Source organism: Sus scrofa, chromosome 6 (assembly GCF_054392235.1).
Source record: "Sus scrofa isolate SSC_HxYL_T2T_F1_AM1 chromosome 6, Sscrofa_HxYL_maternal_Yorkshire_Landrace_v2.0, whole genome shotgun sequence".
NCBI lineage: Eukaryota > Metazoa > Chordata > Mammalia > Artiodactyla > Suidae > Sus > Sus scrofa.
The window spans coordinates 43,673,503-43,744,113 of NC_139388.1; the positions used below are offsets into that span (position 1 = coordinate 43,673,503).

General features: G+C 51.9%; 1 protein-coding gene and 1 long non-coding RNA gene across 6 annotated transcripts; one reads left to right on the forward strand and one right to left on the reverse strand.

The window, feature by feature from the left end:
• Positions 1 to 1,491: 1,491 nt before the first annotated feature.
• On the reverse strand, positions 1,492 to 12,935 carry LOC146402312 (uncharacterized). The gene is made up of 2 exons (XR_014805066.1): positions 11,463 to 12,935; positions 1,492 to 8,669 (listed from the first exon to the last, which is right to left on the reverse strand). It is a non-coding gene; the product is annotated as an uncharacterized LOC146402312 (long non-coding RNA).
• A 3,020-nt stretch (positions 12,936 to 15,955) lies between these two features.
• Positions 15,956 to 46,393, forward strand: VSTM2B (V-set and transmembrane domain containing 2B). 5 transcript variants are annotated; one of them, XM_084958804.1, is made up of 7 exons: positions 15,956 to 16,171; positions 16,600 to 17,219; positions 17,793 to 17,977; positions 18,924 to 18,953; positions 20,321 to 20,801; positions 33,790 to 33,882; positions 45,693 to 46,393. In XM_084958804.1, exons 2-6 carry the CDS (start codon positions 17,138 to 17,140, stop codon positions 33,867 to 33,869), a joined length of 858 nt encoding a protein of 285 aa, XP_084814930.1. In that variant the 5' UTR covers positions 15,956 to 16,171; positions 16,600 to 17,137; the 3' UTR covers positions 33,870 to 33,882; positions 45,693 to 46,393. The 5 variants fall into 5 exon arrangements, with proteins under 5 accessions (XP_084814930.1, XP_003355878.1, XP_084814927.1 ...); XM_003355830.4 differs by lacking the exon at positions 33,790 to 33,882; XM_084958801.1 differs by lacking the exons at positions 33,790 to 33,882; positions 45,693 to 46,393 and having other exon boundaries at positions 20,321 to 22,144.
• The last annotated feature ends 24,218 nt before the right edge of the window (positions 46,394 to 70,611 follow it).

Sequence of the window (70,611 nt, forward strand, 5' to 3'; positions counted from 1 at the left end):
CCTCCAACATCACAGGCCGAAAGCCCCCCGCAGGTCCTGGTCCAGAGCCAAGGCACTTCCGTTGGCCCCTGGCTCCCCAGGACACAGCCAGGATTGTCCAGCCTGCTGCAGGCGCCGAGCCACAGCTGAGGGGACAAGGCCCAGCTGTTCCTGGAGACAAGCAGGCAGCTTTCTTCCCACATGAAAAGGGAACCTGTGTCCCCTAGGGGAAGGAGAGAAACAGAAGGGAAGGGGCTAGAAGAGGCCCAGGCGGGGCTGTGAACGTCCCTCTTGGGGTCCCCACGGTGCCCCCGAGCAATGGAAGGCAGCACCGGGTCCTGAGCAAGCTTCCCAGCCTCTTCATGGCCTAGGGCTCGGCCCTGACGGGAGCCACAAAGCAGGAACAGACAACACACCAGCAGGCTCAAAAGGTGAAACTGAGACCACACAGGCCAGGGCTTCTAGAAGGGTGGGGGGGGTCATTTAAGCTGAGCCTTATTAAAACCAACAATAGCTGCTATTTAATAAGTGATTTTTAATCGAGGATAAAGACCTGGACAGATACTGCTGGGAATCTTCTAATAAGAACTGACAGAGGAGTTCCCATCATGGCTCAGCAGAAACGGATCTGTCCAGCATCCATGAGGACGTAGGTTCGATCCCTGGCCTCGCACAGTGGGTTAAGGATCCTGTGTTGCCGTGAGCTGTGGCATAGGTCACAGACTCAGGTTGGATCTGGTGTTGCTGTGGCTGTGGTGTAGGCCAGCAGCTACAATGCTGATTTAACCCCTAGCCTAGGAACCTCCATATACTGTGGGTGTGGCCCTAAAAAGAAAAAAAAAAAAAAAAAAACTGCATTCCAGCTGGAGTGTAAAAAGGAGGGTAATGGCCATGGAATTGAGGACTATGGGGGTGCACCTTCTTCCAGGCATGGGTACACCAGGGACTCAAGCAATGTCACAGGATGAGCTGTGTGGCAGCTCTGGCTTTCTGTGCTCCTCAATGGTGCGAAGATGGCTCTGGCCATCCTCAAGGCCCACCATTCTGGAGACCAAGGAGTGCTGCCTTCCTGGTGGCTCTGGCCAGACTCCTCCTCATGACATGGACATGATATCCAGCCAGGGCCCTGTGCATCCCCGAACCTAATACTGGGGTCAGAAGCCAGAGTGTTCTGATTGGTAAGGTCTGAGTCACGTTTCCCTCTCCAAAGCTGGGGAATGGGTTGGCTCCCTTCACCCAATAAGGATGGGGTGTGTGGGAAGTTTCCATGTAGAAAAGTTGCAGGCTTTTTCCTTGAAAAATCAGTCATTGGCTATAAATGTGAGCAGCAAGCCAGTATCACCCTTCCCCCCATGGAGGAGGTGGGGGTTAACAACCTGCAAGAGCAGAGAGAATACGGCTAACATGCAGAGGAGCCTAGGAAAACAGCCCAAACGAGAGTTCTGATAAATTCATTTGAGACCCTGGATCAAACTCTACCTGAAATCCACTCCAGTGATGTGAGTCAATAGGTTTCTTTTTTGTTAGTTTTAGATAGCGTGAATGATTTTTCTGTCACTTGCAACCAAAATGAAGGCACGTGTAAATGTCTACCCCGCCCACCTAGACGGCAAACTCCGAGCGATCAGATGCCATTTCTGCTCCATCTCCACCCATACACCCACCCCCTGGCACAGGCTTTTAACATGGCGTAGATGCTTGAAGAGTTGAACAAATGAGTAGATATTAATGGTGATGATGATGAAGTTTCCTTTCTTACTGTACTCCGTAGACTCCACCTTTGTGGAGCATGTGCCTCTACTCCACTGTGCCCGAACAGGCAGCATCTCCCTCTGGGACTCAGGTGAGGCAGATGGTCTGGCCCCCACTCTACAAGAAGAATGAGGGCTGAGAAAATCACCTACTCATCTTTCCTCAGAGATTGTCATCTGTTGTGTGCTGATTTAGATGTCTTGGAGAGGCCCATTCATGTTACTAGAGAGCCACCTTTTGGACAGGTGGTGTCCGTACCTCTCGGAGGGTCTCCCCTCTCCAGGGTCTCCCCGCAGAGCTGCTGATGCACATAGGCACCCACCGATGTATGGCTCCTGCAACGCAAGGCAGGCAAAGCCTCGGACATGTTTTAAGAGTGAGATGGAAGTCGTTAGCTCCCATTTTAATTTAACCAGCCCAATTTTATAAATAAGACTGAATTTTCCCAGGCTATTATTTCTAATTATGCATTTACATCAATTCACATTATGCGGTTGATGAAATGTTAATACCAAAGGCAATTTTCTGCTGACGGGTGGCATGGAGAAGAGCTTTCTTCACATTACAAGTCAATATTTTTGGAAATAATTACCGAGTTGCTCACCAGAGTCTGCACTGCCTAACCCAGTAGCTGCATCTACACCGCCGCCAACTTGAGATATTAACAGGGGATATCCCCCGATGGAGAAAGAAGGAGGAGACGAAGGACACGTGGAGCTCAGCCGGGCACCCTGGGCAGCTCCGGTTGCTGGCCCCTGTGGGTAGAACTGGCTTCCCTCATCTCCACCAGGTACCAGGGCTGTGCCCTCTGATGATGTTACAAAATCGCTCCAGCACACAGATTTTTCCTCTGCGTCATGGGCATGATAACAGTACCTCTCCCACAAGGTGTTAATGCCTTTATGTCTTCCTTCGTTGATCTGTTCAGGAAGTATTTCCTGCAGATCCGCTCTCTGTTGGTGCTCAACAAACAGTCAGGATGATTCCGAGGAAAGGAAGGGAACATCCCAGACATCCTGACAGATCAGGCTGGTCAGTGCCTCTCGGTCCTCCGTGACAACACATCACAGGACTTACAGTGTCTTGAAGGAAAGAGCCAGAGGGGCTGCCCTTCAGCACAAAGACCCAGCAACGCCACAGGGCTCAGCCCAAGGATGGTCAGGATGGGCACTGAGACTGAGACGACCACCAGTTCTGCAGCAGACCAGGCTTGTGGAGAGAAGTCATGAGCCTCGGGTGGACAGCTGACGGTCCTTTGTGACATCGGTGTGGAAGTCCATGAAGACAACACACCACCTTCCTCTGAGCCAGAGAAGAGGGCCTGGGACCCAGGTGCAAGGACCCCAACTCCCCAGCTTGGCAAAGATGCCCAGCCTCCAAGGAGACTGAGGGGGAGGCCAGAGCAGGAGGAGGAAAGCCACGAGATGGCATCAGCACAGCCAAAGGAGAGAGTGCTTTAGGAGGAGAGTGCACCCACCATGTGGAATGTGCTAGAAGGCTGAGATAAGGACTAAACCGTGTCCCTTACATTGCAGAACATCGAGGGAATGAGGTGTCTGGAAGGAGCCACTGCCGTGCGGGACTGTGCTAAGGAGGACGGGACAGTGAAGACACAGACACAGACCCGCCCCCGAGGGAGGGAACAGAGGGGTGCACTAGATGGTGGCTTCTGCAACCTCTGCAGCAAGGCCTGGGAATGAGACAGGCCATCTGCCCTCCCCAACCTGAGACCCTCCATCCCAGGAGCAGGGGACAAAGCCAGCAGTGCAGGACCTACACCCCAACCCCCTTTCTGTGTGGGAGCCCAGCTTCTTCATTTGTAAAAGGGATAGGAATTCTCAACTCAAGTTACTGAAACAAGGGCCTGGAGCCTGATCAGCACCAGCGGCACCCCCCACCCCTCCAAGGCCACTGCTTCCCCATAGCCGCCACCCTAGATGGTCTTTGGGCTCAAACACTCTGGCACCAGCACAGGTAAGAGACCCAAGGGGCTGAAAAAAAGAAACAAAGCCAGATTCAAGAATAGCATCCTCCTCCGAACTTGAAATGGACAGAAAACTCAGGCGAGTCGGGAAAACCCATGAGAGCTGTAGCTCCTGGATACCTCAAGTCTCACAAGCGTCCCCACCGCTGGCACCAGGCTGCTGTGCAATCCCGTGTCAGGGTCGCCGCAGTTTTAGAGAGAGGAAGAGGGCCACACTCAGAATGTCTCACGTCTGGGGCCATGACTGGGACTGGAGATGAAGCAAACCAGACTCCTGGGGTCCAACCTAGCCGGCAGACCCTGTAGGGCTTATTTTTATAGGGAAATCAACATTTAGATTTTTCATAAAACCCTGGAATTCCAGCTTCAGCTAAAGCTCTGGAACATCAGGCCTCTCAGGGTCTGTCCTGACCAGTGCCCACCCCGGGTGGAGGGGTGACAGCAAGGGCTGCCCTGTCCCGGGCACCCCCCAGCACCTCTGGGACCAGCCCTGTCACCCTTCACCCTTTGTGCACCTGGTCCCACAGGCCAGTGAGTCCACATGACGGGCCTTATGGCTCCAAGAGAGATCTCAGACCCAGCACGAGGGAAGTGGGAGCACCCATGCTCTACTGGGACCCAGCACGAGGGAAGTGGGAGCACCCATGCTCTACTGGGACCCAGCACGAGGGAAGTGGGAGCACCCATACTCTAGGGCAGGGGGGTCCTCTCCTGGCCAGCCCAGGGCTGTCCCACCTGCACTCCCCCCCCAGGAGCAGCCAGGCAGGAGACAGAGGAACCAGAAGAATGAGGAGGAAGGGAAGTTGGCTCAGACCTGCAGCCCCAGGAGGGACAGAGCCATTGGAGAGAGAAGGGGAGGAAAGAAAGGAGAGAGCAGGAGTCAAGAGAGGGGAAGGCGAGAGAGGAGGAGAGTGGAGGGGAGGGCGCGGTGGGGAGGGGAGGGGGGACAAGGAGAGCAGAGGGTCCTGTTTCCTGCTCTCCAGCCACTGGGTCGCAACTTGCCTCCCTGGCTTGGGGTGCACCACACCAGCCTGCACACACCCACACTCCACTGTGCGCACACTGGGTGACTATACGCCACGTACACACACTGTGTTCTCTGCTCACACCAGCTCTCATTCACACCAACACTGCCTTTGTGCACACACACACACGCAAGGCACACTGTGCACCCGTGCCCATCCATATACAGACACACACACATACACACATCCTCCCTGCACAAAAACACACTCAGCACGTGCTGAGGGCGCACCTGCGACTCCAGTCCCTAGAAGAAGGATCAGGATAGGAGGTCGGGTCCACTGGAGTCTCGGAGGGAGAGGCTACAGGATGTGAGAGGACGCGCACAAGCCACCAGCTGGCAATGCTGGAGTGTCGGCTCAGTCTGGGAGCCAGGACTGCAGGCAGGTGTCACCCCTGGGTTTACTCCAGGGGCACTCTGCCACACTCTTCCTCACCATGGAGCACCCCCAGCTCTGTCACCTTGCACAGTTGTACCAGCCCCCGACCTGGCATCCTGGTTTCCTTCCACCCACCTGCAGCCAGGTGAGCTCTGGAAGCCACAGTTGAGCACAGGGGGCCCCCCCACCTCGGAAGAGGCCCCCAGTGGACCCTACTGTGCTCTCGAAGGGTTGGACCTCCCTGAACCCCCAAGAAGGAGCACCACACGCACTCAGAGCCCTGAGCCTACTCCTCTTCGTCTAGGCTTGACTTCCTCTCACTGGGCCATGCACACAGCAGGCGCTCACTAAAAGCTTGCCAGGCTGGGTTGGGTCTCTAAATACTACCCCGCTTAAGTGGTGGGACAAGATCAAGACGTGACAAAAATTCTGGCATCTTCACTCCACCCCAGAATGAGCAGGACTGGGAGGCCAGGGGCCAAGCAGGGGGGCACAGACCAGTGCGGCTCAGGGCTTGGGGCCTGGGGTCTCCCCAAACCCCAGCCTTTTCCCAAAATGAGAATCTCATTCCACCATTTTCGGTTTGTTTGTTTGTTTGTTTTTGGAAGGGAAAAATGACATTTTGAAACATTACTGTGAAAAACAATTTAGGTCTGAAGGGTCAAAGACATTTTGCAAACCAAACCAGGGCATTTTGTGGCTGGCCACTGCCTGAGTTTAAACCTCCAGGTGCCCAGGTCCAGCCAGCTGACCGAGCACCCACCTGAAACTGCCCTCCTGGGGCAAAACGTGGCCTGATTCCAGGGACTCCAGGGCCTGGGGTGACGGGAGAGCGATCATACATGTGCGAGACCAGGGCAGCCCCCCGGCTCCCCTCCCCCTGCTCCCCCTGCTCCCCAGGCAGGGTGACCTTTTGTCAACTGTGGACAGGAACACAAATCTACCTACCGTCACTCTGGATCGGCCTTGATTGGATCAAAATCCCATCGGAAAACTGGGGGGAAAGGCAATAAAACCTCCAGAATTGATATTAAACCACTGACATTTCACAAACCAAGCGGCACTGGCAGCTGCCAGTCTAACGGCAGGAGGAACTCGAAAGGGGCAAGTCAAGCATGAAGGTCACAGCAGTGCCAAGCAGCCTCTCCCAGGTCTGGGCATCAGCACGAGGGTGCAGGTGCCTAGAGGGCCAAGGCAGGAGCCCCTGCATGACAGATCCGTCCCTTCTGGACCCTGTCCCCGTGTTTGCCCAGGTGCACCAGAGCAGGGGAGCCGCACTGACCTTCAGAGCCTTCCAGACCAGATGCTCTGAAGCCAAAGACCATGTTGCATTCAGAGCATGTGCTGTAACTGCTGTAGCCCCAGAAGGGCGAGGGGCCATAGTCCAGTATGAAACTGGAAAAGGCTGAGCGTCCTCTGAAAACAGCCTGGGTCTGAAACTGCCCTGGAGCCGTGCATTTGCTGGGACTCTCTGCCACACGCAGAGTGTCCAGGCAGGCAGAGACCAGCATGCTTTTCCTGCAGGGAGCTCCACTTGGGCAGAAGCAGGAAGGCAGGCTGAATGACAGCACTGCCAAGACCCAGGCACCTATCCCTGCCCCTAGAGTGAGCCCTCCGGTTCACTCCCTGGCTCTGCCAACCCCAGGCATGGACCTTCACGTGCTGGCAAGCAAAAGGAAGCTCTGGCAGAGCTCAGGGAGCCTGGGAAGCCGCTCCAGAGGTGGCAAATCCTGCTGCTCCCTCTCAATGCCCCCTGCTGATGGCAGGCATCACCAATGCATGGTAGCACGCGCTCCTGCAGAACTGGGTGTGAAGCACAGCCCCCCTCAGCCCAGAACCCCAGCAGTCACCAGCACCTCACAGAATCAGCCTGCCAGATGAGGCCGTCTGGGCCTTCCCGAAATGAAAGCTTAACCCAGGCACAAGGGCCACCCTGGGGTATAAGACAAAATCCAAGAGCCGCTGAACAGGGGGGAGGGAAGAGGCCACAAGGAAGGCTTCCTAGAGGAAGAGGGTCTGGCTGGCTGGAATCTGCCAGAAGCATGGGATGGACAGGCAGGCGAGAAAGCCCAGGGCTCCCACAGGACCACAACGGGCTGTGAAATGGGACTCAAGTCTGCATCCCCAGCCTGCCTTGGTGCTTCTTGGTGGGGCCAGAAGGGAGCCTTCTCCCAGACAAGCAGGGGCCATCTCAGCCCAGGAGGGTTGCAGCGGATGGAGCCCTGCTGCTTCAGCTCACCCATCAGAGACAATCACAAGAAGCGGCACCAAGCCTAGTACCACTTTGGCCCATGGGGAGATGGAGCCTCCTATGGGCCACAGTGCCCCCCACTGGCCCCAGGGCCGTCAAAGGGATGCTCTGTGCAGAAACATCTAAGTGGTGGCCCAGAAAGATGTGGAAGGATGCCAAAACCTTAGCGTCCTGGAAATGGAGCCATCTGTCAGCCCAACTGGCATTTCCCCAGCGGCTCCCGGGACCCAGAAATGCAGGGGACACAGGATCATAATCCTTGGCCTGAGTTCCCACCATGACAATCCACAAAGCTACTTCCCAGACATGAGCTCCTCTGACCTCCAGCCAGCAGCCCAGGGAGGTACCCTCCAACAAGGGAACTGAGGCTCAGCTCAGCGTGGAGGGGGGACTCAGCCAAGACTCCCTGCCTCCACAGCACTGCCCCGGGGCCCCGGGGCTCTGTGTGCCCACCCTGGTTCCCTGACCACATGACACTGATGCTTCAGAGCGCTGGCCGGTCACAGACATGCGGGGGTCACCACAGATGCCTCTGGCCCCCAAAAGCATCTCCACTGGATCCATCAAACAATATCTTGCTAATGGGGAGGCAGACTCCTGTGGGCGTAGAGAAAGGATCGGAGCCAGAGCCCTGACCCTCTGGCCCATCCTTCGTCCTGAAGAGCCAGCTCTGTGTTTTCTAATCACTGCCTCACCATTAACATGAAGAACCACACAGGGAAATAACAGAGTTTTATCTCAAGCAGATCGATCCACTCAGATCCATCTGGCCCCAGCCTCTTAACTCTCCATAATGTCAAAGCAATTTTTGGTTAAGTATACAGTCTGTCCTCTACTAAATTAAACTAATAGATCTAGTGGGAAATAAAACCCCACATGTATTGAGAATATTAAAAAAAAAAAACTCTCCATGGGTAAGCTTTTCTTTGGCAAATATAATTATGTATATAACACACACATGCACAGGCTGTAATAAAATCCATGAGGGGACGCTCGGCTCTACTGATCACCTCCCCCCTAATAAACCATCCCTCCCAAGCACCCAGACACAAGGACAACCAGTAAAGACCCTGAAATCCCCCATCCTACATGCTTACCACACTGAAGTCAGCTAGGAACACACTTTAAAATGTGAATGGTGGAGTTCCTGTTGTGGTGCAGTGGTTAACGAATCTGACTAGGAACCATGAGGTTGAGGGTTCGATCCCTGGCCTTGCTCAGTGGGTGAAGGATCCCGCGTTGCTGTGGCTGTGGTGTAGGCTGGTGGTTACAGCTCCGATTTGACCCCTAACCTGGGAACCTCCATATGCCACAGGAGCGGCCCTAGAAAAGGCAAAAAGACAAAAAGAAAAAAAAAAAGAAAAAAAAAGGAAAGAAAAAAGAAAAGTGAATGGCTGCTATTAGAACTACACCCCAGGTGGTGAGCCATCTGCTGGAAACACTGTATCTTAAAATCAACCCTCCCGTTCACCATCTGCAGTCGGCACCACTGTACACCCTTTTTGCAGATGGGAAAACTGAGGTGCCAGGAGGCCAAGGCAAGATCAGGATCTGAACCAAAGCCCATCAGACGTCAGAGCCCTGAACACCGCCTTGCTCTGCTTTGGTCGATTTGACATTTGACTTAATTTTCCACTGAGGCCAGAATAGCCCAGGCCATGAGGCAGGAACTTGCTCTACTGATGCTCCCCAGGGATGGTCTCTAGGGGCCCCAGTGCCTGCTCGCTTGCTATTCCTGCTGACCCTGGCGTTGCACTTCGGGCATCTCCATGAAAGGTGGGGGAGGGAGAGCAGAGAGCGCAGGAATTAAACCCTCATATTGCAGTTGGGGAACCTGAGGCTGGAGGTCTTTCCCAACCAAGCCAGGGGTCCAAGATACTTCACAGCAGGCCAGGGACCCTGGAAGGATAGGGCAAGGAACTCTGGGACTCAGGCACCATGGGGTTTGCCTAAAACCCTCACATCTTCCTTGTGCCAGGGGTACTGCTGTTGGCAGAGCCTGCCCTCTAGTGCAAAGGGCTGGAGAGAAGAGAACCACCATGAGAGATGCTGTCTCGTCACAAGGCTTCTCCTGGGAGCTGCGTCCCAACAAGGAGTGGTCTGTGGCCACCGCCTTACGCCTGTTCCCAGCTCCCAGCCTTGGCCCTCCGTGGGGCCTCCAATTTCTGAGCACCCACCCCTTCTTCAGGCTGCCATCAGGGTCAGACCTCCTCCTTGTCACGTCCAAGCCCAAAGTCTTAGCCTAGCCTGTCCCTCATCCCCACCTGATGACCCTGTCACGTGGGGCTATTCCCGTGGTCCCCAGATCTCCTGCCTCCCGCCCTTGCCTGGGCAGCCATCGTTTGGGCCACTGATGTGCCCAAAGCCTGCCCCACCAGAGCCAGTCAAAGTCCTGCTCTGCGCTCACAGCTGAATTCAGGAAGTCTTCCTGGGTGGGACTGATGTGGCACCTTCCTGAAGGTCCCCTGCCAAGGCTGGGGTCACTCTTGATTCGCATCCCCCCTGGGCTCTGAGCCTCCTGACCAGGATCTTATTCAGCTCTGAGCCCCACTCTTCTAGGCCCAGCACTCCTTCCTGTGGCTGCAAGTACCCGTGTGTCCTCACCCGCCTCCCAGCCCAGCGGAGCCCTCACTCACCACACGTTCTGCCGCCTTCTACCCTCCAACCTCTCTTGCCCTACCTTTGGCCTTGGCACTTGCCATGCCCTCTGCCTGCAACACTCTCCCTCTCCTGGGTCTCTGCCAGGCTGATGCTTCACATTTTCCCTGACCCCTGGGACCCCACTACCTGCGTCTATGTCCTGAGCGTGTTCACACGTGCACTGCACGTTACGCACCACTGGTGAGATGCTCGGGCTTAGTTTTTGTTTTCTCTTTGTGGGTGTGTCTCTGCCCCTTTCTGGACTGAAATGCAGATTCCCTGTGGGCAGGATGCTGTGGGCTCCCCCGCACCGGACATACAGTCAAGGTGGTGCCTGCAGATATGTGCCGGATCAATGAATGATGGTGTCCTTAGGACGTGCTGGCTGAATGCATGTTTGAGGTGGAACAGGCTCTGCCTGGAGTTTCTCCCCCTTATTTCATCGCTCCAGCCAATCCCCAAGCCCAATCAATCCTGTCTCTGACAAGCAAACAAATAGCCCCAGGCTTAGGGGACCCAGCGGGGCAACACGGACCCAGCCATGATGGGCCAGACCCTGGGTCTTGACAGCTATGGGTCCCCAACTGCTGTTGACCCGCACAGGGGGATGGCAAACCAGGCCCACTTCGTGGAGGGCACAGAGGCAGGGCCAGGCTGCCTGTGAGAGCAGAAGGCCCTCTCTTGCGTCTGTGCCATCCGGGGGCTGGAGCCCCACTGCCCTTTCCTGGAAAGCAGGGCAGAGGAGAGCACATCCCTCCCCCCACATCTTAGGGGCACACAGTTCCCTCCCACCATCCAGGACAGAGAGGGCCACACCTCCGCCACCCCCTCAATCTGAAGCAGCCACCCCCAGATGTGCCCTTGGAAGGGCATGTCATGGGACTGGACGGCAGGCCTTTATCCCCTGACACCCAGGGCAAGGGAATGACTAAACGGGCCAAAAATAAAAGTCCCCATAAATCTGATCTTTTCCTTTAAGCTGTAGGGTACACAGAGTGTGGCCAGGATTATTGATAGAGAAGTTTATGGATGGGCTGCATCTTAAAATCAAAATACATTACCCCAAATCAATGTCGCTGTACGTGGGATGGGAAAGACAGGAAAGGTCAGCCGAGACAGGAATATCGAAATCAAAACTCCAAGAGGACCTGAACGTTAAAATAAATTTTGAAAGTGAGTTCCAGGAAAAACATTTACTTAGGGCTGTAATTTAAGGGTGCTTTCATGAGAGGCTGGGCAGCCTTTCTAAATAGCATTTTTGAAGCATCTTTGAGCATCCGGTGAATTCATCCACAAAATGGTACTGACAAGCACTGCCTATGCCACCTCACCGCCCAATCAGAACGGCAAGTGATGGAGTTCCCTCGTGGCTCAGCAGGTTAAGGATCAGGCATTGTCGCCACTGTGGCTCTGGTTACAGCTGTGGTGTGGGTTTGATCCCCGGCCCGGGAACATTCACATGCTGTGGGCGCAGCCAAAGAAAAAAAAAAAAGTATGTGGTGACAGCAGGCCTGAGTGACAGAGTGACAGAGGGTGGGCATAGGTGGTCAGGTGGGTGGAGTGCCTACTGGTCGCATTACAGGAGGGTCACCCCCAGGTCCCCATACATATCTGGTAGGCATTTTAGAGCCTGTGGATGGAGAGAGGGAGGGGAAAACCTTGATGGCCAAAGCGTGGCTGTCCTCACCCACTGATGAGCACTTAGGACTGGAGATGCAAAAGTTCTGGAATGTTCTCACAATTCCATCAGAGGGGAAAACATGCTTCATTTCTGGAATGTTCTGGAATGTTCTGGAACAGTTCTGGAATGTTCTCACAAGTCCATCAGAGGGGAAAACATGCTTCATTTCACATGGCCAACATTCCCTCTAAACAGGGCATCTCTGTGGAGGTCCAAAGGGACACTGGCAGTTGGTAGGGCTGAGGAGCTGTGTCCCCAGAGAGCAGCTTTCCTTTGGGGAAGCAACACACGTGCTTAGACACAGATGCCTTCTTTAGAGCTTCCAGCTAAGACCCCATCCCACCATAACGCGGTGAGAAGGAACTGGCTGCCCTGCAGGAGCAAGGCCAGTCAGGCATTGGCAGGGACCACTGGGGGCTGCTGCCTGGTTTCAGCTCACTGATCTTCCAGGTGCCCAAAAGGCAAGGTCAGAGAGGCCAAAGTCCCTGCCCTCCCCACCAGGAAAGCGCCAGGAAACGAGCAGTAAAGCTTTCCTTCCCAGCACTGCTAACAGCATTCCCAGTTCCCACATTCAAGCCCCAGGCATGAGTCAGCCCCAGCTGGGAGTTAAAGACACAGAGAAGAAAGATGCAGCTTTGGCCTCACAGTCTATGAGAAGGGATGAAAGAGCAAACAGACCCTTTTCGATCCAGAGCTGCTGTGCACCACTGAAAAGCAGGGAAGAAGCTTCTCAACTAGCTCAGGCTGCACCAGGCTGCCATCAGTCAAAGACAAAGGGCTTACTTCCCATTCCAACTGCAGGTACAGGGACCCCAATCTCACCCAGAGTAGAGAAAATTGAGGTGACTGCATTAAGAATGAGGACCCCGCTTAATTTCCAAAATATACAAACAGCTCATGCAACTCAATAACAAAACAAACAACCCAATCAAAAAAATGGGCAGAAGACCTCATGGACCTTTCCCCAAAGAAGACAGACAGATGGCCAACAGGCTCATGAAAAGATGTTCAATAAACATCAGAGAAGTGCAAATCAAAACTACAATGAGGTACCACCACACACCAGTCAGAATGATCCTCATTAAAAAGTCAACAAATAACAAATGCTGGAGAGGGTGTGGAGAAAAAGGAACCCTCCTACACTGTTGGTGGGAATGTAAATTGGTGCAGCCACTGTGGAGAGCAGTATGGAAGTACCTTGAAAACTAAAAACAGACTTACAATATGACCCAGCAATCCCACTCCTGGGCATATATCCCGAGAAACCTCTCATTCAAAAAGAGACACGCACCCCAACATTGAGAACAGCACATGTTACAACAGCCAAGACCTGGAAGCAACTGCATGTCCATCCACAGACGAATGATTAATGAAGATGTAATGTACATGATATTTAATGGAAAACTACCCAGCCATAAAAAAGAATGAAACAATGCTATTTGTAGCAACACAGACAGAACTAGAGGTTATCCCACTAAGTGAAATAAGTCAGAGAAAGACAAATATTATATAATGTAACATAGGTGGAATCCAAACACAATAGAGGAGTTCCATGGTGACCCAGCAGTTTAAGTATCCAGCATTGTCACTGCTGTGGCTTGGGTCATTGCTGTGGGGCAGGTTCAATCCCTGGGACCTTCCATATGCCTTAGCATGGCCAAAAAGAAAATACATATAAAATACATATAAATATATATATATATTTAGTTTATATATTATACATGTATAATGCATACATAAAACAAGTTAATATAAATTAACTTATTTACAAAACAGAAACAGATTCACAGACCCAGAAAGCAAACTCATGGTTACCAAAGGGGAAAAGGGGAAGAGGAATAAATTAGGAGTTGGGGATGAGCAGATAGAAACAACTACATATAAAACAGATTTTTTTACAGGATCTTTTTAAAAGGTCCTACGGGGAGCTATGTTCAATATCTTGTAATAACCTCTAATGCAAAAGAAAATGCAAATGAATGTGTGTGTAGCTGAATCACCAGAAATTAACACAACTATACTTCAAAAAAGAGAGAGAGAACTAGGGAACCAGGGTAAGACAGACCTGAGTTGAAGCTTTACTTGGCTGTGTGACCTTGGACTAGTATCTTAAGCTCTCTGAGATCCAGCCATCGCATCTCTAAGATGGGGTGAATTCACAGTGTCTACTGGTCACCGTTATAGGGGTTAAATGAGCTTATCCCTTTACCCACAAATACTTATTGAGCACCTAATCTGTGCCAGATCCTGTTCGAGGTGCTGGAGATACATCAGTGAACAAAGCAGTCAAAGAGCCCCATCTGAGTAGAGGCTACAGACCACAAAGAAGAAACACTACAAAGAAGGATCCTGGACCATAGGTTGGAAGGAGATTAGTGAGTGCTAAGGAAAGAAGAAAAAGAAGAGCAGACTGAGGGGTTGGGAGCCCTGGCGGGGTGGGGTGGAGTGTAGATGGTGATATTAAAGTGATGGTCCCAGAGGGCCTCATCCAGAGGCGACGTCACAAAAATGAGAAGACCACTACAGAGTTAGTGAACCAGATATCTGGGGAAGGAGCATCCAGCAGATGATACAGCTGGTGCAAAGGCCCTGGGGTGGGAGCACACCTTGTGTGTGGTATTGCAGAAACGAGGCCAGTGTGGCTAGGAGAATGTGATATAGGAAAAGACCAAACACAAGATGAGGACAATGGAAGTGGAGGGGGAAGACAGATGGCTTAACCCTGTCGACCATAGCAAGGTCACTGTAGTTTGCCCTGAATGAAACGGGAGCCACTGCAGGGTCTTGAGCAGAGCGAGAGTGATTCGATTTCTGTTTGAGAAGGATCGCTCATCACGTTGACAACTAATACATGGAAAGTGTCTGGTACATGAAAAGCAAGTGAAAAAGTATCATTCTTATTATTACACAATGCATGCAGTGGGCAAGAAACACCTTACCCCACAAAGTGGTACGGGTTTAAAAAATTCACAGACCTTAAAGGTAAGCGAGGTATAACTCCCTCTAGCTGCAGGAATTCTCCCCATGTGCGTCCTTGATCACCGGCCATCCTTTCTCCGCTTGGATCTGGTATCAGGACAGGAGATCACTGCCTCTCCGGTAGGCTAGCTCCTGCCATCATAACCCTGCTTGGAATCAGCCCCCAAATGAATCTGCCTTCCTCGAATCCCATGGGGGTTCTGAGTCTGCAAAGCGCAGCGCAAGTCTGCCCCCTCCCTTCGGAAGCTGAGGACAGCAGTGGGGCCCTGCAGGGTTTTCCATTCAGAGATAAAGGAAGGTGGGATTATTAATGGAATGCTGGGGGCGGGTGCAGGGAGGGCAATGAAAAGAGGAGGGCAGCTGTCAACTGCCTCTTTGGGGCACCTGGAGAGAAACTATAGGAAGAAGAGGAAGGCCCCTGAAGGTCCTCTTCTCCTGGCCAGAGACCTTGGCAAACATGGGCTCAGTAGACAGCAATGGTGTGGCCTGAGGGAGTAGGAATGACACCCTGGCCACAGATGAGGATGCTGCAACTCAGGCCCAGGAGGGGTACCTGGCCCTGCCCAGGGCACCCTACTGATAAGGCCATTGCTTAGAAAGGGCCTGAGACCTCTTCTGTCCTGGGCATACTGGACCAGGTCAGCTGCTGAGAAGTATCTGCCCTGTTGTTTGTTTTCCTGCTCTCTAGCTCTTGGGGAACCCTCTGGTGGAGCCTCCGGGGAGGCTAGTGAGCAAGGATAGCAGCCAGGGAATCCGAAGGGATCCTCTCACCCCAACCCCAAGTTAAGAGATTAGGACCGGGAGATGGGGACAGAGATACTGAAATCCATTGACTGGGGTCTCCCACTGAGAAGGGAAGCAAAAGAGAGCCAAGCCGAGGTGTGAGACTTGCCCAAACGTACTACAACTGCGCGCCCCTCATTTCCCTCTGGGGACCAGACTGCACTCCCCCAAAGGGCTGTGACGGGAGAAGGCTCCGGGTAAGGGCTGTGGGAGGTACTGGGATGCGGAGGATGCGGAGCCGGGGGATGGGCTCTGGAACACGGCTGTGGACCCGACCTCTGCCTCCCGCCTCTTCGGGATTCCCCTCTTGCACCGAGTAAAGCGAGGGCGGCGACCCGCGAAGAGCAAGTGGGGACTCAAGGGCCAGAGATCAAGGTGCAGGAACCCCAGCCCCGCCCGGAAACCTCAAGGGCCTTGAGTCGTGCCGGGCGCTCCCTACCCCACCCCACCCCACCCCACCCCCGCCGCCTCTGCCGTCACTCACGGCTGCTGCTCGCTGGCTCGCTCTTGCGCTCTCCGCGCCACAGGCACCTGCTCGCCGGGCGCTCTGCGCTCACTTCTCTCCCGCACACTGCAGACTCCCGGCGTTGCCGCCGTCACCCAGCCTCGTCCCCGGCCCAGCACAGCGCTCCGCCCTTCTCCCCGGCCCACCGGGCCCACCCACCCACCATGGCTTGGGCCTGGGACAAAGAGCGGTGCAGCCTTTTGCCCAAACTGGGGTAAGAAGTTGAGGGCGGGGGTCTGCGGAGAGAGCCTCGGGACATGCGGGGCGCAGGGACCAGCGGCCGTCTCGGGCGATGGAGAGTGGGAAGAAGCCAGGGAGAGTTTGGGTGGGAGGACCCCCAGCCACAGCGGGTGCGGGCGGGGCTGCACGCCAACCAGAGAGACTGTAGTCCCTCCAAGCTACGGGGGTGGGGGGGGAGGTGGGGGGCGCTCCGGGGCGGGGGCGGTGCCGGCTGTGCAAGAAGACGGGAGGGGAAGGGAGAGGAAGGAGGGCGGGGGTGATGCAGCGGCGGAGGCGGCACAGTGCCCAGCCACTGACCGCCCCCTCCCTCTTCCCTTCCCCTCCCCCTCTCCCGCCTCTCTCCGGCTGTGGGTCCGCCACGCCGGACCCGCTCTCCCCGCGCTGCGCTGGGTCGGACTCCAGGTCTGCGCGCCGCAGCTAAGCGCCCACTCGCCTTGCGGAAAGAGCCGCGGAGAAACCCGCGGAGGCGGCGGCGGGAGAGCTGGGAGGCAGGCGGAGTAGGTGGCAGTCGGAAGCCGAACCAGGAGACCGGGAGGCAGAAGCTCACGGCCCTGAGGCGCGCACTCTTTTGGCCAGGGATGGGTCCCGGCACGGCCCAGCCCCTGACCGGCCCGCCGGGCAGAGACTGAACTGCAGGTCCCCATCGTCCAGTGGACGACCGGACAGAGGACGGCAAGGACCGATCGCCAGTAGCCTCCCGGCGGGACCTAGGGTTCCGCGCCCCCCGCGCAGCGCCCCCCGCCGGAGCCGCGCCGGGCAAGCCGGCTAGGGAGCTGGGCTGATTGGCGGCCGCCGGCGGCCGGGGGAGGGGGCGCCGCGCGGGGCCATGGCAGGCTCCGAGGCGTCCTAGCCCGAGCCCGAGCCGGATCCGAGCCCGCGCTGCAGCCACAGCCGCCTCTCCGCGCCCGGGCCACCGCCGCCGCCGCGCCCCCTGCGGGAGATGGAACAGAGGAACCGGCTCGGCGCCCTCGGATACCTGCCGCCGTTGTTGTTGCACGCCCTGCTGCTCTTCGTGGCCGACGGTGAGCGCGGGAACTTTTCTGCCGCGGGGGGCTCGGGGAGGTCCTTGCCGGGGCCGCCAGAGCCAGCTTACCCCGGTCGCCGCGGAGGAGGAGGAGAAAAAGAAACAGAAGGCTTCGGGTCTCCAGCAATCCCGATTTGCAGCCCTGGCCCTGAGGGGTAGGGGGTGGAGAGCGGCGAAGGGTCGCCGCATCCGTGGCTCCAGCGGCCGAATCATTCGGAGCCAGACCGGGGCTCTGACTGCGGACCGGCGGCCTGCGGGGCACGGGAGTTGGCGCGCCCCAGCCTGGCTCTGGTAGCGGCCAGGCGCGAGGGAGAAGCGTAAGCCGCCCCTGCTGCCCCGCCCGATCCAGAGGGAAGCAGCCTGCAGCGGTAGCGGGTCTCTGCTGCGGCCGGGCAGCTGCTCGACCGAACTTTGCCAGCGCCTGGGCCCTTCGAGTAGCTTGGGGCGGGGGCGGTGGGGGGGAGGGGGGTGGGGGACAAGGCCAGCGAGCCGAGGACTCAACATCTCGCCTCGGGTTGCCCCAGCCCCCCGCCCTACAGCTGGTCACGCCTCTCTCTTCCCCCGCCCCCAGCTACATTTACCGAAGTCCCCAAAGATGTGACAGTACGGGAGGGAGACGATATCGAAATGCCCTGCGCGTTCCGGGCTAGTGGAGCCACCTCGTATTCGCTGGAGATTCAGTGGTGGTACCTCAAGGAGCCGCCCCGGGAGCTGCTGCACGAGCTGGCGCTCAGCGTGCCCGGCGCCCGTAGCAAGGTAACCGGCCGCCCACGCGACGCCGAGCTCGCTGGGCTCAACCCGGGGCGGCAGGGGTAACTCTGGCGAGGAAGGCAGGGCGCCGCCCTGCGGTGCCACCCATTTCCTACCTTCTCCATCCCCACAGCACTTTCAACAACAGCACTGGTTACCCCCAAGATCCTGTTCATTCATGCCCTTTCCCGGAAACCTCCGGAACTCCACCGCCTTATCCAGTCCGCCTGCTCTTGGTGGCTGCGGACCAGAGGTTGAGGGGTGCTGGGTGTTGAAAGAAGACGGCTTGCTGGGGCCGGGCTTTCCCTGCCCTCTGCTATTCTGAGGCCCCCAGGGCACAGGTCCAAGGAGTTAAGCTTCTCTGGGCTGGGTTCCAGACACCCGCAGAGCACGATGTACAGGTTACCTCCAAACCCACAGGATCAAAGGGACTTCCTCCAGTGCCCATCTGCCTCTTAAACCAGTCTCTAGCTCAGGCTTACTACACACACCACCACCACCACCACCACCACAGCCTACCCACCCTCTACCCAGAGTCCCACCCTGAGTTGCTGCTCACGTGTCCCACAGGGTCCTGTCCGGATACACCGGCCCCTCCAGCCAGTTTTTCAAGGGATTTAAAGAAATACCGTAGGGAGTGAGGATTTGCCGGCGGGAGGGAAATGGGCCTTTCTTCCCACCCCAGTGGCAATCCAGCCTCCCCTCTTTAGCTGGCAGGTGTGCTAGGGTAGCCCCTCCTTGGCCGGTCGCCATGCTAGCTCCAAGCCCTGCTTCCTTCTGTGTAAAACTCCTGAAAATCCCGATGTCCTTCTTGCCCTCAGCCATGGCCACATCAGGAGCGGTTTCGAGACTCAGCCCGCCTGCGGAGGGTCTTCTTGCGGGAGGCGCATCTGACTTCCCTGAGCCTGAAGGCCGACAGCCTAATGTCTCTCTCTCCCTCTTTGCATTTTAGGTAACAAATAAGGATGCAACTAAAATCAGCGTAAGTGTGGAGCCCAGCGCGGGCCGCGGGAGACCCCTTCTGGCCGCTTTGCGCCCCGCAGCTTCCTCCCTTTTAGAAAGGCTCAGCGGCCGTGCGGTTTAGGGCCCAGCTCGCAGCCTGGCATTGTGGGCTGCTTGGCGTGTCGGGGCGCCATCTGTCGCCGATAGCGGATCAGGTTCTCTTTTGTGTAAATCAAGGGTCCTAGGCCTGAATCTCTTTCCTCCGCTGTACGCTCACCTGTAAAACTCTCCAACGTCCGTACGGCGCGTTCAGGCTCGTTGCCTTAGCCGCGACGGATGCTCCGGATCGAGTTTCCACCCCCGCCCCGCACACACCCCCGCGCCCAGGCGGCGCCTTCCACCGCAGCCCTCTCCTCGGCCTGGGTTGCAGGTCGCGGTGCTAGGTTTTGTGAGCTGTCTGGGAGGTGGGGGGGGGGGTGGGGGTGGGGGCGGCGGCAGTCTGGCCAGGGTTAAGGAGGAGATGCACCCAAGCTTTCCGAGCGTGAAATAACCAGAACCGATCAGGACCTCCTCTTATGCTCAGTTCAGAAATGAGGGTTCCCTGGGAGTTTGGGGAGGACCGCAGAACGGTTGCTCCCCATCATCTCCACCAGGCGGCAAGGAGGTGGGCTTTGTCCGGAGCTTCAGGCTGCGGGGAGGGGGGGAGGCAGGGTCCTAAGTGGCAGGGACCCAAGGGGTCGGGCAGCAGCCCCCTGCGTGGCCTGCCTCCTTGGACGGACGGAGGGTTAGCTGCGAAGGGCTGGAGCTGGGGACAGGTATATATGTGCCCTCGGAGGGCAGGGCGGCTTTCCTTCGGACGCTCCCCAGCCCTCCTCATTCTAGAATAAGGGAACATAATAGGGCGAAAAGACGTGGAGGCCCGGCCTGAAGGCCAAGCCTCAGAGCGGATGCGCCAGATGGAGCTGGTTCCTGGGGGAAAACATGGATGGTTAGCGTTTAGAGGCGGAGCCTGAGGTTTCTCCAGAGCGCCGAAGGGAGGAAGGAGGGGTGGGTTCTGTGGCTCAGACGGGAAAGCTATGGAAGACTGGAAGGTGGGTTTATGAGAGCACGGGGTGCAACCTGGGGCAGTTAGTTAAGATGCAGGGGAGCTGGAGACAGGATGCAATGGACAGGGCCCCCTCAGGGAGTTGGGAGCCCCCATGCCACTGCTGAGACAGGGCAGTAAGGAAAACTGAATCCTGATGCTGGGCAAAGCTGGGTCTGAAAAGTGTTGGGGTGCTGTGGCCTTGGGGCGGGGGGTGGCTGGGCGGGGCGCCGGGCTGGGCGAGGCTGCACCTCGCGGTCCGGGAGCGCCGGTGGCGGGCCTGCCCATCTCGGTCTCTGACCCCAGCGCCTTCTCTCTTGCAGACCGTGCGCGTCCAGGGCAATGACATCTCGCACCGGCTGCGACTGTCGGCCGTGCGGCGGCAGGACGAGGGCGTGTACGAGTGCCGCGTGTCGGACTACAGCGACGACGACACGCAGGAACACAAGGCCCAAGCGCTGCTGCGCGTGCTCTCGCGCTTCGCGCCGCCCAACATGCAGGCCGCGGAGGCCGTATCCCACATCCAGAGCAGCGGCCCACGTCGCCACGGCCCCGCCAGCGCCGCCAGCGCCACCAACGTCGGCGCCGTGGGCCGAGCCACCTCCGAGCCCGACCGCGGCGACAAGAGCCCACCTCCCGGGAGCCCTCCGGTGGCCCCAGGCCCCGGAATCCCCGAGGCCGCCGCCGCCGCCGCCGCCTCCGCGGCCCACGCAGCCACCACCACCGTCGCGGCCGCAGCTGCTGCTTCTTCAGCGTCGCCGCCACCCCGCGAGGCGGTCCTTCTGCGCCAGAGGCACGGCTCAGGTAAGGGGGTGGCTCACGTGGGGGTGGCTCTGGCCAGAGGGGCGGCCCCACTTGGGTTGTTTGCGGATGCAGAGTCGGTGGTGGTTAATCGGGGTGCGCTCAGGGCGCGTTTTCCGCAGCCTCACTTCTGCTCCCTCCCTGCTGTTCTCCTGTCTTTGTTGTTGGTGGCTTGAAGCATTCACGACTTGTATTTATGACTGGGGGCTGCCTAGCTGGCGACTTGCAGTTGACAGGGCTGGAGTGAGGGGACCCATCCTTTAAGTTTGGAGAATTGAACCCTGGGGGCTGCACTTCAACCCTGGGGGGCCTGCTTTTCTCCTGGAGCCCTTAAGCCCTAAAGAGTGGGCAGGAATCTAGAATGAGAAGAGGTGGTTATAACTCACGCCTCGATGTCTGGATGCTGCTTGACTGAACCGAATAGCGAGTCTCTGTCCAAGCCTGCAGGGGTGGGCCTGGCTGTGCAGTGTCTGCTCTCCTTGGCTATGTCCGTGCCAGTACCAGGCACAGGTTCTGCTGTAAATCACCACTCCAGTCTCCTCTGGATCCTCGTGGAGAGGAAAGGGGGTGAGGATGGAGCCCTGCGGTGGTGAGGAGGGCACCCAAAAGTTCTGGCCTGCTTTCCTAGGGAGCTGAGAGGGCTGCGGGTGGGGGAGGAGGAGAAGGCAGAAAGGGGCCAGAGAACAGAAGATCAGGACAATGGATGGACTGCAGGGCAGGGCGGGCAACTCTGGAGCAGGAGGGGCTGCTTAGCAATGGTGGGCGTTTATGGAGGGTGGAAGGGCCCACTGCCCAAGGTGTCCCTCCTTCCAAACCATCCTTCATCCCCAACAGCCACTCAAAGATAGGCCTCGGAGGTGAGCTCAGCTCCGGTGCTCATTCTCTGTATCTGATTTGAGGCACGTCACTCCGTCTCAGTCTTATTTGATGCATAGAGAGCATCCCTATGGGCCTTGCAGCACCTGGAGCCTGGGCTCTGGGACCATTGTATATAAACCTTTGGGGAACGGGGGCAGCGTGGAGCACACTGTCATCCCCTACTCTCATGGTTCTCAGAGCACAGACCACCTGCCATCAGCATCAGAGCATGCTAAGGATGCAGGACTCTCCTGCTGAATCCAAGGAGACAGGCATCCTAGCCTCCCTCCCTGGCTGATTCTAAAGCCTTCAAACAGTTGAGACCCTGCCAGTTTGTCTTTCATGTCAGTTCACTTGTTTCTTACGCAGTTATACTCCCTGCGGGAGCTTCTCCATGTAGCTCAGGCCCCTGGCTGGATCTGGAGGCCTCATTCCTCTTAGGCTCCCCCAGGCTGTGGGGGAAGGTCAGTCCGCTGAGACCCTGGGGAGGGCCCCGCCCCAAACCTCCCATCTGATTTGGAACTTTCCCCATGTTAGATTAAGATAATACCAGTTGCTGTGAAAAACTCCTAAATGCCAGAGGCGTATTAACACAATGCAAAGTATTGTTTCTGATTTTATATCATGCACGGGCGGGGGGCTCTGTTCCGTGCAGTCATTCAGGGACTCAGGATGACAGAAACTCTACCATCTTCAAGAAGTGGCTTCTAAGATCACTCTAGGCATCAACATAGAGCCCATAGACAAGAGAAGAGAGAATGAAAGCAGCCCTTCTCAACCCTGTTCCCCGAGTAAACCAAGCGCTATGGCTCTGAGGCACACGTGACATGTGATGAATTGACTCCTTTCTGATGCATTTAGAATGGGACTTGGACGATTGAGAAAATAGTCAGATCATTTTGGTAGGGCTTAATAGAGAAACGCTGATATGGAGAATGGCGAGGGGAGTTTTTAAAGGCTAGGCCTAGAAGTGGTAAATTTAACATCTCTGGATGTATTTTTTTCAGAACTATTTCAGTAATCCCTGACCTCAGTGAGAACTTAGAATGGAAGTTGCTGGGAGTTCCCGTCATGGCGCAGTGGTTAACGAATCTGACTAGGAACCATGAGGTTGCGGGTTCGGTCCCTGGCCTTGCTCAGGGGGTTGAGGATCCAGCATTGCCGTGAGCTGTGGTGTAGGTTGCAGACTCGGCTCGGATCCCGCATTGCTGTGGTTCTGGCGTAGGCCATTGGCTACAGCTCCGATTTGACCCCTAGCCTGGGAACCTCCATATGCCGCGGGAGCGGCCCAAAGAAATAGCAAAAAGACAAAAAAATAAAATAAAATAATAAAAAAATGAAGTCTTTGGTCAGGGAGCACTATGTGAAAAGAGAGCTTTGAGAATGAACTTGATAGTGCTCACAAAAATGGTAATGAAGCCAAGGTCACGCGCTCTCTCCTGCTTGCTTCTCCCTCTCCCCCCGGCCAGAGCCAGACTGAGGCTGACCTGACTATGCCTGGCATGGTAGGTCAGATGGCCAATCTCTTGGTTTGACCACAAGGAGGCTCCATGGAAGGTAGCATGGACAGTGCCCTTCTTTCTAGAAGATCTGGAGGGCCTCAGGTCAGCTCAGTTCTGTTGGCACAGTGCCAGGGCCTCCCAGCAGGTGGGGCCTTGGGCACCTGCCAACTACAGGGCAGCCTATTAATGCCCACATAATAGGCAGGGCAGCAGCCCAGGCGGGGGATTCCTCTGCCCTCCTTGCAGTGGGAAATAGCATTCATTTCCCTCCAGAAAACACAACCAGCTGACAGGGCAGTGCAACTAAGATGGGGTATGGTGGCCCCTAAGGTCTCTCACCCCAAAACCCTTGCTAGCTCCTGAACCATTCAGATACATCTCAGAAGGAGCCCCGAATTTCTCTCCGCCTCCCGTTTGGAGAGCCAGGAAGGTGGGGCTTCAGCTGGGAGGTCGTCTCAGAAGGCTTGGGTCCTCCACTCTCTGGGTGAAGCTCTTGGGAGAATCACTGTGCTATGGGCCCCTCTGTGTCCTACCCTGGGCATGGAGAAGTGGGTTAGAGGACCCACAAACATACCCGAGTGGCTTGATCCCAAGGAGAGATCCATGTCTGCTTTTTGCTTTTTAGGGCCAAACCTGCATCATATGGAAGTTTCCAAGCTAGGGGTCAAATCGGAGCTACAGCTGCTGGCCTACACCATAGCCACAGCCAATGCGGGATCCAAGCCATGTCTGCGACCTACACCCCAGCTCACGGCAACGTCGGATCCTTAACCCACTAAGCAAGGCCAGGGATCGAACCTGCATCCTCATGGATACTAGTCGGGTTCATTCCTGCTGAGCCACAATGGGAACTCCTATGCCATCTTAATTAAGTGGCCCATGCCCCCCCCGCCCCCCCGCCAAGGCCACCCCACTGAGGCTGTGAGCTATTGGTTGAATGAAGACTGCAGACTGAGTGTTGAGTCATAGACATTAGGAACTGTTCTGTAGGGTCGTGTCATTGAGCAGGGCTTGGTCCTGCGGAGCCTCACTGGACTGCAGCAGGCCAGCTGTCACTCAGAGCTACTAGCAGCACAAGTCAGAGAAGGAGCGCCAGATGATAACCTCAGGCTTGCCCAACCCCACACCCACCCCTGCCCCACAGATCTCTGCAGCTTAGAGAGAAGGGGATGAGGAAGGACTGTTGCCACTAGGTTACCAGGCATGGATGTTTGCAGAGTGTAGCAGTGAGGGTGCTGGGGAAGCAGATGGCACATTCAAACAGGGTCATGGAGGAGAGGCGATGAGAATTTTTTTTTTTTTTTTTTTTTTTTTTTTTTTTTTTTTGTCTTTTTAGGGCCGCCCTCACGGCACATGGAGGTTCCCAGGCTAGGGGTCTAATCAGAGCTGTAGCTGCTGGCCTACACCACAGCCACAGAAACAGCAGATCCGAGCCAGTCTGTGACCTCCACCGCAGCTCACGGCAACGCAGGATCCTTAACCCACTGAGCAAGGCCAGGGATCGAACCCACAAGGCCAGGGATCGAACCCACAAGGCCAGGGATCGAACCCACAACCTCATGGTTCTTAGTCGGATTTGTTTCTGCTGCACCACGATGGGAACTCCGATGAGAGTATTTTTTAAAGTGTGCAACAGATAGGGCAGCCAATGATGAGAACCAGCCCCCAGGGCTAGTGGGAGCCATTAGCACCTTTGGCCTGAAGAGGCAAGCGAGGGAGCAATTAGCAGAACCCGAACTTGAACCTGGAAAGAGGCTAACTGGGCAGAGGTCTCACTGCAAAGAGCTGAGGCCTTGGGAAAGGAGCACATTGGACCCATAGTGGCCCAGCAAGGGCTTTGATCTCCTCCTGCCCTCTAGCCCTCGCCAGGGCCTCCCATGGGCCAAACCCTCCTGGGAGCTGATGGAGCTGGGTGCCTGGGTGATGCAGCCTACACCAGCCAGCCTCCAGGGACTCAGAGCAGAGTGGAGAGAGGGGGAGGGTGGATCTGGGGGGATAAAGGGAATAACCCAGCTCTCAAGGGAGGGAGATGAATTCTACCCTGCTCCAACTGCAAGACAAACCCAGAGCTGAGCTTCTGATGGAAGAGGCCCTCTAAGGCCCCAGTGGCTTAGCACTGGCTGTTTTGGATCAGCAGCCTCAGAGATGGTCCCAGCTCACCTCCTCAGACAGTCACGCATCAAGTGATCGCTCCTGGGAGAAATCAGAAGTCCCCGACAAACACTGCTCTGTGTTTTCAGTGAGCTGTTTTGGTAATGCCAGGAAAGGAGTGAGGGGACTTACTCAAAACTTCATCCTTTAACTCCTACAGAGCCCAGCCAGAAAGGCCTTCCTGTGCCCTGTGTGTGCCCAATGTAGCCAAATACATATTTGCACTAAAAGTTGATGTGCAAAAACTCATTCATTTCACGTCTCATTTGTCAAGAGACATTTTGATATTTGTGCTTAAAAATAACACAGGCTAGATTAGCACAGCAGAACTGCACAGGAGACCAGGCTTTTTCTTAGCCATGTTCATAAATCTGGCTCCTAATTAATCTGAACACTGACCTATTTTTCATGAACACTTTGTTGCTGGTTGCCATTTCCAGAAAAAAAAAAAAAAAAAAAAAGAGAGAGAGAGAGAGAGAGAGAGAGAGAGCAAGCAAGAAAGAGAAAAAACAAAACGAAGTGTCTTCCAGACCAACCCTTCTAACTGGAAAGGTGCCATGGTGAAGACAAGTGTGGCCTCAATAGAATACAGTTTGCAACTGAATGGCTTGTATGTTGGCAAGAGGTTCCCCTCTGCAGAGACCTGGGGATCAGATCTGTGGCATGTGAACCTCTAATTAGCCTCGGGGCTCTGGCTCCAAGAAAAGCTGCCCTGGCCCCTACGGAGAGCCGGCTGGTCGTGGCAAACTGCTGCCTGGTGCCCGCACAGAAAACTGGCTCTCAATATTTCAATTAATAATGAGAGAAAGACAGCCAAGGCCATAGGTGTGACGGCTTTAGAGAAACTGTTATTACTGGGAGCCATCAAGGGGAGCATCCTTGGGTGTTGCCATGGCAACCGTAAACCATGACCAAAGGGGGCTATGGACAAGGTGAAGGCACTCACTTTCCACCCATGCCCCTGGGGGATGACAAATCAGGTGGAAATGGTGCCCGTGAGCCCAGGGAGAATCTCCATGCAGTGGGCAGAGTCTCCAACCAGACTGGCAGAGCCAGGCGGCAGTCACCTGGTCTTTCCTCTCCCTAGACCCGCAGGGACCCGAAAGCCATCCCCTTAAACAAACAACACCCTCTTTCCTCAATTGCTGGTGTGACACGAGGATCATAATTAAAGAGGAAGTACATCTAGTCAGAGATGTCCCAGACCAGAGACGGGAGGGTGAGGCTCTCTGCGCATCGTGAAAGAGAAAGATCAAAGGGTTTCATAAAGGACAAGGCTGAGCCTCACAGCTGGCAGCAGACACCCGCATTGGTGGCAGATGTGTGTGATTATCGACTGCATGGCATCCGCATCCTCATCAGTCAGTCGCATGGTAGCCATGAGCAGCAACCAGTGATGGCACCACAGACGTGGCTCGGGCCATCAAGTGCACCCGGGGGGCTCCAGCGCAAAGGTCGCTGTCAGCAGGAGTCCCAAGGGAGAAAGCCCCCAACCCCACCGAGGCAGAGGAGGTCTCCTGTAGGCAGTGTGGGGCTTTAGGCTTGAAAGAGGCGCCTGGGGCTTTGTCCTCCTGCTTAGGTGAGTTCCGGGGAAGTTTCTGGAGGCCTCGCCTTTCCTGCCCACCCCTGTGCCCCATGGATTGAGAAAGTCCCACCAAACAGAAGGGCCTTTGTCCACCACCGAGCAGTGAGTCAGCTCACCATGCACCCTTTCTCTCAGCATCAGGGATACCCCAAATGAAGGATGAAACAGCTGCATTAGGGATTGTGATAATGAGAAAGAATCACCCGTGCCTTCCACGGAGCACCTGGTGTATGCCACGCGTGCCCCTCACTGGTGTCCTTCCTTTCTGCAGTTCCCTGCGACGCCGCCTGCCCCACGTCCTCAAACAGGCCCCTCCCTGGAGCCCAGACCCTTTCCCAGCTGGGGTGGCAGCCCCACAGGAGGAGCAGAGAGCCAGGCTTTCTAAATGTCACCAGCAGCTGAACCCACCAAGGAGCGTCTCATTAAATACGCCAGGCGCACATTTTTCAAGCTCTGCATATTAAGGATTCCCCAAGCATCCATGGGAATAAATGAGGTCAAGTGCTTTTGTAATACGATATTGATTACTTCTGCCCCATGTGGACAGAGACAAGGGCTCGACTGTGGGCTAAACCCCTTAAGCTGTACGGGAGATGCTGGCTTGGCTTTAAGATACCTTTGCAGCACAGGGGGCAGAAAGTATCATCCTTCCTACTCCCCCATGCTTTGCTGACTGTTAGCGTGCATCTCTTGGAAACTCATATCCAAAGCTGTTGAGAAGCTTCACCTTGTCTTACGTAAGGGCTGCAAGAAAGTTTAAGATGATAGGCAAACAGACCCAGACCCTCAGCTGCTGAGTCCTGCCTTTTCCCTAAGAAGGGTGACAAACCTTCTTCTCTGGCGTGTGTCTTCTGGTGAAAACAGCCTGCTGGTCGGTGGCTTTGGTGTTCTCAGGGCAGGTGTGCTATAAATACAAGATGCATTACCCTGTTCGGCCTCCTGTGCATTGGGGTTCAGCTGCCTTTAGCTACCATTGAGCAGAGAGCATGGAGGGGGGCTGCAGAGCAAGCGGCAAGGGTCTGAGGCCTGTACCATGCTCGGGCCCCCTATCCCACCACACCCTCCATGAGACAGCGCTGCCAAGGCAAGGCTGTGAAGCCTTGTCCCTGCGTCAGCAGTCCTGGGTGAGGCTATTTCTGGAAAGTATTGGTTGTTCCGCTCCATGATTACTGCTCTCCAGGCTGAAATATCAAAGCTACTTTGGACTGGCTACTGTTTTTATGGTTCAAGGAGAGTGGTTTTTTTTTGGGAGGGCCACCATTCACCTGCTCACCCACACACCCATGGGCCCTGCTCCATCCAGCTCAGAAGTGACCACCCTGCTGGAAGGGGGACAGACCACTCATATCCATAAAGGCCAGATGCATCCGGCTCAGAAGTGACCACCCTGCCGTGGGGGGACAGACCACTCATATCCGCAAAGGCCAGCTGTCCTGAGTGCACCCAGCTGAACACCCAGCACCTGTGAAGGGTCAAGGCCATAGGCAGTCTTGCTGTGGTCAGCCAGGGCCGAGGCAAGACCAGTCCTCTCTTAAAGGAGCTGGTGGAGGAGACAAAACAAACTCGAGAAAGGGCTGATCCCAGTTCGGGAGGACGTTTTACTCGCCCCTTTTCCAACCATTTTATTCTCCCTCCTGACATTTCAGATGTTTCTTATCATTCAGCTCTCGCCAGCTAGTAGGCAAGCCAGCGTTTGAATGCCAGCAAATCTCCCCATTGCTGGGCCTGATGGAGCGCCCACCACCCAGCAGTCGGCGTCTGGGCTTCATTTTCTCACCCTTCCTAAGTACTCTGCTTCTCATGTTCCTCTCCCATTTGAATCCTGACCGGTTGCTTCCTGCTGCCACCTCGTGCAGGTTCCCACGACTCTTATCATCTGGATGCACCAGTGCCCAGGCCAGAGAGTGAGGGATGGGATCGGAGGAGAAAATCCACAGAAAGAGTAGAGTTTCACACAAGGCCCGACACCTAAAAGATGGCACCACTTGGAGTTCCCGTCGTGGCGCAGTGGTTAACGAATCTGACTAGGAACCATGAGGCTGGGGGTTCCATCCCTGGCCTCGCTCAGTAGGTTAAGGATCCGGCGTTGCTGTGAGCTGTGGTGTGGGTTGCAGATGCGGCTCAGATCTGGCGTTGCTGTGGCTGTAGTGTATGTAGGCCGGTGGCTACAGTGCCAATGAGACCCCTAGCCTGGGAACCTGCATGTGCCGCAGGTGCAGCCCTAGAAAAGGCAAAAAGACCAAAAAAAAAAAAAAAAAAAAAGCCCCATTTGTGGGAATGGCACTGACTGCCCAGGGTCATTTCCTGAGGTCTGGGGGCTGGACCGGGTGCTGCTGTCTAAGACTTTGCTCTGAGACTTGTCTCCGTCGGGCTGTGAGCCTGATGGGGCTAAAGGTGAGGGAAGGAGCGGATGGCGATGTAGAGCAGCAAGCGCCCTCAGATTGCAAATGGCTCTGGGAGGTGCTATTTTTATCCTTTCTCTCTCGGTGCCATGTGGAGGGGGGAGGACAGGACATGGGGGTGGTGCCATGTCCTTCTCCTTGTCTGGTCGCAGCTGTGGTCCATGCGTCAGGAGCTCCTGGGTGAGCAAGGTTCACTGCGGTTCCCACCGCACCTCGCACCACCACGGTGTACACCTGCACCTGCACACGTGGGCCCGGCTCTGCGCCCGGGTAGTGCCTGGTCTTGCTTCGCTGTTGTACAGGCTGCCCTCCGCAGGGAGGCCACTGTGAGGGGAGGAAGTGGGCTGACAAGGAAGTCACATTCTGAGGAGAGGCTCTTGTGTACAGCACAGGACAAGGGAGCAGAAGGACCAAGGCCCCCTAGTGACAGTCAAGCAGCCAAAGAGCCTCCAGGGTGGCCTGGATTGGAAAGGATGGAGCCACATGTGTGGGAAGCTGGGTTGGCATGGCAGGGGATGAGGCCAGGCCACTGTTACAGGATCGGGCCTGCACTGTCTTCCATGGGCTCCAGCATCTTGCCTTTCGTATTCACACCCGCCCAGATGTTGTCACTGTGGCTCTCTTAGCCTGATGACTGACAATAAAGGTGCTGCTTGGCCCCCAGGGACCAGCGGGCAGAGGGAGGATAAAGAGCGGGCTGCATGAAGGTCCAGGGGGCCAGGACCCTCCAGGTCCCACATGAGCCTCCCTCCTGCCCCCACCTAGCACGAAGAGCCCACTGCAGGCTCGCTGAGAAGGCCCTCCCACCTTTAAAAGACAGATGTTGGAGTTCCCGTCGTGGCGCAGTGGTTAACGAATCCGACTAGGAACCATGAGGTTGCAGGTTCGGTCCCTGCCCTTGCTCAGTGGGTTAACGATCCGGCGTTGCCATGAGCTGTGGTGTAGGCCGCAGATGCGGCTCGGATCCCGCGTTGCTGTGGCTCTGGCGTAGGCTGGCAGCTACAGCTCTGATTCGACCCCTAGCCTGGGAAGCTCCATATGCTGTGGGAGCGGCCCAAGAAATGGCAAAAAGACAAAAAAAAAAAAGATAAATAAAAGACGGATGTTGCCAAAGAGAGAGAGTGCCTCCCTCTGCTGCCCCCTGGCCCCTGCATGCAGCCCACTCTTCATCCTCCCATCCTCCCCATCCGCTCTCCTCGGGGAAGTCTCAGTTTTCTTTAAGCCAGGAAAGCCCAGCTACAATGTCAGTCCCCCTACAGTGACTCTTTTTTTTTTTTTTTTTGTCTTTTTGTCTGTTTAGGGCCACACCCATGGCATATGGAGAGTCCCAGGCTAGGAGTCCAATCGGAGCTGTTGCTGCCGACCTACGCCACAGCCACAGCAATACCAGATCTGAGTCGTGCCTGCGACCTACACCACAGCTTATGGCAAAGTCAGATCCTTAACCCACTGAGCGAGGCCAGGGATCGAACCCGCAACCTCATGGTTCCTAATCAGATTCATTTCTGCTGCATTGCAGTGGGAACTCCACAGTGACTCTTATTATAATGGACTCTCACACAAATGCCGCTTAGCCCATAGCAAGGTTTCTAATAAACCCTGGAGGAGAGGGAGCTGACATGGTGTCAGGGCTCATTCTGAGCCAGGGTGGGGCCCTGGGCTAACTCTCTGGTCTGGCCGGGGCAAGGGGCAGGGGGCTGCCCAGAGCATCAGGTGGACCCAGCCCCTGCTTCAGGGTGGAGCTCACCACCCAGCTGTGATGGCCACACTGAGCAGGAGGTACCCTGAGAATGCCCTTGGGTTTCAGCTGAGACGCAAGAGGGGCTCAGAAGAGGTGGAGCCAGGGTGGGCTGGTGGTAGGGGTCACTTCACAGAAGGGGTAGGTTTCCCTGACCTTGCAGCCTAAGGGTTGCCTCCATCCTGAGCACTGAAGCGCCCAGGCATTTACCATCCCTCTGGCACTGGAGTCAGTGCCCGACAGAGCACCCCACTCAGACTGATGCTCTGGGAAGGCAGGCCCAATTCTTTCTCACCATCTATCCCTGGCACCCCACATTCATGGGCATTGGGCCTGGCACTAGTTTGTTCCATCAATCATTTCCTCATTCATCCAGAAAATGCCCATTGAGCCTCTTTATATGCAGGAACTGGGCTGAGCACTGAGGATACAATGTGAATAAGACCAACAAGGTCCTGAGAGCCTGAAGAGGAAGGGACAGACATTGACCAAATAGTCACATGGCAAATAGAAATTTGCAGCCATTGCTGGCATTCTAAAGGAGGGGCCCATGGGCTGTGGAACTTAGAATGGGGGGACCTGACCCAGTCAGAGAAGGGTCCTGGAGGAGATGGCATTCAAGCTGGAGTCTGGGAGATGATTAAGAATTGGCCTGATAAAGAGAGAGAGAAAGGCCTTCCAGGAAGAGGGGACAGCATGTGCAAAGATCCTGTGCAAGAGGGAGCAGGGGAGTACAAAGGCCTGACAAAGTGTTAGTATGGCTGCAGCAGAGAAAGCAGGAAGTTGCAAAGGGGTTAATTAAGTCAGAAGGAGTTCAGGGTTCAAACACCATGGGGTAGGAGCTTTGCCTTTGTCCTAAGGGCATGGATGGGGAGCAAGTGGCTGGCAGGGCAGGGTGCTTTTTGAAATGACACCCTGGCTGCTCTTGTGGAGAATGGAGAGGTGGGAGCAGAGTGGATGTGGGGGGACCACTCTAGAGCCAGTGATCCAGCCAAGAGATAAAGGGGATTGAACTAAAAGTTTGGATGGATGGGTCATGGATAGATGGATGGATGGATGGATGGATGGTTGGATGGATGGGTGGGTGGATGGGTGGGTGGCAAAACAAGTGGATGGTCAAAGGAAAGGTGTGATTGAGTGGAAGGATGGATGAATAGGGGATCAAAAGAAGGATGTGTGGATATGTGGATGAAACACAGATGGGAAGATGAGTGCATGTGAGATGCAAAATGGGCCTTCCAGAAGGAGAGGGGCTGGGGCTACACACGTGTCCAGGGTCGGCATCCCTCATACCTGAACTCTGCACCCTCCATCCACATCTTCCAGGAAAGAGGCCACAGAGAGAAAGATCCAGGTGGTGGCATGGCACAGCGGCTAGTTCCAGAATTTCATGCCGGCTCATGCTTCTGTGCTCCATATCTGGGCCACAGAAGAAGTGGGTAGAGTAAGTGGTCACAGCCCCAGCTCCCAGCTCCCTGAACCCCTCATCCTTCAGGTGGTACCTCCATCACTCTCTGGGGAGGGGTGGAAGCAGGGGACCCTTCCATCTGCTGGACACCAGGCATTCTAGTGGATGCAGCCTGGCCAAGGCTTCATGATTATCGTCCCTGTAAAAATTAATGTAGATACATTTTTTCAAGCGTTTAAAAAATCAGATCTCTGGGTGGAGAGATGAATAACCATATTCATGTTAAAGACTCATGTAACAAAAAATACACAGGGCAATAATTCATAATGCATTCTATTCTACAGAGTCATATTTTAATGCGTGACATATCCTGGGCAGCTCCTCTGTGCTAATTTTGTTTAATGAGCACATGTTATAGAATTTTCAGAGCACTATCCCTGGGCAATTAAAATGTGTTAACCTTTTTGGTTAAATTGTGCTGCTGAGGAAAGATCCTCAGTGTGAAACAGAAAGAAATACCCTGGTGTCAGCGAGGTGGAATCTAGAGGAAGGAATTGCCGCTGTGTCCTGGCTGCCTGGCCTCGGGGACCTGCAGCCCTTCTCTCCTGGCCTTGGGCCTCTGGTCTGTCATTCCTGCTTTTTCTTGGCCAAACCCAGCTCTCCTGAGCAGGACAAGGAGGCTGAGGCCTGGACCCACACACTGAGCGGCCTTCGTTGAACAGGCATTAATTGAGTGCCCACTGTTGTCCTGACCTGGGGAATCTGGGTGGCCTCAAGGGACACAAAAGTGATGGAGGGAACAAGTGAGATTTAACTGGAGCTTCAGTGCCTTGAGGAGGGCCAGGGACCACTCATTTGAAGTCCTGGCAGTTCTCCTTTTCCTCATCTGTAAAATGGGCATACGACACCCTTAAGTCCATGACTTTTAGATCCGGAAAGGACCCCTCGAGAGCCTCTAGCTAATGAATGGTTCCCAAACTTGGTTCCTTGGAACCCTGGGCCCCCAGCCCTATCTCCAGCTTCAATCAGAGCAGTTCTGCCTCTAATGGTTTTACATATTAAGCAATCTTATTGATATTAAATAATGCGGTAACATCATCAGCTTGAAAAAGGAGTTTTACTGTTTTAAAAGATTTAAATACAACTGATTTAGTCCAAATATTTGTATCTATATCTATATATGTGTATATATACTATATGTATATACAGACAAAAATATATAAATATATAAATTATACGAAATATATGAGTTATACAAATATATTTTTATCATATGCATTATACACATTATATGTATGTGTGTATGTGTATACACACGCACACACGCGCATATTATTTTTTCCCAAGGGAAAAATCTGAAGCGGTTTACAAAGCTGCACGTGGCATCACAGTGGAACAACAATTATTTGATGAAGAAATTGGAATAAAGGGAAAATGAAGGTAAAATGGTGAAACTACCTTGAGAAAATTTTGACCAAGAGATGTGTGCAGGAGTTCCCATCGTGGCTCAGTGATTAACAAATCCGACTAGGAACCATGAGGTTGTGGGTTCCATCCCTGGCCTTGCTCAGTGGGTTGGAGGATCTGGCATTGCCGTGAGCTGGGGTGTAGGTTGCAGATGCAGCTCAGATCCTGAGTTGCTGTGGCTCTGGCGTGGGCCGGTGGCTACAGCTCTGATTAGACCCCTAACCTGGGAACCTCCATATGCCGTGAGAGCAGCCCTAGAAATGGCAAAAAAAGACACACACACACAAAAAAGAGAGAGATGTGTGCACATGATCTTGGGCCATTAAAAGGTCAGGTCACTGTGCCCATGATGGGCCTCCAGCCCCCGCTTGTGTTTGAAGATACAGCTTGTGTTTGAGATGACAAACGTGAAGCCTCTGGCCAGTGCCTGCTGCATCATGCCTGCTCAGGCCCGCTGGGGGCATCTAAGAAAGACTGCAGTCATTCAACAAATGCTTTGAGCGCACTGCAGGGTGTGGGCAGGGTGCTAGGTGATGGGTTTGGGTGTAAAGAGAGGTGCTTGGTGCAGAGAAGACAGTGGTGGAAACGTAAACGGCCGTGGCCGCCCAAACACAGCCCCGAAGAAATGTGACTCATGGGACAAAGGGAGCCTCTGATGGGGCCACGGAGATGCAGTGTCTGAGGGAGCCCTGTGGGGGCGAGGGGGCAGCTAGTGAATGGGAGGCCATGAGATGAGCCATGTGGATGGATGATGGAGCCGCAAGGGAGATGTGAGGGTGGGGGCGGGTGAGGAGGGGCCCAGCGAGGGATTAGGTCTTCAGTCTAGATGAAGCCTCTCGGGGTTGGGGGGTATCACGTGTACTTTGCCTTTGGAAAGGGCACTCTGGCCTCTGGCTAGGCAGTTGCCCGACTAGTTGGGGTCAGTGGATGTGGAGAAGCCAATCAGGAACAGCGAACTGCTGACATCGTGGGGGGGGGCAGTTAAAGGGCCAGCACAGGGGTGAGGCTGGGGCCATGGGGGTTTGGGGGTGAGAAGCAGACAGATTAAGAGCTGTCCTGGAGGGCACCCTGTGTGTGTCCCTGGGCAGGAGAGAACAGGAAAGACTGTCTACCAGCATGAGCCAAGGCCTGGGGGCAGGAAACGGGAGTAGGGCAGCCCAGTCTGCCTGGAACCTGGGGCACCTGAGGCAGTATGGAGGTAGGTAAGGCAGAACTTTCCCGCAGGGTAGGCTCAGAAAGAGCTTCCTCCAGGCAAAGGAGTCTGGATTTGATTTGCAAGTTCCTGGGTGTCACTGGAGATAGCTCCTCTTTCTGCCTACCAGCTGTGCAACCATAGGCAAGTCAGTTAACCTCTCTGTGCTTTACCTGTTGACAAGCACAGTGGTTCCTACCTCCCAGAGCGCCTGAGGGATTGAAGGAAAAAATTCTCTTGGCACCAAGAACCAAGACCCACAGGCTTATTAGCATCCCACATCTTCAAAATTTAAAGAAGCTGAATGGGCGGTGGGGGCTGCTCCCCTGAGGACTGGGCCCAGCACTGAGGGAGCCCCCACCACCATCCCTGCCTAGGAAGCATCCTGATACTCGCTGTGGACAGGGCTGCTCCTGGCCCTGCAAGACACCAGCCACCTGGCCATAAGGAAAGGCGTGTTAACTGTTTTCACTAAGTGGCAACATTAAAGGATCATTTGGGGCAAGATTTCATTTTAAGAAAATTAAGAAGCTAGAAAGGAGCTACCAACAAAGTTAGCCACATTAAAAAGCCATTACAAATGTTAAAATATTGGCAGTTCCCATTGTGGCTCAGCAGTAACAAACCCCACTAGTATCCATGAGGGCGTGGGTTTGATCCCTGGCCTCGCTCAGTGGGTTGAGGCTCCGACGTTGCCATGAGCTATGGTGTAGGCTCAGATCCCGCGTTGCTGTCACTGTGGTGTAGGCCAACAGCTGCAGCTCTGATTTGACCCCTAGCCTGGAAACTTCCATATGCTGCAAGAGCACCCCCCCCCAAAAAAAAAAACCTTAAAAACAAATGTTAAAATACAAAAAAAAAACCAAAAAACAAAAAACAAAAAAACAGAAAAAAAACCCAAACCCACCTCATCACCCAGGCTCTCTTCCTTGGAAGCCTGGGGCTGGGGTAAAGCAGAAGCACTGGAAGAAGGAGAGTTCCCGCTCTCCGGCCCTGAGCTGGTATATGTGGTGCTTCACAGACAGAAGCCACCTCATCTGGGTTCATGTCCCAGATCTGCTGTTTATCTTAGTGTGGCCTTGGGAGGGTTGCCAGATCTCGCAAATAAAAATATAGGACACTTGGTTAAATTTGAATTTCAGATGAATAATCAATAGCATTTTAGTGTCAGTTGGTCCCAGGCAATATGTGGGATTAACATAAACTTAAAATTCTCTCTTGTCTGTCTGAAATTCAAATTTAATTGGGCACTCTGTATGTTTTTTGGCAAACCGAGGCCTTGGGCAAGTCCCTTCATCTCTCTGAATCTCAGTTTCCCCATCTGTAAAATGGGGATAAAATAGTAACTCCTGCAGTGCCGAGGCTGGGAGTTCACGTAACAGGCTTGCTGCAGAGCCTGGCCCCAGCGGGAGCTGGCTGGGTTTGCTTTTCTTTTTTTTTTTTTTTTTTTTGTCTTTTTGCCATTTTCTTGGGCCACTCTCACGGCATATGGAGGTTCCCAGGCCAAGGGTCCAATTGGAGCCGTAGCCAGTGGCCTGCGCCAGAGCCACAGCAACACCAGATCCAAGCCGCATCTGTGACCCACACCCCAGCTCATGGCAACACCGGATCGCCAACCCACTGAGCAAGGCCAGGGGTCGAACCCGCAACCCCGTGGTTCCTAGTCAGATTCGTCAACCACTGCGCCACGACGGGAGCTCCTGGGTTTGCTTTTATTAGCCTGCCTGTACTTGGCTCTCCTTGCCATACGTGGCTCTCCATCCCCTCCCCATTGCTGGTCCTCAGCTCCAGCATCAGGTCTCCATCCCTGGATGTGGGTGGGGCTGCTAGCTGGGGGCAGAGGAGAGAAGGACGGAGGGGCAAAGGGAGCCTTTGGGCACCTGGGCTTCCACCAACTAGAGAGGCAGGACGTGTCGTGAGGGAGCCATTTGTGGGGCTGGAGGAGAAGGGGACATGGGCAAGGGCCACATGAACAGCAGGCATTCATTTATGCCAAGCCCCCTGGGCCTGGCTGCTCAGAGAGGGCTTCCTGGAGGATGTGGCACTTGGTGAGGTAGGGCTCAGACCTAGACAAAGGGAAAGGAGGAGGGAGTGGGTCTGCAGGGTGAGCTGCCAGGGAACTGTGGACTGGAGGGCAGGGCTGGTGGCGGCGGAGCGGTGGGGGGTGAGGCTGTCCAGGAGGATTACGGAGCAGCCCCCATGTGGTGTGAGACAGTGACTTTCGCCTGTGGGAAGAGGGGACCCATCCAAGTTGCGTGCCTTAGGGAGAGGTCTCTAAGGTGCCTCGGAAGGAGGCGGATGGGCACCGGATGGCAACGGAAGCAGGAAAGTGCTTTAGGAGGCATGGTGAGGCTTGGTTAAAATGGGCAACAACACGGGTCGCTGCCCCCAGATTGCTCAGGCTCCTCCCACTGCCCAGACACCAAGGCTGTCCTGTGGGCATCACCCTCAATGGACATGCTGTCATCCACCAAAAGGATCAGCTCGTCCTGCAACCCAGGAGCCAGCTGCCGGAGGCTAGGATAGGACAGGCCAGCAGGGCAGGGTCCACACAGGACCAGGCTACCCCTCTCTTGTACGTCCTCTTGCACCTCTGCATCCCACGCTTCGAGTTTCCTTTGAAACCCATCAGCATCGGTTGCTCCTAGTTTTTGCCCTAGTTACCAGCGCACATTAATTTTATGGCAGAAATTAATTCTATCCACTTCCATTAGTGCTCGATTATTCCTTGCTGACTCCCTTTGAATAAACACCCATGAAGAGGCTTTAATTAAAACGTCAACAACGGAGCAGCAGCCTCCTTGCAAGGTGGCACCTTCCAGCTCTGCTGTGGCTGGGCAGCTGGACCCAGCCAGCATAGTGTCCAGGAGACAGAGAGCCAGGGCAGGGCAGGTACAGGTGGCCATCAGGAAGCCAGGAATGTCAGGGCAAGGAGGGCTCACCCCATCGTCACACAGGGCTGAAGGCAGGGTGAGAGCAAGGCCCCCCCTGGATCCCACACCAGAGCTGGCTCAGCCAGCCACCCAGGGCCAAGTGTGGGCGATGGAGCTGAGTGAGGCAGGTGGGCAAAGGGCTGCACGGGGGGTCAGAAGGGAGCAGTGAGAAGGAGATTTCTGCCTAGAAGCTGCTGGTCCTGTTGTTTGGTGGAAGGGCAGGCCCAGGGTTGCTGGGCCGTGGGCTTTTCCAGTAGACATATGAATCTGTGCTGTTATGTAAAAGTCTCCCACGTTTTCCATGTTCAATTATAATTTACAATTTTTAGAACTCCACACGCACCAAGCCAGACGCCTCTGCAGTCCAGACTGAGTCCTCAAGTGGTGACTTGGTGCCTTTCCGTTGTCCCTGGGCTCCGTGGGAGTTGTTTTTGCAACCAGCAAGGAGAAGATAGAGAAGTAGGGACACGGTGAAGAAGAGTGAGGGGCCAGCTCCAGAGCCTCCAGTCCTGACACTGCTCTGGGCACTGGCCCCGTGCTTTGGACCCTCTGCATCTCCCCCACAGATATGGAAAGTTCCAAGACCCAGCAACCCTGGGCCTGCTTCTCTACCAAACTGCAGGACCCGCAGCTTCTAGGCATGGTGCTAGATCAAGGCCAAAAGGACTCCTAAGTGCCTCCCTGCTTTGCTCCACAAGGCCCTGCAAACCCACAGACAGAGTCCCTGTACCCTGGCCCTAGGAGGCCCCAAGAGGGAGGCTTCCTTGGCTGGGCTTGGCCATCACCACACTCACTGGCAATGGGTCCAGGATGGAGCTGGGTCAGGGCCGGGGGCTCAGGGCCAGTGACGAGAACAAGGGGTAAGAACTGATCGGGAGTTCCCGTTGTGGCGCAGTGGTTAACGAATCCGACTGGGAACCATGAGGTTGCGGGTTCGATCCCTGGCTTTGCTCAGTGGGTTAACGATCCAGCATTGCCGTGAGCTGTGGTGTAGGCCGCAGACGCGGCTCGGATCCCGCGTTGCTGTGGCTCTGGTGTAGGCTGGCAGCTACAGCTCCGATTCGACCCCTAGCCTGGGAAACTCCATATGCTGTGGGAGCGGCCCAAGAAATGGCAAAAAAAGGCAAAAAAAAAAAAAAAAAAAAAAAAAAAAGATAAGCTTCAAAAATAAATAAATAAATAAATAAATACAGTCTTAAAAAAAAAAAAAAAAGAGCTGATCGTTTCCCAGCTGCCCCAGGCAAACGGGCCTCGGTCTCCAAGCTAAGTGGGTGTCCACGTCCAGCCCATAAAGGCCAGCCAGGCTCAGACTGTTGCCCCTTGGGGGCTGGCCCTCTTGTCTCATTCTCAGACGGCAGCAAAAGGGAAAAGGAATAGAACTGATCATCCGTGATGAAAGAACTGTGTCCAGGGGTCTCCCCTTGGTTTTCTAACTTTTTTAGCCAAGAAACCCTTATTTAAGAGACCTGGTTTTTGGTCTTTTGGTTTTTTGTTTTTTTGTTTTTGTCTTTTGTCTTTTTTAGGGCCATACCCACGGCACATGGAGGTTCCCAGGCTAGGGGTCTAATCAGAGCTATAGCTGCCAGCCTACGAGACACAGACACAGCAACGCAGGATCCAAGCCCCCCCTGCGACCTATACCACATGCCAGATCCCCAACCCCCTGAGCCAGGATAGGGATCGAACCTGGGCCCTCATGGATGCTAATCAGATTCGTTTCTGCTGAGCCACCATGAGAACTCCCCCAGAAGACCTGTTAGGACAACCCAAAAGGCTGAATAGATGGAAGTGGCCTTGCTCTGCTTAACACAGCCGAGTGACCTGTCCTCAGACTCTCGTCATGGTCCTTAGGTTAGGAGATCTGTGCTTATCAATGGAGTGGCTCTGTCCACTGAGGCTGGACTTGTTCTTCTCTGGCTCCCTGTCCTCACTGTGGGAATGTTCTGGTGCAGCGCTGGAGGGGACAAGGCCAAGCAGTATGGTGTCAGCGTATTGAGTGAAACTCCAACTTAGCACAGGTCACCAGAGCCAGAACCAGCCTGTAACCTATTTTGGGGGTAGAACCTCAGACCTCAAATGTATCTGAATTTTACTTACTCTTCTTTTTTTTTTTTTTTTTTTTTTTTTTTTGGTCTTTCTGCCTTTTCTAGGGCCGTACCTGCAGCGTATGGAGGTTCCCAGGCTAGGGGTCCAATCGGAGCTGTAGCCACCAGCCTACACCACAGCCACAGCAATGTGGGATCTGAGCCGTGTCTGCAACCTGCACCACAGCTCACGGCAACGCCGGATCCTTAACCCACTGAGCAAGGCCAGGGATCAAACCCACAACCTCATGGTTCCTAGTTGGATTCGTTAACCACTGCGCCACGACGGGAACTCCTACTTACTCTTCTTTAACCTGAAATACATTTCTTTGTTTTTAAGCTATCGTCAAAGCAAACAGAACAAAAACTAACAGCCTCTGAGCCACGCCAACCTCTGAGGGGAACTATTTTGCAAACTCCTCACCCAAATCGGCTCCCAGGCTAAGAGTGGGCCTGCAGTGGGGATGGAGAGGGTCTGGGGCCCCTCAACCCCCAGGGGAAGGGGCTGCAGCTCCCTGCTGTCCACAGCCCGTGTGACAGGTGCTGCAGGGATGGAAGTTACCCTTGGGGCCAAGACAACCATCCATGCTCCTGGAAGCATGGGCACGGCAGGTGGAGGGAGGCGGTAGCTGTCACTGGTCAGCTGGGGAGCAGCCCACCCATGCTCCTGAGGCCTGCAGAGCGGGGGTAGTCCACTCTGGGACCTGTGGGAGTACAGGCCAGGGTGGGGCTGACCAGTTTATTACCTCTGGATCCCCCCATAACCAACTCACAGGCTTGGCCTCCAGACAGGGTGGGCAGAGCAAGGGTCCCAGGGGGTGGCCTGAGCCAAGCTGCCTTCATTTTCATCACGAGCCCATGAATGGCCCCAGAGAACCCCTGTTATTTTCTGACATGGCTCTTGGCCTTCTGCCACTGCTGGGTAAATAGAGAAGCAGGATTTCCCAGGCAGAAGCTGCCGGGACTGGCACCTTTTCTGTGCCCTGTGGGGCTGGGCACACCCACAGTGGTCTTTGGGAGCCCCTTGCGAGTGGCTCCTGTGAGGGTCTTATCCTGCACCCCATCCAACCGATAAATGTTAATAGTCACTTTCACGGAGCCCAAGCAGCTTTGGTTTCTTTACGAATGATTAACCAAATGGGGATATTTGTTCAATACAATCAGTGACTCTGGGTGAAGGATCTGGCATTGCCATGAGCTGTGATGTAGGTTGCAGACGCAACTTGGATCCCACATCGCTGTGGCTGTGGTGCAGGCCGGCAGCTGTAGGTCCGATTCATCCCCTAGTAGCCTGGGAACCTCCATAGGCCATAGATGTGGCCCTAAAAAGCCAAAAAAAAAAAAAAAAAAAAAAAAAGGAGTGAATCAACCATTATGCCATCACCTCTCCAGCAGCCCGATTCTCCAGCTTACCCTGGAATAATAAACATCTGCTGGTTCTTGAGCTCCTCCTGGTCCTCCCTTAGGAAAGGAGAAAATAGTCATCACAGCAGCCTCACCTCCTCAGGATCAGTGACCTCTCCATGCCTCGTAATTAAACAGGCCTTGGGGAGTTCCTGTCGTGGCTCAGTGGTTAACAAATCCAACTAGGAACCATGAGGTTGCAGGTTCGATCCCTGGCCTTGCTCAGTGGGTTAAGGATCTGGTGTTGCCGTGAGCTGTAGTGTAGGTCGCAGATGCGGCTCAGATCTGTCAATGCTGTGGCTCTGGTGTAGGCTGGAGGCTAAGGCTCTGATTGAACCCCTAGCCTGGGAACCTCCATATGCTGCGGGTGCGGCCCTAGAAAAGGCAAAAAGACAAAAATAAAAAAAAATTAAAAATTAAAGAGGCCTGAATTTTTTTTTTCTTTTGGTCTTTTTAGGGCCGCACCCGCAGCATATGGAAGTTCCCAGGCTAGGGGTCACATTGGAGCTGCAGCTGACGGTCTACACCACAGCCGTGCAACATAGGATCCAAGCCATCTGCGAATTATAGCCCAGATCACGGCAACGCCAGATCCTTAACCCACTGAGCGAGGCCAGGGATCGAACCCATGTCCTCATGGATGCTAATTGGGTTCGTTATTGCTGAGCCATGATGGGAACTCCTAAAAACTTTTAAACGTGAGGAGTTGAGACTTTAATAGTGGAAAAGACAAGTCGATACTATTTGGAGGCATGTTAAAATTTCTCGTCGCATCTCCTGTGCCCACGGTTCTGCAGTGTCCACCTTGCCTGGCTCACTGCCCAGTTGCCATACCCCCTGCCCCTGAGTGCCTTGAGGAGCTGGAGTTCTTTGCACAAGTAGATCCACTTTTATTTATTTTTTTATTTTTTATTTTATTTTTTTGCTTTTGAGGGCCCCACCTGTGGCATACGGAGGTTCCCAGGCTAGGGGTTGAATTGGAACTACAGCTGCTGGCCTACACCACAGCCACAGCAACGCCAGATCCTTAACCCACTGAGCGAGGCCAGAGATCAAACCCACAACCTCATGGTTCCTAGTTGGATTCGTTTCTGCTGCACCATGACGGGAACCCCTCTTTTTTTTTTTTTTTTTTTTTTTTTTTTTTTTTTTTTTTAGATCTACTTTTTAAACGCATCACACACACTAGTTTCTGTCTTGCCTATATGGGCCTGAGTGTCAGGGTTTGCTGGAGCAGAAAGATCTTCACCAGGAGACTTGGCCTGGCCACTTGAGGCCCGCATGCTCAGGAGGCAGCACCCTGCTGGCCGCCTCCCTGTTTCCCTGCATCTGGGCCTCATTGAATTCCACCCAGGCAGCTGGCAGTCCATCACCTCGCCCGAGCCAGAGACGCGAGACATTGAGAAGCAGCAAAAGAAGACCCAGGTCTTTGAAGTGACTCTGCCATAGTCTTTCCTGATGATGGATGGCAAGAGTCAGGATGTCAACTTGGGCCAAGCTGCAGGGAGGGCCAGGAGTGACAACAGTGTGAAAAATTAATACCCCAGGGGGAAGCTTAGCACATTTGGGTGGTCCTGATCTTGTGCTTCTAATCGTTTTCAGAAGCGATTGACCATGGATAAGATATGCACAGGAGTTCCTGTCGTGGCTCAGTGGTTAATGAATCCAACTAGGAACCATGAGATTGTGGGTTCGATCCCTGGCCTCACTTAGTGGGTTAAGGATCCGGTGTTGCCGTGAGCTGTGGTGTAGGTTGCAGGCATGGCTGAGATCCCTCGTTGCTGTGGCTCTGGCGTAGGCTGGTGGCTACAGCTCAGATTCAACCCCGAGCCTGGGATCCTCCATATGCCGAGGGAAGCTGCCCTAGAAAAGGCAGACAGACAAAAAAGAAAAAAGAAAAAAAAAAAAAGACATGCACTGCAGATGGCTTCTGCCCCTCTTTCTCTTCAAACACAGCCCTCATTTCCAAAAAAGAACAGGTAGGAGTTCCCGTTGTGGGGCAGTGGAAACGAATCCAACTAACATCCATGAAGATTCGGGTTTGATCCCTGCCCTTGCTCAGATCTCGTGTTGCTGTGGCTGTGATGTAGGCAGGTAGCTGTAGCTCCCGTTTGACACCTATCCTGGGAACCTCCATAAGCCAGAGGTGCGGCCCTAAAAAGCAAAAACAAACAAACCAACCCACTGATGGATGGCTAGCATCTCAAGCCAGAATGGTCCTGGCTTGTTTGTCCAGCCTCCTCTTTGTACAGAGGGGAGACTGGAGTCCAGGCCACAGTTATTTTCAGAACAAGAATGATTCAAGATTGAGGGAAGCACCTTGGATAGAAAAAAACAAATGGCTCTTATACCTGAAAAGAGGAGGAAGTCGTGGGTTCAGGCCCAGCCTTGCCAGGGAAGCCACAAATCTGGCCAGTCTGGCAGCAGGCAGCTAAGTGGAGGTGGCCACAGCCTCTGTACCATCTGCTTGGCTAGGGAAAGAGCCTGCTGCATCTCTCCTCCCAGGTAGAGCTCCAGCCTGGCTCACTGGTGGGATGGGGGGGTGGTGTGAAGAAAGGAGAGGCCTCCATATGGTGCCAGTGAGCAAGGTGGGGCTGGAAACTGCTTCTGTGGATGCAGCTTAATTCTATGCAGGCTAATAGTGATGTCTTCGAGATTTGGGCGGCACCTGGGGTGTGCATGGTGTTTCTACACTGGCTCCTCTCAGTAACCCTGGAGGGAGCATCCCACCCCCAGGTGAGAAGCCTGGGACTCATGGGTGGGCTTATTATTATTTATTTGTTTGTTTCGACTTTTCTAGGGCTGCTCCTGCGGCATATGGAGGTTCCCAGGCTAGGGGTCAAATCGGAGCCACCGGCCTACGCCACAGCCACAGCAATGCTGGATCTGAGCCGTGTCTGCAACCTACACCCCAGCTCATGGCAACGCCGGATCATTAACCCACTGAGCAAGGCCAGGGATCGCAACCTCATGGTTCCTAGTCAGATTCGTTAACCACTGCGCCACAACGGAAACTCCTCGTGGGTGGGCTTTTGCCCAGTCGCACAGAAGGCCTTCCAAGCAGATGAAGACCTGATGGCAGATGGGGAGCCGGGCAGGCAGCCCAGCTGAGGAGGAAGAAGGCATGAGTATTCCCATCCTTCTAGCGGGCCAGGGGCTCGAGTTAGTGGCCGCATTGAAGAAGCAGCTGGAAGTGACCTCCCACCGGAATAGTATGAGGTTCCCTAGCCCACTTACCTTCACCTGCCAGTGACTGCAGAGCACCCTACTTTGATCCAAAAGACTGGACTGGTAGTTCGTGGAAAGAAGACCCTAGTCCTAACCCTAACCCATCAGGGTGCCTCAGGTCAGCTGTTCGTGAATGCAGAACTGTGCAGCTCAGGTGAGAGATGGAAGGGTGACGTCGTGCACACTCGTGGGGAAGCTGGGCCTTAAACACTGAGGGCAGGAGTTCCCATTGTGGTGCAGCAGAAGTGAATCCAACTAGTGTCTATTAGGTTGCAGGTTCGATCCCTGGCCTCGCTCAGTGGGTTGGGGATCCGGCGTTGCCATGAGCTGTGGTGTAGGTCACAGACGCGGCTCAGATCCCATGTTGCTGTGGCTGTGGTGTAGGCTACAGATCCGATTCAGCCCTAGCCTGGGAACTTCCATATGCCACAGGTGCAGCCCTAAAACAGCAAAAAGAACCCAAAAAACAAAAACCACCAAGGGCACTTTGCAGCATAGTGTTGGGGGTGTAGTTTTTTTTTTTTTTTTTTTTTTTTTTTTTTTTTTTTTGGCTATGCCTGTGGCATGTGGAAGTTCCCTGGCCAGGGATGGAACCCATGCCACAGCAGTGACAAAACCAGATCCTTAAGCCACTGGGCCACCAGGGAACTCTGAGCACATCACCTTTTTATTTAACTAAAATAATAACTTGGACTTTGGATTTCCTCTCCAGCCCACACCCTTCAGGCAGGGGCACCCGTGTCTGACCACTGCGGGCTGCTAAAATGTACAGTCATAAATAGGGAGCAACCACAGAGCAGCCAAGCCCCCGCTGAGTAACAGCCAGGCACTGAAGTCAAGAGGCCTGGCCTCCGGAAGACTCATCCTCCCAGATCTGCTTGGTGGCTGCTGGGTTCTGGTGACTCAGACATTAATTCCGCCCATCCTCTCATCCCCCTGCAGGCACCGGTCCTAACTTCGCCACAGACCCGCTCCTGTCCCTGCTCCTGTTAGCTCTGCATAAGTTCCTCCGCCTGCTGGTGGGGCCCTGACAGACTCACCGTCCTGTGCTCCTGAGCGCCCCACACGGCTGCCCAGCCCCTGGCTGAGGACCGCGTCGCCAGACAGACACAGACAGACTCAGAGAAGCATGACCAAGTCCACGTGGAAAATAAATCATATTTTTGGGGAAGTTACAGAAATGTAGAACACCTAAAATAATGCATCTAGTTTCCAAATAAGATGGAGTTTGGACCATGCAGTATGCATGGGCTCAATGATTTCTCTATTTTAATGTATTTTTCTTTTCTAAACTTTTTCTCCAGGTCTTCATTTTGCACGAACTGTTGAGCAGTTATCTTTAGGATACCCTGTAAAAATGTTGGGTCAAAGCCTTTCTGACAAAGCAAAATATTTTTAGTAGATGATTGCGTTTAGGAAATTTTTTAATTTACTTTTTCCTTTGGGGGCTTTTCTTTTTTTATTAAAGTAAATTATTTCTTTTGAGACATTTTGATTAAAAAAGATACATCTTATCATAAGTAAAATTCACTGTCAATAATATTTATTTTTAAATAAAGATTGGAAACAAGGTCAGACACTTGTTTATAAACTGTATTGTATATTGCTGAATAACAGTTGAATAAAAAACCACTTTGAAATAACCTTTCTACAGACATGTATGAATGTTAAGCCTTGGTGCCCAGAGCAGCCTGAATGCTGAATGCCATGACCTCGTGGTCTTTGATGCCAGCTGCACCCCCAGCTGGCTGCAGCCCAGCCTGGAAGACAGCCCAGGGCACCTGGCCAAGGCCACACTGAGTAGACAGAGCACTTGCCCAGCCTCCACTAGGGACAGGGGACTTCATGGAGCCAGGAGTGAAAGACACCCCCAGCCTGGGTCCTGAAGAAGGGAGCTGCTGGGAAGAGGGCTGATATAAATCAAGACACCCCCAGCCTGGGTCCTGAAGAAGGGAGTTGCTGGGAAGAGGGCTGATATAAATCAAGAACGCTTCTTTCCCCTTTTGCTTTTAAATACTTGTGCAGTGCCCTTGTCTGCTTGGAGAGGATGCGTCCAGGTGTGTTTCCTGTTGTTGGATTCACTGCTAGCTTGAGGAGAGACTTTAGAGAGAGGGTGGGGCATTCTCCACTCTGCATGCATATGGATGTTGCTTTGAGCCTCTGAGATGTGTGTGTGTGTGTCTGGAGTAGGTTACACAGGTCTTAAAGCAACAGGCAAGCCCTGAAGGCTGTTATTCTTCATGCCAGAACAGAATCACATGAAATAGCCAGATTCATTTAAAATCTAGCCAGGTTTTAAACAAATGTGTTTGTCACTGATGATGTTGGCTCACCAAACATTTCCATCTCTCCCCTGGCTGGCACGTGGTTAAGACTGTGCTTCCGGGCATCCTGCAGCAGGTGGGGCTTTGTCACCAACTCTGGCCAATGAGTTGAGAACGGAAGGGCCATGCATGGCTTCCAGTCCCAGACATTGGATTGCTAGTGTGAGACCCTCTTAAGCATTCTTTTTCCCAAGTAGGGCAACTGGCAATTTTTTGCCAAGTTCCTTTTTTTTAATGATCTTTATTTTTTCCATTATAGTTGGTTTACAGTGTTCTGTCAATTTCTACTGTATAGCAAAGTGACCCAGTCATACACGTATGTATATTCTTTTTCTCACATGATCCTCCATCATGTTCCATCACCAGGGACTAGATATAGTTCCCTGTGCTACACAGCAAGATCTCATTGCTTATCCATTCCAAAGGCAAGAGTTTGCATCTGTGAACCCCAGACTCCCAGTCCATCCCACTCCCTGCCCCTCCCCCTTGGCAACCACAAGTCTGTTAACTTTCAAGACAGCAAATACTCTGCTAGCCTAAGTCTCAAGTTTCTAGGATGGGCAGAGCCTCCTCTGCTGGCCAGTACTGAAAATGCAGCACAAAGGGGAATCAACCTTTGCTGTTCAAGCCACAGAGCTTTGGGATTGCATATTATTGCAGCAGAATCCACTCACCCTTACTTATTTGGCAAGGTACTGCCATACTTATTTGAGAGGAAAGAGAAAATAAAAATGCCTTTGGACAATCCTACTTGTTCAGAGAGCTCTAGTGTGGAGCTGACATACTGGGATACCTGTGAGAAGATGTCCTTGGGCCAGCTGTTTCTAGTGGCTGCATTAAGTTGTTTCACATTTCATTTATTGAATGGCACCAATCAAGTTGTAAATTTAATCATTTTGTCTGATGGATAGTGATCCTGTCCAGAAGGATCATCTGTTTTTATAGGTAACTCAATACTGCAGCTGGCTGTCACTTTAAATGCGGGCTCTCTGGGCTTGAAAAGAAAAAGACACTTCTCCCAGAGCCGGTTGAATGGAAACAATGTGTCAGTGATGGGCTGCTGTTGTGCCTGATCACTCCAGGAACCAGGAGCCGGGGAGCCACTTCCCATCACCAAAACCAGATCCCTCTGCCTGTGTGCGATCAGCCAGGTTCCTGCCTGGAAGCAACCGCCCCTGGAGTGATGTGTGTGGGGAAGAGGAGGCAGGTATGCTTTGGAGAATGGCTCCCACGGGCTGCCCCTTTTTCAGCACAGAGAGGCAGCACCTCTCGCCCAGAGGAATAAGCTGTGAGATCTCTTCCTTGGGATCAACAGCTTCTGAGAAAGAAGGTGTGGATGACATCAGGCAAGTTCCCTAAAATGGGAGCTTCACTGCCACCACCACCAGACACAGATGGACGTCAGATTAAGGAGGACTTAGGGTCCATAGGAGGCAAAAGCAAATCCCTCTGAACCTGGGACCTCCATGGACCAGCATCTGTGTTGGTTCAGTACCCTGGACTCAACGGAGGGAGCGGTGAAGGGTGCCCCTGCAGATCTACAGAGCAGCTTGGTGGCGATCTGGGCGTACACTCTCTGGGGTCCCTTACGCAGCCCTCCAAAAGTGGGTAGACTGCACTGAGCTGTCTTGGATGCATAAAAACCAGGAGGGCCAAGCACCCACCAGAAGGGGAAAATGTGGGATTGGACTCAGCAGCCAAACCATCTTTTTCTTTGGATTTTGGTTCCAGCCCAGGGCAGATAGGGGTCCAAGGACAAGACAATTTATTGCAATTTGAGAAGAGCACACTGTGGGTGATTCAGGAGCTCCAGCCTCAGCCTGGAGACTAGCTGCTCTGCTTGCAGGGACTGTGCAAGGGGCGGTCGGCATTGCAACCAACGTCAAAATGAGAGTGGGCGAGGAGGCAGGAGGGGAGAGGAGGGAGGTGATGGCAGGGCAAACTCCACCCCAGTGAGAGGGTGGAGGAGGAGAACAGCAGGGGAGGTAAGGGGGAGCCAGTCATGTTCGGGAGCAAACCCCTGTATCTACAGGTGTGGGTGGTAAGGGGCTGCCCCAGGGTGACAGCACCTCATGTTGCTGACCACATGGGCCCCCAGGCAGTGGCATTTCAGGGCCTCGTCTTGGAGGAAGGACAGGAATTCTCAGAGTCCCACAGGAGGTGATGTGACCCGAGGCAGTGACATTCTGAGTGTGGATTCTTTTTTCCTTTTCTTTTTTGCTTTCAAGGGCCGAACCTATGGCAGGTAGACGTTCCCAGGCTGGCGTCGAGTCAGAGCTGCGGCATCGAGTCAGAGCTGCAGCTGCCGGCCTACACCAGAGCCACAGCAACACGGGATCCGAGCCGCGTCTGCAACCTACACCACAGCTCTCGGCAATGCCAGATGCTTAACCCACTGAGCAAGGCCAGGGATCGAACCCACATCCTCCTGGATGCTAGTTCATTACCATTGAGCCACAACAGGAACTCATCTGAGTTCTGATTCTGTCTCCACCCCGCAATCTTAGTTACAGCTCTGACACTGATTCAGTGCTGGCCTTGGTTGGACTACAACAAACGGAGCCATTTGTGAGCTGAGCTTGGGGCTAAGGCGCTCTTAACACAGCCAGGCAGGGCTACCGTGCTTGCTTATTTTTGCATCGCTTCCCCATACAGGCCCATCCCCACATCAGGTAACTTTAGGCATCCACTTTTCCAGGGTTCAGATGGTGCAACCCCTTCTTTCCAGGATAATGAGCAGCACAAGGCTCAGTGCATTTGCCCTCTGTGCACATGCACCTGTCTGCTTAGAGGTCGGCTGCTCTAAACGCTTTCCTTCCAGGGGAGGATGTGGCAGCTGGAGTGAGTTCAGGGGCCCTAGAATGCGTGGAAAACCCATGTCCTTTAGGAGGGACCCGTGCTATTTTGTGGCTGCAGACACCACATGAGGTAAAGTCTAGAAACAACACTGGCAGTGACCCCTTTTAAATGACAAAAATCCAGGGAGCACTAAAAATACATTTCAAGTCAGAAAACATGGCTTCACACCAAATTTAATCTGCCAGCAACTAGCCAAAACCCAACAAAAATCAGATTTGTTCTCTGCATATGGAAGTTTCCAGGCTGCAGCTGCTGGCCTAGATCCCAGCCACAGCAAGGCAGGATCCAAGCACATCTGCGATCTACACCACAGCTCATGGCAACACCAGATCCTTAACCCACTGAGCAAGGCCAGGGATCGAACCCGAGTCCTCATGGATACTTGTTGCGTTCATTACCCCGAGTCACAACAGCAACTCTGTACTGCATTCTTTTTAATGAATGAATGAACGATGCCCAACCTGAATCAATGATGAGAGCCCATCATAAAGAAGGATAGTGATTAATCAATTCTGTGCAGATGGAATAAAAAAAAAACCCAAAACGGCCTATGGGGGATTTATATGAACACAAAATAACAACTTTCCCTTTCCACAGCCCCCAGGACAAGTTCACATCTAACGGATCTCCCTCCCATTTCACAGGCCACATCTGGTTCACACAAAGGTTTTTGCTATTACTTTAGAATATTAGGAACTCTCATGTAATAATCAAATTTCTGGCATCTCTTTAAAAAAAAAATCATACTACGTGGCCACCTGGTGTCCGCATTCCCATGTGGTGACAATTGGTGGGTGCCAAGCGGTGCCTGTCCCCTAGGAAAGAACAGTCTTCCCACTTCGCTCCAAATGCTACCACTCCCTCTGGCCCCACCCAGCCTGCTTCATGCTGGTCCACAGTCTATGAGCTGTGCGCTCCCAGGAGGTCCTTTGTTTCTCTCCATCCCGCCCCACCCCTCAGCAGCCTCTGGCGTCTGTGGTCACTCCACTGGCCTTGCAGGACTGGAAGGCAACCCTTCAGAAGGCTCCTCAAAGAGGCTGCAGTAAGAGAAGGTTCAGGGTTCACCAGAATCCCATTCCTGAAGCAGGTAATTGATGTTTTCGAATAACCTATATCCAGTTTTTGATTTAAGCACACAGCAACGAAGTTAAATTGGATTGCAGATAACCTGAGTTTTCTTTTCCTTGCAAATGCTAATTTTTCTGTGCCTTTTTTTTAAAGTAAATTACAGTATACAAAATTTTCCATTTTGCTTCGGAGAGTCTGCAACGTGCCTACAACATAATCTTACCAACACACTGTATCTATATAACTGACTAATTCAGTTTGCAGCTGAACACATCCCTGCTCCTTAAATACCAAAAGGCTTCGTGTTGTTATTCAAGCTTCCTCCACTGACCCAGCTCTAAGCTCTTCCAGGGTGAAAATCACCTCCCACAGCTTCTCCAAACTGGGTGCTAATGGATCGGTGCTTCTAACGAAGGCAGACCAGAGTCCTTTTTCAGAATGTTAATTCTCATAAAATGGAATGTCAGTTTTTACACAGAAGGCTCTCCTTATCAGTGAAAACTGATTCCATTTGACTGATTAATTGTCCTTAGAACTGTCAAGGCTTCCAGACTAAAGGTGACGGGCCGGGGAGGAGGTGGCCATGCAGCCCTGTGATGTGGGGCACTCCTGGGCTGGGGAAGCCAGGAGATTACAAATGCACGAATAATTAATTCAAATCAATACAGCCAGGGGTTCAGGCTGAGAGACATTCAATTAAATTGTTCAAAGAGAAGATGCTCATCTTCGGCTCGTCCGCTCCATGCTGCAAATAATGGAACATTTTTAATTTGTGCAGCAGGGATGTTAATCTTTTGCCTTGTAATCCAGTCCCTGGGGCACGCCATAAATATGTGGCACTGAGTGCGTGGGGCTCCCCGAGGAGGGCACTCCATCAAGCCCGTCCTGGCCTCGCTGCCTGTCTCTTAATGTCAATCTCTCAACACTTGATTAGGAACCATGTGATAAGCTAATAGACGGTGGATAAATTGGATGGATGGATGGATGGATGGATGGATGGATGGATGGATGGATGGATGGATATGGAAGCAGAGAGAGCGATAGAAATTTTCAAAAGTTGTCAGACATACACACCCCCAACCATAAATAGTTTATGACTTCCAGATGTCACCTAGTCTGGCAGCACAAATAAGTCCCAGAGGAATTATTCCCATCCCCAAAAGAGTCACCTTAGAATCCCTTTAAGCAGCAAGCTCCTGTACCACGTTGAAACCAGGACTCGAATCCCACTTTTATTACACAGAGAAAGTGAAGCGCATACACAAAGTTTGGAAGAGTATATACATCAGGGTGTTAAAAGCTTACGTCTCCGAGTTGGGTGGGATTGTGTGTACTTTAATGCCTAACTGAGAGGTTCAGCTTTTCTGTGATGAACATTTATTACTTCTGTAATAAGATAAACGCAGTAAAGACAAGACCATTTTGGAGCTCTCTTTGTGGTGCAGCAGGTTAAGGATCAGCCTTGTCACTGCAGCAGCTTCGGTTGCTGCTGTGACACGGATTTGATACCTGGCCTGGGAACTTCCACATGACCCAGGCTCAGCCAAAGAAAAGAAAAGATAATTTCACACAAACACACACACACACACAGAGAGAGAGAGAGAGACAGAGACAGAGGCAGAGACAGAGACAGAGATTCAATGTATAAACGTGTAACTTCCCAGTGGTTTTCAGAATAATATTTGCCCTATGGAGCGGCTCTCCAGGATGGGCGGCTTCTCAGACCTGGCTCCTTGGTGGCTGAGTGTGGAGCAGACCTCTTAGGCAGAGAGCTTGCAGCACACCTACGGTGGGTGATCAACCACCCCTGCCACCCCCCCAAATGGATCTGTTTGGTCCAAGCTTGGGAGAGATGACAACCAGGACTCGGAGGGAGGGGAGGCTAAGGAGATGGGGTGTCTTGGGGTTCCAAGACCGGGGTTCCACAAAGTCTGCAGGGCCTAGACATTAGCTACTTGTACTCATTCAACAAACCCGAGTTGATGATTCTTCTGTAATCTGTCCCACCCACATAGGAGAGGAGAGGACTGTGGGAGGATTTACTTCCAACGCATAGAAGAGCTGATGGTCCAGCAGAAGGTGTAACACCTCTGCAGTTAACACATCTGGAATTTAAGTTGGACCATGATAAGCTCAGAGATGGGGTAGAAAGGGACCCAGAGGGAGGAATAATTAATTGCGAGGAGGTGTGGGGAAGGCATCATCAAACATTCATGGAATTGAATTGAGCTGGGACTCAAGAGGCCTCCCTTCCCCTCCCTGACACTTGGAGGGTCCTGTCCAACAAGACACAGCTGGATTTCTGGATTTCCCCTACCACCGAAGCTGCTGTCATTTGGGCTAAACTCTGTGCTTTTCCACGAATGGCTGTCACCCCAAGTGGAGGCCTTATCACATCTCTTTCCAAGACGTGCTGAGATATGGAGACAAGGATCAGCAAGTCTGAGGGTGTCTGAGCAAAAGACAGTCAGGTGGGAGTCTCGGAGCCCACTCGTGAACATGGATAGATCTCTGGACGGGGCTGTGACAGGCACATATGCAGGGGTGAGTCAGCCACAGGGGGTGGGGCCCGTTCTGAGCCATTCCAAGCAGGCTGTGCCTGGGAGAGACGGGTGCTGCACCGCATGAATCAGAGGGCACCTGTCATGATGGAGACAGATGTGGGGGAAGCCAGGCACACCACAAATCAAAAATAACAAGGAAAACTCTGGTCAAATAAGACTGAAGAAATGTCAGCTCTCTGCTCCTAGCTTTGCCGGAGCTGGCCCTTCTGTGCACAGAGACTCACCCTGGGACCACAGAAACATGAGCTGCATGGAGATTTTGCAAATGAATAGACAGATCCAGGTCCAAAGGATGCATTTGTTGACTGTGTAGAAAACTAAAATCGGTCAAATAAATGAGAAATTTGCTGTTTCCCTCCTAAATTTTACAAGATAGAGACGAATAAAATGATCTATCAGGCAGGAAATATTTCAGCAATTGGTTTTTATTTATTAAAGAGATGCACGATGTTCAGCAGGGCACTGTGCACATTTTCTACAAAATAGGAATTATAGAAAGAAGTCCATGAAACCAGGGAGAAAATTCAGAGATTTTTGTCCTGGCTTGTTATTATAAATAAACTCTTGATCTCCCAATATATGCAGTAGAGATTAAAAGGGAATTTTCACTGTAAGGTCAGATGCCCCTTGAAGTGGTCATTCCAGACCTCCAGTTTGGGAGCATCTACTATGTTCACACATCTGGAATGCTTAGGCATGGAGGGGACGGAGACACGATCGTCAGTCTTGTGTCCTGACTCTGGTGGACACCTTCTGGGTCTTGCAGGATGTCCCCTCAGCCCTCCCTGACTTCATGCAGCTGTGGTAGATGCTTCTAGACGCTGACCGAGGCTCCACCTCAAGGGAAAGCCTGGACTCTCTGCTCTTCCACCAAGGGCTTCCTCTAAGCTGCAGAGTCTGTTTGGTCAAGAACAGATGCAGAGAAAGCCCCTGGGGGTGGGCAGTAGCCTGGAGGATCCCGTGCGTGAATGCCCCTGCCTCCCAGCCTGCAGGCAGATCATTCTGGAAGGCATTCTGCCTGCTCCTCAGGGCACAGCCGAGCTATACATTGTCACACACATCTGCTTTTGTCTTCTCTCTCTACCAGCTGGCTCTCTGTGCTCAGGGCCCTGCAGCCAGTGAAAGATGACTCACTCCCAAGTATACCTGTTGCCCAAGAAGAAGGTAGATTTCTCTCTCTCTTCCTCCCTCTCCCTCTCTCTCTCTTTCTCTCTCTCCCTCACACACACACACACACACACACACACACACACACACACACACACACACCAAGAAAAAGTCTTATTCCAAATTCCCAGAGAAGGGCTCTGATTGGCCAACCTTAGGTCACATGATCCGTCTTAATCCAATCAAATGTGACAAGGAGCTGTGGTCATAGTAGCCAATATGACTGCCAGCCCTACCCCATTCTGCTGGTGAGGGAACAGGGTGCCACTGGGATCCAGGAAGATGTCTCTGTGCCACGGCCACTGGAGAATCTTGTTAAAATGCAGGCTTGGGTGAGGCTTGATAGCTGCATTCTTAACAAGCCCTCAAGTGGTGCTGATGTGTATATACTGTCCACACTTCGAGTAGCCAAGGAGGACATACTCATCCCTCTGCAGTCTCATTATGTAAGAACCTACCCTCCCCACACCCAACAAGAGAAACCCTGGCTAAACAGCAAAGACTGAAAGAAAGATTTCTTGCTGCTTGAGATATGACAAGGAGTGAGTTGTCAGTGACATTTCGATGGAGTATTTTTTTATACAAGGACATTTAACTCAGCCTACAAACCAAACCATTAAACATACAGCCGAGTAATTAGTTTTGCCAACTCATGATCAAATCAGATCAAATCAGAGCTCAACTCTGAGCCTCACCCCATTATCTGCCAGGGATCATGATGGGAGCATCTCTGATTAAGTTAAAACAGCAGTTTTTACATTTCAACACAGCGTTTTTGTCGCAGTCACATAAAACTGGCCAAGTTGGGGAGTTCCCGTTGTGGCTCGGTGGTTAGCGAACCCAACTAGCTTCCATGAGGACATGGGTTTGATCCCTGGCCTCACTCAGTGGGTTAAGGATCCCGTGTTGCCATGAGCTGTGGTGTAGGTCGCAGACGTGACGCGGATCTGCGTAGGCCAGCAGCTGCAGCTCCGATTCAACCCCTAGCCTGGGAACCTCCATATGCCACAGAAGCAGCCCTAAAAGACAAAAACAAACACACACAAAAACCTGGCCAAGTCAGAGTGGTCTGCTTCATCTGTTCCCCTTCACCCAGCCCCTCTAGTGTCCCCAGCTGTGCACCCTGGGCCCCGGCCTCCTGCAATCTCCTCCCCCTGCAGCCCCCTTGTCATCTGAGGTCTCCTACCCTCATCTGTGGTGGATTATGGCCCACAGAGATCCCTCCAGCCCCTGCTCCATCTGCATCTGTCCTATCCTGCCTTGTCTGTGGCCTCAGTGACAACCGGTACCAGGCACTCCTATTTCAATTGCTCCTCATGGCTGCGGCCATGTGCCCTGCACAGCTCAGCCCTTCTTACTAGCCAGCTGGGAGATGGCCAAGATCTCTGGCCAAACCACCATGGGAGATGGGGTGTTCCCATTTGGGGTAGAAACCCAATCTTGGTGGAGACTCTACCACCCAAGTGCTGTAGAACATTTCTGTGAGGCTCCTAGGGGCCCGGGAAGGCCACCTGGCACTGTGCTCCTGGACCAGGCCTGCAGAGGCAGCACAGCCTTGACACCTACCACTCAGCATTTCACATCGCCATGGCATCCTACCCTGTTACCTCTCTTCTGGAAAAGGCATCAAAGGCAAGATTCCCAATACATCCAAACCATCCAGAACTAGGACCCAGCATGAGCCTGCAGTCCTCATAGAGTTTAATCTTTTGTAAGCCTGGCATCAGAGCCTATTTTGTTCTCAGGAACCACACCTCCATTAAGAAAGCAATTTCTGGGAGTTCCCGTTGTGGTGGAGTGGTTAATGAATCCAACTAGGAACCATGAGGTTTGATCCCTGGCCTCGCTCAGTGGGTGAAGGATCTGGCGTTGCCGTGAGCTGTGGTGTAGGCTGTAGACTCAGCTCGGCTCCCGAGTTGCAGTGGCTCTGGCGTAGGCCAGTGGCTACAGGTCTGATTCAACCCCTAGCCTGGGAACCTCCATATACCATGGGAGTGGCCCTAGAAAAGGAAAAAAGAAAAAAAAAAAAAAAAGAAAGAAAGAAAGCAATTTCTGAGAAGGGAACCTCGTACTCCTCCAGAAGAACCCTCATCCCAGTTCTGCAGCTTGGTCAAGACTGGTTCAATGGCAAAACAACTCATGTGATGACGAATGCAGCCATGGCCTAGGGTGACACACCATCACCAGGCCCGACTCTCCCTCCACCTCCCAGCTTTCTTTTCCTTGGGCTTGACAAGGGCCCTGGGCAGTCTCCTCTCAGTCTGGTGACTCCCATGGCTCCCAGCCTACATCCCATTAGTTTAGCAACCGGTGGAAAGACCCCACCTCTCCCTAAAACTCCAGCAAAAGTCCTGGGGTCACCTCTCATTGGTCCAGCCTGGGGTATGTGGCAAACCTTGAGCTAACTACAGGAGCCAAAAAGATGTGACAATCTCATGTGTCCTAAGCCTCTCACTGGAGCTGAGGACCGAGGATGGGAGAAGAGCGCTCCCAAAGGGGAAATTGATGGATGGCTATAGAACAAGGCCAGCACATGACAATTTGGCTAGAGCAACTAGACCTCTGGGGACAAGGCATACATTCTTATAACTATAGTTATTAGACATAATATTCCATAGGCCATTATCCAACATGTCCAAAGAATACTGTGTCCTGGATAATCCTATATTTCCGTTCATATGATGGGGCCACACACACCAATCCCTGATTACTGCCTGGCTTTGTTTGAGTTGCCCCAGATGCAGCTACTGAGATGAAGATGTGAGAAAAAGTAGTTTGTCTGGGAGACCATGACATATCTGTCGGGGAGAGGGAAAGGGAGGTGGGGAAGGCAGCCAGTTAAGGGTATGTTATCAGGCTAGTCACCATCATGGGAGATTGAAACTAATCCCCCCGGATCCCTGGGAGACAGCAAGTCACACCTGAGAGTCATCCCACCCAAGGAAAGGGAGCTGGGGTTTTTATTTATTCATATATATATATATATATATATACACATATATATATATATGTGTGTGTGTGTGTGTGTGTATGTGTATATATATATATATATATATATATATATATATTTTTTTTTTTTTTTTTTTTTTGCTTTTTAGGGCCACACCCATGGTACATGGAAGTTCCCAGGCTAGGGGTTGAATCAGAGCTACGGCTGCCGGCCTACACCACAGCCACAGCAAGGCAGAATCCGAGCTGCCTCGGTGACCTACACCACAGCTTGTGGCAACACCGGATCTCAGACCCACAGAGCAAGGCCAGGGATCAAACCTGCGTCCTCATGGATACTAATTGTATTTGTTTCTGGTGTGCCATGAAGGGAACTCCGGAGCTTGGGTTTTTAGACACTAACTCCTGTCTGTCATGGTTTTATTGTTTGCTTGGGGTCAGGGAGGGGGGCAGTGCTGGCCACATCCACGACATGTGAAGCTTCCAGGCAGCCACTGCAGTGACCATGCCCGATCCTTACCCCGCTGCACCACCAGAGAGCTCCCTGTGGTTGAGAAACTGCTCCTGGAGCTGCCGATTCCCTGGCTCTCTGGCTCACTGTGCCCACTGACAAAGGTGCCCTCAGGCAACGGGCTGCGAGTGCTGGCTATTGGAAGCAGAGCTCACAGCGCTTAAGTGGAAGGATATGGGCAGGGAACCAATAATTTCTGCAATTGCCAAAGACCAACTAGACTGAACCATACTGTCTTGGAATCCTAAAGTCACTGGAGGATGTTTCAATTCCTCCTGGCCTATAAGAGGAATACCATTTTCCACTGTATCAGGCCTTTTAAAAAACATAGTAGAGATTTTTCATAGGTAGAACATTGAGTAAAGTCCCTGCATGAGGTTTAAAAGAAGTATCTTCTTGAAGAATGTTACTTTTTTTCCTCTTTGATATTATTCTCACTAAGAATTTCAAAACATTTTATAAATATCATGGTCTCTAAGCCACCCTGAGAAGGGAAAACTGAATTTCAAGGTTTTATTTTTAAGTCAATTTCCTTTTTAAAAAAGATCCAAACTGGTTGCATAACCTTCTGGAAACAACCTAACTGACAGAATCATTTTTGCACTTTTAACCCAATTGTTCTGACTTTTGATGAGATGCCACCATAGCAGATATAAGATTTATCCTCTTGAAGACGACTCTGGCCAGGCCCCAGAGCCGGGCCCCAAGTATCTTCAACCCACAGAGATAAACCCAGAGTTTAAAGAAGGAACATTTTACTCCCAGAAAGTCCAGGCTGAGGGTTTGACCCTGACCCATAATAATCTTCCCAGCTGCAGGCCATTAACCCACTGACACAGGGCACTTGACCAGTTAAAAAGCACTTGACCTGTGAAATGGGGAGCATTCCACTCCACAAAGTTACCAGGCAAGGGAGTCACCAGGGTCGGTGCAAGAGGTAGAAACCAAACTCGACTATAAGCCCACCCAATCCTCACATAAAGGTCTTTCCAGGATGTCCTGTCATGGCTAAGTGGTGACGAACCTGACTGGTATCCATGAGGATGCAAGTTCGATCCTGGCCTCGATCAGTGGGTTGGGGATCTGGTGTTGCTGTGAGCTGTGGTGTAGGTCGCATGTGGCTTGGATCCCACATTGCTGTGGCTGTGGTGTAGGCTGCACTGGCCCTAAAAAAGGCAAAAAAAAAAAAAAAGTCTTTCCACTACATCGTGGAGTCCCAGATATTAGGGTCCCAAGGACTGGTAAAATTATTAGATTGAATCATCCAAAATTGCCATTCTTATTGGTCAAATGATGAAATGACAGCAAATTTGCCATTTTTATAGGTCAAGACAGTCAAATATTAGCAATTTCACATGATTCAACCCAGTACAAAACCATTTGGGAAACTGATGTTAGTGAGTAAGGACATTGGGAGCAAAAACTCCCTTTCAAATAGGAAAGACCATTTTAACTGAAAATGTAGGACAGATCCTGTCTCACTATGCCAGACATGGTGCTTTATAAAGCCCTTGCTGGGCTGTCTGCCCTGTGCTCTCATTGGACCAGCTTTGGGGGCCAGGGGGCCACACCACTCTGGAGTCTCCAGAGCTTACTTTCTCCATGTGGACAGAGAGATGCCAGGGAAGTTCGTCCTGGGTCCACTGCCATGGACACCCTGTGCTCCCAGGATGAAGCTCTGCTTTGATGGCCCCTCCTCCATCTTGCTGACACTGGCCCCAGGAGAGAGAAGAGGGTATAAAGTACGAGGTAACTGTCACCAGGTCCCCGGGCACTGCATGACAAGGCATTGGAGGGGCCACACAAGTGGCAAGAGATGTGCTCTCCATGTGGAACCACCCCCACTGCAAGGTAGAGACAAGCAAAGTGGATACCACAAGGGAGAGACTCTGATGCCTCTCACAGGAAAAAGCTGCCAACTGAACAGAAGCGATGACTCATAAAACCCGCAAGTGTTTTGAGACAAGTTCCTTTTTAAGGAAAAAAAAAAAAAGAAGAAGAAGAAGGAGGAGGAGGAGGAGGAGGAGGAAAAAAAGAAATATGTCTGTTTATTCTTTCTCAGCACTGAGCTCAATATTTAAATGAAGCATTTTTATGAATGAGCCCCACAGATTATCATCTCTGCTGCATTAGTTCTAATTGCATTATTGCTTAATTGCAGAGCAATAGAGTGTGTAATTTTGGAGCTGTAATGCCTAGGGGGCCAGAGGTGATTTAACTGTTCATGCAAAGCCCAGAGTTGGGAACACTGGACTAAGGACAGCAGCAAAAGTTTGGCATCCCTCGCTAGATACCTCATTGGACATCTCAGCTCTCTCCCCATCAGGGATGTGGCAGAGAATGAAGATCCTTCGGATCATAGCTCATGCTACCCTTGCAGTAGAACTTCATGAATGGATGCAAAGTTCAGGAGCAGCGTGTCCACTGTATGCCTGTGGCCAGGCTGTGCGAGCACCAGAGATGTACAGATGAGTGTGTAGGCGAACCAGTCCAGTGATGGAAAACAGATATGTCAACTGGGCTCTTCAGTGATGGAGACAAACTGAGGAGGTTTCTTTGCAAAGGGAAGCCTAGACCTGAATCTCCAAGAGAAAAAGTTAGATAAATAAAGAGCTGTGAGACTGAGTAGGCACTCACCAGTTTTTGCAGTTGATGTGTTGAAAATGTGCTACTGAATAAGCCAGGAAGGAGAGAAGGCAAACAAGAATGTGATCGCAGGTTATGTCCCAGACTCAGCCTGACCTGTAGGGAGATCTGGAGCATAAATTATACCTTGAAGTCTGACTTACCTTAAGGCAAAGATAGTGGGCTTTTCTTCTCCCATAGCAGTTGGTAATGTCACATAATATTCTCTATATACAAGAGAGGAGACTCTGGTGCCCAAGAGCAGCCCACAGAAGGTTTAGGTGGCATTCATAAACAGAAAGCAGACAGATGCTTGGGGATAGGTACATGGAGTTGATGAAAGTGACCTAAGAGGATCAGGGTGGGCCAACACCCAGTGCAACATGAAGTGATTTCACCCTGGCAATGAGCTGCAGATGGAAGATTTGCCAAATTTGGCCTGGTCATAAAACCCCAGGCACAGTTGGCCATTTATCTGTTCCCTTTCTGTTTTGTGCATGTCCTCCAAATTTGTTGATGCTTTTCAAACTTTGTTAGTTATCCTAGGACCTTTGCAATTTCCATACAAATTTCAAAGTGAGCATGTCAGTTTCTTTAAAAAAAAAACTTCTAGAATTTTTATTAAATTTTTTATCATGTTGAATCTATAGGATCAATTTGGAGAGAATGAATATCTTAACAATACTGAGTCTTTTGATCCATGAACATGGTATATCTCTCTCCATTTATGTAGTCTCAGTTTCTCTCAGCAGTGTTTTGCAGGTTTCAGTTTACAGGATTTGCACATTTTTTTCCAAATTTATCTCTAGGTATGTCAAATATTTAATGCTAATGTAAATGTATTATTTAAAATTTAAATTTATGATTATTGCTAGTATATAGAAAAAGAATGTACTTATAAGTAAATAGAAATGAATATAAGTGGATAGAAATGATAAGAATGGACATGCCTATCTTGTTACTGATCTTATGGGGAAAGTTCTTTGTCTTTCACCATTCAGTATGATGTTAGCAGAAGGCTCTTCATGTAAACCCATTATCAGGTTAAGAGAATGTCTTCTATTCAGTTTACAAAGGACTTTTTAAATCATATTTGGATGTTGGATTTTGTCAAATTATTTTCTGTATCTATTGAGATGATCCTTTTTAAGTTTGCTAAAGGTCAGTTACATTGATTTATTTTTAAATGTTAAACTACTTTGCATTTCTCAGATAAGCACCACTTGGTTGTGACATATTCTTTATATTTTGTTGGATCCAATTTGCTAAAATTTTGTTAAGAATTTTTGTATCTATGTTCATGAGAAATCTTAATTTGCAGTCTTCTTGTATTGCCCTTTTCTAGTTTTGAAATTAAAGGTAATGCTGTACTTACCTTAGAATAAATTGGGAAGTAGTCCCTCAGCTTCAGTTTTCTAGAAGAGTTTGGATAGAATTTATATTATTTCTTCCTTAAGTGATTGATAGAATTCTCCACGAAAGCCACTGGGTCCTGAAGTTCATTTTGTGGGGAGGTTTTTATTTTTTTATTTTTATTTTATTTTATTTTATTTTTGGCTTTTTAGGGCCATACCTACAGCACATGGAAGATAGGCCTGGGGTTGAATCAGAGCTGTAGCTGCTGGCCTACACCACAGCCACAGCAAGGCCAGATCCGAGCCGCATCTGTGATCTACACCACGGCTCACGACAATGCCGGATCCTTAACCCACGGAGCAAGGCCAGGGATTGAACCCACATCCTCGTGGATACTAGGGTTCATTTCCACTGAGCCACAACAGGAACTCCCAAGTGGGGAGGTTTTTAAGTATAAACTTAATTTCTTTAATCATTATAAGGCTCTTTGAGTTACCTACCTTTTTATTTTCCTTGAGCAAGCTTTGGTAATTTGTGTCTTTCAAGAAATCTTATCTATATCATGGGATACTGAGTATTTTTCCACTCTGGCCCCTGGGAACATGACCGAAATCTGTATGAGTTCCAGAGAGTGTACACCTGCTTCTTCCTGGTGGTTCTACTCATGCCTCAAGTACGTTTCTCCCATGCATGCAGTGATCAATACTCAGCTCAAGACTTGAGTAGAATCTGCAGTTATCCAGAGCCCTCGCTCATGCTCTCCATCCCTTCTCTGATATCCTGTCCATAAATTGTAGCTACTTTGCCTCCCTGAATCCTCCACTCAGTCCTTCAACTCAGGAAAGCCACTGGGCTCTGTGTGGACTCCTTCTCCCCGGAAACTTCCTCCAGACAGGAGGCTCAGGTGATCCAAGCCTCATCTAATTGTTTCCTTTCTGCCAGACATCATGCCCTCTACTGCCTTTCATTGGATGTCTGAGAGAAGTTATTACATATATTTTGTCTGACTTTTTTTTTTTTGGTTGTTTGTGATGGGAGGCTAAGTCCAGTCCTTTTGCCCTGTCATGGCCAGAAGCAGAAGTCCATTTTGGACAGTTTGAAAGTAAGGTTCCTGCAGAATATCCAACTATAGATATCTGACCAATAGTTGTAAGTAATGGGAGAGGTTGAGACCTGAGATAAATATTAGGGAGCAAGTGCACAGAGCTAGTAACTGAAACCATGAGTGCAACTGTGGAGAAGTCTATGCTGGAGGAAGGACAGTATCTTAAAGACAAAACCCACAGAGATGGGGTTTTCACCAAAAAACCATGAGGTAGAGAAGTGGAAAAAAGAGGGAAGGAGAAAATAAAATTAAAAATTTTAAAAAGAGGGAAGGAGATGGAAACTCATCAGAGACTGGAGTCATGTAACTTAGGGCTTGGAGAGTGTCAAGGCCATGGAACTTAGGGCTTGGGGATTGTTAAGTAACTGAAAGGCTCCAAGTGTCCAATGCCCTAGAGACCAATACACAAGCACACACACAGGATGGCATACAGAGCTTCGGCTTTCTGCGTGCTGGTTCCCCTGATTTTTGTCCATATGGCATACTGGTCCCATTTACCAGAGAAGACTGAGGAGGGGGTGAGTAAATGAGATGAGAGGAAGTGGTACAGTACCTTACTGTGAAGAAGTTTGGCTGACAAAGGCAAGAGGTTAGTAGCTAAGGAAGGCAGGACCAAGGCCAGTGGAGGACACTTTCTGCTCAATAGCCAGGTCTTCAATCTGTGCATAGGAGGAAAAGACATTAACAGGTAGATCCTGAGAGATGGGAGAAAGGATAATTGATGGAGCAAGATTCCAGAATATGGGAAGGATAAAGGAAAAATGGGTACCAAAGAAATGAAGGTTCAAGTTTAGAGAAAGAACAAAACTGTAATCCAAGGACCATTCTCCCTGTTTACCCAGAGAGGTTGACAAGACACAGATCACATGCTAGACTACGTCAGCCCGATCACACTTTTGACCACATATTTGCTTCTACCAGCCCAATCTGGTAATTCTGAGACCGGTCCCCCACAGCTGCAGGCAGGAAGTTCCAAAGAAGCACGGAGGCAGTGGGCATTTGTGCATGGTGCTCAAGACCACAGTTTGGCACTGCCTCAGGTCACTCAAATGGTGTGACATACACAAGGCCCTAAAGAAATCCATTCTCCACAGCACCTGTTCCTGAAGCGTTAGGTTCCAGGTAGGAGAGGTGGACCCACCTGCTTTCTAAGAAGTATGTGTATCATATTGATAGAATGTGGCAATCCAAACCGGGTCAAGACAAAACAATATTTAAGGCTGGATTTGGCTGCAGTGGGGTCCAGAGCCCAGAAGCTTCAAGGCCTGGCCTCTTCTTTCTCTCAGGTCTGCCTCATGCATAAGTGGCTACAGAGAGTGGTGCTCCAATGGCAACTGGTCCACTGGTTCAACGGAAGTTCCAGAGTTGAGTCCTGCTTTGGACTGGGCTGGCCTGGATCTTATGCTCCCTGGAACCAATCGCTAGGGCTGGAGTGTCTAAATATGCTCAGAATGGACTCACTGTCACTGGATCCTCATGGGTTAAGAGCAAAGGACAGGTAAGTTATGCCTAGGAGGGAGCACATGCTGGGAGGCACAAGTAGCTCGTGTCCCCTATGACTAGAAATCTGAAGGTGCCCACTCTAAGGCATCAGCTCTGGGGGCACTGCCCCAGGAATGGAAAACAGAGACACAAGGAGCCACAGCCAATATGTGCATCTGTGATGGGATCTGATCCTCCTAGGACATTTGTGAGAAAGAGAGAGAGGGAGCCACAAGCTTGGAAAATGACAATGTCCTTCTGGAAACACTGCATTTTTCAGATTGCGCACCATGTATGCTTAGAAAACAGTGTTGATTAGCTTCTCCTCGACCTTTCATTTTGCTTCAGATGAACTCATAATTCCATTTTGAGAATTCAACTGGAACTAATTTCTTTATTAAATAAACTTCATTTGAGGGCTGACTGCCATGGGCCCCAGGAGAAAATGCATCTTGCTTTTGCGGAGACCAATCTAGGTCAGCAATGCAAAAGCTTCTTTCTGAGAGAGGTGAACCTCAGCTTAGATGAAGGGCCCAGGAAGCTTCCACATTCAGGATGTGAGGTGGAGGGAATGAACAAGCTCCGCGGGCAGGGGGTGCGCCCCCTGCTGCTTCCTCCCCTCAGTCCAACTCTGCCAGGAGAGCCCTCTGAAGCAGCAGCAGCAGTTCCCAGGAAGGCAACAGCGCCATCTACAGGGAAGACTCGGAGCTCTGCCCGCTAGTGGGAGGCAGAGGTTCCAGAAGTAGCCCCTGCAGAGACTGTTAGCTTCTTCAAGAGTAAGAACAGACAGGGATGGATGAACCGTGCGTTTAAAAATGGTTAAAATGGTAAATTGTATGTTATGCATATTTTACCACAAAAATAAATAAATAAGAGGGAAAAACATAGGCAGGGAAATGCAGGGCTCTGTTCTCCAGTCCCTCTGCTAGCAGGAGACAGCCCTGGGGTCCAGCCTCCAAAATCGGTCCCCAGGGATCCCTGTCTCCTGGTATTAGGGTTCCCCGCACATGGAGTAGGACTGGCCTGGGCCATCAGAATATTGCAGAAATGATGAGGTCTTTGGAGGGTAGATTATAAAAGTTGCTCCAGCCTCTGCCTAGCTCTCTCTTGGATCATTCACTCTGGAGAGACTCAAAGAGCGAGTGGAAAGGCACACTTGCAAGGAACCAGGAAACCCACACCCCTGGGAGCCCTCCGGGGAGCAGATGCTCCAGCCCGAGTCAAGACTTCGATGATGGAAGCCCCGGCTGACACCTGTGCTGCAGGATGAGAAATCCCGAGCTAGAAGTCCTCAGCGAAGCCACTCCCCAATCCCTGGCCCACAAAAACTGAGGTAATAAATGCTCTTTTAAGCCACTCAGTTTCGGAGTAATTTGTTATGGGGCATTAAGTAATATAACTCCACTTCCGGTTGGAGGCACACAAGTCTTGTCGCCTTGCTGTCTATATTTGCAGGACTTGCTCTCCCTCAGTGTTGCAGTCCCTCTCTGCTGGATGGAAGCTTCCAGAAGGCAGGGACCAGGGTGTCACTGATGCCCTCTGCTTCTCTATGTTCCCAATTCCCCTGCATACTATAAATGCTCAGTAAAGATGTACTAGACAAACTTAAATTTCTGTCTTTCTATAGGAGAGAAAACTTTCAAGCACAGAATGGTTCTCCCAGCAACCTCCTTCCATAACTCAAAATGAGAAATGCAGCTTTTTAATTAACAGAAAACAACTGAACCCAACAAATCAGATCTTGACAAATTTGGTATAATTCAGGGGCTGCATCTTGCAGAGACAGTTGCAGAGACAATAGCTACTTGGGAAAAAAAATCCACAAGTCACTGACATCAAGTTCAGGAAATTGTGTGCAGCAGGCAACCTCCGTACCCCAAGAAGGACCTCACTGCAGCACAGATCGGCAGCCCCCGTCTGATTAACGGTTCCTGCCAAGTCACAGGCTTCAAACAGCTCATCTGGAGTTCCTATTGTGGCCCAGTGGGTTAAGGACCCATGTTGTCTCTGTGAAGATGGGGGTTTGATCCCTGGCCTCGCTCAGTGGGTTAAAAGTCCAGTGTTGCCCCAACCTTTGGCATAAGTCACACATGTGGCTCTCATTCAACCCGTAGCCAGAGAATTTCCATATGTTGCAGTTGCAGTCATTAAAAACCAAAAAACAAACAAATAAAACACAGCTCATCAGTAAGGACTAAACATGTGCCCACCACCACCTGCCACTCTGTGAGGCATCAATGTGGAGCCCTTGGGGAAAACCTTGGGAGACATTTCCTCTTGGGCTGCTCACATTTCTGCACATCTGGGGAGCAGAGGCACTCTCGGCCCTTGTTCTGGACTATGTTTTCAAGGATGTTTATAGAGTGAGCAGTCTTGGAAGACAGAGAAAGATTTGCTCCCCCTCTGGAGCGAAGAGCAGGCACGCTGACTGCACTATAACAATTCAGGCACCCTGATGGCTCCTCTTCTGTAACACAACTGGCTCCAAGAGCAGGTGTCCCCTGGCCCTGTACATTGAAACTCTTCAAGAAAATTCTCACTCTCTGGCTACGTTCGTGCTCTGAGAACCAAGTTCTTCCACTGACCCAGGACTCCTGGGTCTCCTGCCATTGTCCATAAGGCTGTGACAGGCTACCTAGTTAACTCACCAGTAAGGTACACCTGCAGACCCATTACAGTTCCTGACAGGAGATCCTTGAATTCCAGGTTTGATCCTACTGGTTCTTTTATGTTTTTAGGGCCGCGCCTATGGCATACAGAAGTTCCCAGGCTAGGGGTTGAACTGGAGCTACAGCTGCCAGCCTACACCACAGCCACAGCAACGCAAGATCTAAGCCAAGTCTGCAACCTACACCTCAACTCATGGCAACTCCGGGTGCTTAACCCACTGAGCAAGGCCAGGGACTGAACCCACATCCTCATGGCTCATAGTCTTGGGTTTGTTACCATTAAGCCACGATGGAACTCCCATCCTGCTGGTTCTTGAGCAGGAAAATTACATATGTCTTCAGCCACAGAAGACTGTCACTGAGACCACAGGAAGGTGTCCTGATAAATGGTCATTGATCTAGTTGGTTTCGGGGTTTTTTTCCAGGATATACAGAAATTTCCTAAGAAAAAAGTTAAATTCCTCAGATTTTTTTTCTTCATAAACACCTACAGGGCAGAGGGAGTAGGAAACCTGGTGTGCCCAGCCAGAACTAGAGGAAAGTGCCTTTGATGGTGAGCCCACTGAAGTCTCTAGGACAATTGCTTATGGGGTTAACCAGTCTCACCCAATCTCCAAAACAAAGATCCCTGTTGACCCAGATCACCTCATTCCCCTGCAAACATGGTAGTCTTGTTACCAGACTGAGGTTGGGTTGCTTGCCACTCAAAAGCCAATAATCAATGGGCATATGTCAGTAGAAAGGAAAAGTGCTTAATTCAGAAAAGCCAACAATCTAGGGAGAAGATGGACTCACGTCCCAAGACCAACTCTGAAGATTCTGCTCATCCATGACAGTTTTTAAAAGGAAAAAAGGGGAAACAATCTCAGTTAAGCATTAAGGTTGGAGATCAGATTCTTCATTATTTTCCTACTGTGTGCAGATTTACTGCTCCTAACTTCCCTCTGGACACTGTCTTGCCTGCATGGTCCACCTGCAAACTTGCCAAGGGGAAGCTATGGACAGAGAATCAGTCATTCTTTAACTATTTAATTCTTCATTCTTACTCCTTCTAAAACAGAAAAGGAATCAACAGGTTAGGCAAGGCACTGTGTACATTCAGTAAAACAGAAGTCAGGAGTTAGATTAAATGTTACCTGGTGATCTCATTTTCACAATTAAGGTTTAAGGAGACAGAACAGACAAGCAGGAAAGGGGCAAAAGTCCTGCTCACGAACCCACACTTGTTCAGACATCCCTCGAGTTCTATGAGATTGGGGTCTGTCTTCCATAACTTCTTCATGCTGACCATATTCTTACATGGGCCTGTAGAAGTTCTTTGTTGACAATTTTAGCTGCCTGATTACATATATGGGCTGAGTGAGCTACAGTCATTCTTTTTTTTTTTTTTTTTGTCTTTTTGCCTTTTCTGGGGCTGCTCCCTTGGCATATGGAGGTTCCCAGGCTAGGGGTTGAATCGGAGCTGTAGCTGCCAGCCTACACCACAGCCACAGCAATGTGGGATCCGAGCCACGTCTGTGACCTACACCACAGCTCATGGCAACGCTGGATCCTTAACCCATTGAACAAGGCCAGGGATCGAACCCGCAACCTCGTGGCTCCTAGTCAGATTCGTTAACCCCTGCGCCATGACGGGAACTCCCTACAATTAGTCTAATGTCCACAAAGATAGAGATTATTATGAGGAACGGCGTTAATCCCATTCTTTCATCAGACACTGAGTCTGCGATGATTGTCCTAATCGTTTACTGTTCAAATCTGCTCTTTTGTGACTCTGGGAGGCCTGGGAGACTTCAGCTTTTCTACAAACAAGACCCAGGGGACAGAGACAGTTTTGTACTTGGAGAGAGGGAATGACACAGTGTTCTGCTCAGTTCCAGCCTGAACCTCCTTGGGCAGCATCATCATCTGCTTGGGCTGCCATACAAGATACCATAGACTGGGTGGCTCAGACAACAGAAATCGCCTCATAGTTCTGGAGGCTGGAAGTCCATGATCCAGGTACCAGCATGGTTGGGTTCTGGCGAGGACCTTCTTCCTGGCTTGAAGATAACAGCCTTTGAACTGAGTCCTCACACGGTAGCAAGAGAGGGGGCATGCTCTCTGGCATCTCTGCTTATAAGGGTACACCCCCGACATGAGTGCCCTGCCCTCGTGGCCTCATCTACATCTAACCAAAGCCCCCATCTCCACATACCATCACACTGGGGATTAGGACTTGGACATATGAATGGGGTGGGGGGGAATCAGTCCATAGCAGGCAGCCTGAGGTCCTGACTGCCCAGGGCTCCCAGGACACTCACAATACTGATTTATCCTAGAGCACTCACAGACCCCTCCCGCTCAGGGAACCCTGAACACCGACCATCAGTGGGTGGGGAATAGTGACATTATCTATGGTAGGTGACTGGTTATTCCATATTTAAATCTCAAGGAGGCAGGAACCCTTCTCAGCCCTTCTCGCAACCTCTCAGTGTACCCTGAGGGGCAGACTGGTCAAACCAGCTGAAGACGGTCCCTTTTGAGTTCCTCTACAGCCAATTTCTTGACTTTTTGTTCTCATTAAAAAAATAAATAAAACTTGGTTATTCTAACAATAATTTCTGCTAAAAGCCCTTCTGAATTAATTTTTTTTTTTTTTTTTTTGTCTTTCCAGGGCTGCACCTGAGGCATATGGAGTTCCCAGGCTAGGGGTCGAATCAGAGCTGTTGCTGCCCACCTTTGCCACAGCCACAGCAACGCCAGATCCAAGCCATGTCTGTGACCTACACCACAACTCACGGCAACGTCGGATCCTTAACCCACTGAGAGAGGCCAGGGATCGAACCCGAAACCTCATGGTTCTTAGATTCATTTCCGCTGTGCCACAATGAGAACTCCTTAATTTAAAAAAAAAATTCTTTTTATGGCCATACCTGCAGCATATGGAAGTTTCCAGGCTAGGGGTCGAATCAGAGCTGCAGCTGCTTACCTACACCACAGCCTCAGCACAATGGGGCCCGAGCCACACCCGCAACATACACCACAGCTCATTGCCATGGACCCTTAACCCACTGAGCAAAGCCAAGGATTGAAATCTCATCCTCACTGACATGTTGGGTTCTCAACCCGCTCAGCCACAATAGGAACCCCTGAATTGTTTTAGTCAAACAGGCTATCAGGAGAAAGAAATGGTAAGGTGC

Coding starts and splice junctions, on each gene's coding strand:
- VSTM2B (XM_084958801.1), top strand. CDS start 17,138: ATGGAACAGAGGAACCGGCTCGGCGCCCTCGGATACCTGCCGCCGTTG. Junction 17,220..17,792: donor GCTGCTCTTCGTGGCCGACG/GTGAGCGCGGGA, acceptor CCCCGCCCCCAG/CTACATTTACCGAAGTCCCC. Junction 17,978..18,923: donor TGCCCGGCGCCCGTAGCAAG/GTAACCGGCCGC, acceptor TTTGCATTTTAG/GTAACAAATAAGGATGCAAC.